The sequence below is a fragment of the Sorghum bicolor genome, chromosome 9 (assembly GCF_000003195.3).
Source record: "Sorghum bicolor cultivar BTx623 chromosome 9, Sorghum_bicolor_NCBIv3, whole genome shotgun sequence".
Lineage (NCBI taxonomy): Eukaryota > Viridiplantae > Streptophyta > Magnoliopsida > Poales > Poaceae > Sorghum > Sorghum bicolor.
The window spans coordinates 7198064-7270152 of NC_012878.2; the positions used below are offsets into that span (position 1 = coordinate 7198064).

At 47.6% G+C, this 72089-nt stretch overlaps 1 protein-coding gene across 1 annotated transcript; it reads right to left on the reverse strand.

The window, feature by feature from the left end:
• Positions 4607-45839, reverse strand: LOC110430389 (translation initiation factor IF-2-like). The gene is made up of 6 exons (XM_021448052.1): positions 45315-45839; positions 44649-45236; positions 43993-44079; positions 43881-43910; positions 4974-5065; positions 4607-4730 (listed from the first exon to the last, which is right to left on the reverse strand). Exons 1-6 carry the CDS (start codon positions 45837-45839, stop codon positions 4607-4609), a joined length of 1446 nt encoding a protein of 481 aa, XP_021303727.1.

The window sequence follows — 72089 nt, forward strand, 5'->3', positions numbered from 1 at the left end:
TTTTTCTTCAGGGGAACATATTTTGGCTACAATTTTCTTCAGGGGGTAACAAGGGAGACCATTCGTTCGACGGGCAAAGTTCTGGAGGTCGCTGCTTTGGATATTCATCAGGAATGGATGGAAAAACAATAATAAAATTACCTCCCCCCCACCCCTACAATTTGGTGTTCACTTAGGCCTTTGTTTAGTTTACCCCAAAAACTAAAAACTTTCTAATATTTCCCGTCACATCGAATCTTGGAGCACATACATAAAGCATTCACTGGTACAGGACCGGCCTTTTGTTCCGGTCGAAAACCACTTGTAGTCCCAGGTGGCGAGCCGGGACTAAGGGATCGGGACTAAAAGTCCCACATTTAGTCCCGGCTCGCCGGCCCGTGACTAAATGAGGACATTTAGTCCCGGTTGGTAATACCAACCGGGACTACATGGACGCCAGGCAGTGACGTGGCGCAACCCCTGGCCACCCCTTTTAGTCCCGGTTGGTATTAACAACCGGGACTAAAGGGTTTTTTTCTTTTTCTTTTCTTTTTCCTTTTCATTTCTTTATTGATTTTGATTTTCAATTGTATATGTTCTCCAATTTATTCGTATACGCCGCTATTATCCGTATACATTGCACCTATACGAGAGCATCATTATTGCACACAAATAAAGTATGAAACTACATATATATATTATCTGTATAATATATATATTATATAGCTATACACATACGTACATACACACATTTACAATAATAATATTATGTATAAGTAATAATCAAGTGTGCTGCCACCGGTTAATGATTACATAATGTTTGTCCGCCCATTCAAAGATCATACAAGTGTTCGTCCTTGTTTGGAATGGGCTTGAAGCCCTGCGGGTATAAGTGGAACTCGCCGTCTTCCGAAATGACATGATCGTTGATAAATCCGGCGATCGTCTCCTGGACTCCAAGGAGTAATGTGTACTCGAACACTTTATCTTTCATATTCCACTCCTTTCATTTGCATTAGTTAAAAAAGATATTAATATACATAAAATCTATTTAGTTCCAACAAATAAATAAGATATGAATTTAGTGTATACACATGCATGTTACTTACTTTTAGAACACTTTGAGCAGGTTTAAATAGGGTGCACCGAATAAATTCACAAATATAGTATCCACATAGATTCGTTCCAAACAGCTGTGTGGGCACCCAAGAGAGTAGAACAGAAGGAGGAAGTGACACATTCAGATCCGTACGATATCTTTGTTGTAGCCAAGCCCAAGTCCTGCCCAATAAGACGGTCAATGATTAGGTATAGCTAGCATAATAAAGTAAAGGAGCACGCATCGATATTTAAAGCATGATATATACTTACCTCTGGATCATGTCTATTATGTCTTGATAGAGTGCTAGGTCTTTTTTCATTGAGTCCCACACATTTATGTTTTGTTCCGTGATCTTAATCTCAATGAGTATCCAATGATCTCTGCATTTGTTTAGAGTCAACTTATATATGTATATCTTAATGCCGGATTAACTAAGACATGATATAACACAACACTTACCCCATATTGTAAGGGAAGAGTATCTTCTCCGTATGCCTTTGGTTATAAAAGAACCTCTGGAGGTTCTTCTCTATTTCATTAGGCTTCAGATTCAATGGATCTTTAGTCTTAGTGTCCTTGTACACGACATATGGATCGATGAAACCAATTCGATTGTCTTTTTTCAATCTTTGTTCTCTCATCATGTGTCTGCACATCGTGAGCGTAGTTATTACGAATACATACATATGCTATAATGGGATTAATGATTGAAAGGAAGAATCACTTACAGACAGTAGCAGCTCATGAGAGATTTGTCGAGAGCATTCATATGGAGAAGTTGGTATACTTCACTAAAATCTATCCATATGACGTCATCTCCACGGAAGTAGTGTCGGTCGCGGACTCGGACGGTAATCAATTCTTCTTCCTTATGTTTTGAGCTGACTCTCAAGTAGTACTCGTGCAGCTTGTATATTTGCGTACCTTCTCAGGGTGGCACATACTCCTGCCGTAAATGTACCGACTCTGATAGTCATCAACACCTCCGTGGATTGGCGCATCGGTACACCCTAGAAGTGCTTCTAGGGGCAGCCTAGTTTCTTCCATCCAATTGCCGAGTTCATCTAAATCCACATTAGCAGGTATAGCCATTGCCATCAAGTTGACATTTGAACCGTACTCATTCGAAACCACTAGTGGCTGAACTGATTGCTGCGCTTGTTCGCCGAGCTGTGCAACTTTTTGCTGGACTTTTCTTTTGTCTGCCTTGATTTTCTTTAGGACAATACAATTGTAGTCTGATATTGTTGACCCTGGTTGTTTACTCGCAGCACGGTTCATGTCTGTAATGTTCTGCACCACTTGACGTAGCTTTGAACGAGGATACATTAGGTATGGCGACTCTTGCTTTGCTTTTCTCTTAGCTTTGCATGTTTCAAAGAATGCTTTGACTTCTACTTTGCTTGCAGCAAGCACTTCCTCATCGGTCTTCTCATATGGAAGCTTGGTCGTCTTCGGGATCTTCGTGTTCAAAGCTTTCTTCTTTGCCACAGGTGGTTGGAGTGATCTTTGTGTCTCGACGGACGACCTCTTCCTCCTCGATGCAGCACTAGCCGGTGCCGACGAGGCGGCGACCGTTGTCGGCATTGGCAAAGGCAGCGGCGCAGGTGGAGCTTGCTGTTGTGGAGGAGATTCGGCTGCGGGCGGCGTTGGATTCCTTCGTGGAGGAGATGCGGCGGCCGGTGGTGGGGATGCAGCCTTCTCTTGTACGTCGTCGTCGTCGTGTCCCACGACACTATGGTCATGCGGTGAATGGACAGACGGACTTCGGTGGGGGGAGGCTCTGGATTTGAAATAACAAATAAGGTATATTTATACATGAGTCAATGTAATTTGATACAGTATATAATTATAGAAAAAGCAGTAGCGTCCACAATAATCCGCACCTGCTAGGGTTCGGTTATGGCGGCGGCACCCCAGGAATAATGATGTACCGTTTCCTCCAACATATGAATGTCTTCTCCACTTCACCAAGTGTCTTCTCTCCATCACCGCCTTCGATATCGAGAGGCACATTTTCACGACCTCTGACCACTCTATCCACCGAGACACAAGCATATCCGGCTGGTATTGGGACAGAGTGGATCCTTGGTGTCTTGGTGGGGTTGATAGGAGATACGACATCGGTAGCCACCTTTACTGTACCATCACCCTCCGGAACATGGAGCTCACAAGACGTCAACGGAGCGGTGACATCATCCACCGGGAATCACAGCCCTACGTCATCAACTTGCCTCGTAGGCGCCTCCGGAGAAGCACAACTGCTCTTTAGATGAGCTGAGCAAGGGTTGATGTTGCCGGCCGGTGGCTGTGACAAGCTTTGGAGGCGGGAAGTTACAGCTTCCTCCACGACTTTTTGGATTTTCTCATCCATTGTGGCCTTCAGCGCTTGCTCCCACTCAAGGGCCCGTTGAGCCACTTCTTGGGTCTTTATGAGTCCTTCCTCCAACCTACGTATCTCTTCCCTGTCCTCTTCCTTCTTTCTCTGGAGGCTTCTATAAGTTTCCCTATCAGCAAGGAAGGCATGCTCCCACAATACGGTGCCATAGCCTCTCGTCCGTCCACCATGCTCAAGGTTCCCCAGGGCGAATGTCAACTCATCTTTATCTCTATTCGGCTGCCATTCTCCACTTTGAGCGATGGAGCGGGCTTGATGGAATCTTTCCGCAACAGCTTGGATGCGTTCCCCATACACGTCCTTTCCGGTCTCAAGGTCTAGTGAGCCTCCGTGAGCGAAAAACCAGTGCTTCGCGCGCTCAGGCCACTCGAGGGATTCGGGCACCAACCCCCTGTCGATTAACTCCTTTTCGGCCTTTTCCCACTTAGGAACGGCGGTTTGGTAGCCACCTGATCCCATCGTATGGTGGTAGGTCTTGCGCTGGGAATTCTCTTGGTTCTTTCTCACCCATTCCTAAGCCTCTTCGGACATCTTGAACCGTACAAAGTTGTCCCAAAACGCCATAGCTTCGCATAGTTCGGAGAGTTGAAATCTGGAGTCATATTTTTCTTGATGTAGTCTTGATATAGACGCTTCTTATAGCCCTGGAACATTGGGGCCATCTTCTTCATAGACCAATCTCAGACTCTTTCCTTCAACTGTTCATCGTTTGTCTCTAGTGTGAAATGTTGCAAGACGTCACCCCAGAGTAGCTCCTTGTCACGTCTAGAGACATAACTGATTTCTGGGTGTTTCTTGTTCTCCTTCCATTCACGGACACTAATCGGGATCCTATCCCGGACAAGGTACCCTAAGTGGTAGACGAAGGCCCTTGAATGGGGTCCAGGTGGCTTGCCTGTTGCTTCCTCGAATTCTGAGATTACTAACCGGCCCTCCATAGGCTTCTTCGGGCCTCGTACTCTCCGGCTGGTCCCCGTGGTTGTCGTCGAGCCAGAGGGATATGTAGGAAGAAACAAGACAATTTAATACAAGATATTATTTTGAATTATATCTGTAAAAACAAAGGAGACTGCCAAATTACAGACCTGCTGGCCAGCATTGTCTTGCTCATTCGGGTCGACCAAATACTAAGAGCAGTCATCGATGCCCTCAGGGTTCTCATCGCCCTCGCGATCGTCGTGATAAACTTCTTCATTGGGACCGCAGATCAGGTTCATCATTTCCTCTTCATGTTCTCTCGGGTCGGCCTTTCTGCAGAAATATGTGACACATGACTACTAGCACTATTGTGTATACCTGACAAGGAAACAATATATAAAACTAGGGTTTAGGGTTTAGGGCTTAGGGCTTAGGTTTAGGGTTTAGTGTATATCATTTGCTAACAATTAAATATATCATAATTGTACCACTAATTTATACCACTAATTGTACCACTAATTGTACCACTAATTATAGCACTAATTGTATCACTAATAGATCCATCTCTAGACATACCTGTAGTTTGAAGGCGGTGAGACGGCGGAGAGACGGCGGTCGGTGCGGAGACTCGATGGGGACTTCGGTGACGACGGCAGAGAGACGTTGATCTGGACAAAGGAAGAAAGAGGGAATGAATATCATATCACATTTACATATTGTGGCACATGCATGAAGCACTAAATATAGAAGAAAACAAAAACTAATTTGCTACAAACAAACGAAAATACTACAGTACCCTAATTGTGTGAACATCACTAAATACATCATAGAACACTATATGTATACTATGTGAATATCGCTAAAATATGTTATAGAACATCACATATATATTACGTGAAAAAAACTAAATACACCATAGAACATCACTAATTACATTAAAGAACATCGTATATATATTACGTGAAAATAAATAAGAAATTGGTACTATAATATACATGGATTGGTACTATAATATACATGAAAATAAATATATATATATATGAATTTGAGTAGAGGCAATATTCTAGATTCATAAGAAATTGGTACTATAATATACACGAAAATAAATAAATATATAATGTAATACAAATAATAACTAGGGCACAAGCATAAGAAAAAAAATAAAAACATGTAACAAAGAAAAAAATTTAAAGAATATCGTATATATATTACGTGAACATCACTAAATACACTATAGAACATCACTAATTAATTTAAAGAACATCACATATATATTACGTGACACATCACTAAATATATTTAGTTAAAGTTATTTCTTTGTTTTTCATATTTTTTTCATTTTTTACTTCAATATTTAGTGTGTTAGAACTAGGTTTTATTTTTTACTATATATTTAGTTAAAGTTATTTCTTTGTTTTTTCATATTTTTTTCATTTTTTTCATTTTTATTTCTTCGCCCACGGGGTCTCGGGCGCACGGGAGGCTCGGGCTGCGCCGCCAGTGGGGGCGCGCGTGGCCGCGTGCCCGACGGCGTACGACGTGGGGCCCGTGCCACTGCCCCCCGCCCGCAGCGTTGTCGGGCGCGGAGGGCGCAGCAGCGTACGACGGCGGCGGCGCGGGCGCACGGTGTACGGCGACGGCGGGCGCACGCGAGAACGAGAAAGAGAGAGGGATAGAGGCGGCGGGCGCGCGACGTACGGCGGGGCGTCCTCGAGGCGGCGCTCGGAGCAAGGACGACGGAGCGGCGGCGGAGAAGACGACGGGTCGCGCGCGGCGGTTAGGGCACGGCAGGAGGATCGAAGATGACGGATCGACGCGGGCGCAGTGTGCAGAAAGAAGAAGGGCTTTGCCCTTTATAGGGCAGGGCACATTTAGTCCCGGGCCGAGCTAGCGCCCGGGACTAAAGAGTTTTCACCAAATTATGGCGCCAGTTTAGGCGTCATAATTTGGTTTTCCCTTTTCTCCCCTTTACATTGTTAAATGTATTATAAATTAAATAAATCTGATAAAATTGTTTAAAAAATACACATTAATTTTATTCTGCTCTACTCTTCAGTATAAAAATTATTAACCCAATTGTTTTTCAAATATTTTATATTATTCAAAATAAATGTTATTCATAATGAATATTGTGTTAATGCAAAAATATATTGGCCAATTAAATTTTAAAAAATGTTGGCTTTAGACAGATACTTGGTTTTTGGGTCATTTGGACGTTAAACTTTTGTTTCTTTAATAATAATTATACAAATGCGCGACATTGATTGTATAAATTTGAAATTTACATTTTCAAAAGTTGTAAGATAAATTTTGGAACTCTGGATGGCCTCAAATAGAAAACTCATGAATACAAAGTTTGTTCCACTCATCAAGACCTACATTTTCTCTAATGGTCACATTTTCATTTGAAAAAGTTTAGACCACTCAATTTTGAAATTTGAAAGAATTCATAGCGAAATGCTAATTTTCAGAACCATGGATGGCCTCAAATGGAAAGCTCATGAATACCAATATTGCCCCACTCATCAAGATCTACATTTCATATATATACCATTTTTGCATTTGACAAAGTGCTCGCAAAGTGTAGTTCAAAATCCACACTTCCCACGTATAGTTTCATATAGTTTGTGTGAGATTCAAGATTTGGTGAGTATTGTTTACATAAACTTTTCCAAATGGAAAAATGGTCTATATAAAAAGTTTGGATATTGATGAGCTCTAACAACTTGGTATTCAAAAGATTTTCATTCCAAGTCATTTTCTCCATCGTTTGACCAAGTTTGACCAAAGCCCGTCTTCGAATTTGAAAACATGTGCGTGGGACTCGATCAAATTTATCCGGATGAAAATATGATCCATGTATGAAATTTAGGTCTTGATGAGATCTAACAACTTGGTATTCAAAATTTTTCCATTTGAAGTACTCAGATGGGTCATTTGACCAAGTTTGACCAAAGTCAAAACAGTGGGTTTCACAAACACACACTTTGACCGAGCCCTGGATGGCCTCAAATGGAAAACTCATGAATACAAAGTTTGTTCCACTCATCAAGACCTACATTTTCTCTAATGGTCATATTTTTATTTGAAAAAGTTTGGACCACTCAATTTTGAAATTTGAAAGAATTCATAGCGAAACGCTAATTTTCAGAACCATGGATGGCCTCAAATGGAAAACTCATGAATACCAATATTGCTCCACTCATCAAGATCTACATTTCATATATAGATCATTTTTGCATTTGAAAAAGTGTTGGCAAAGTGTAGTTCAAAATCCACACTTCCCACGTACAGTTTCATATAGTTTGTGTGATATTCAAGATTCGGTGAGTATTGTTTAGATAAACTTTTCCAAATAAAAAATAGTCTATATAAAAAGTTTGGATATTGATGAGCTCTAACAACTTGGTATTCAAAAGATTTTCTTTCCAAGTCATTTTCTCCGTCGTTTGACCAAGTTTGACCAAAGCCCGTCTTCGAATTTGAAAACAAGTGCCTGGGACTCGATCAAATTTATCCAGATGAAAATATGATCCATGTATGAAATGTAGGTCTTGATGAGATCTAACAACTTGTTATTCAAAAGTTTTCCATTTGAAGTACTCAGATGGGTCATTTGACCAAGTTTGACCAAAGTCAAAACAGTGGGTTTCACAAACACACACTTTGACCGAGTCCTGGATGGCCTCAAATGGAATAATCATGAATACAAAGTTTGTTCCACTCATCAAGACCTACATTTCCTCTAATGGTCACATTTTCATTTGAAAAAGTTTGGACCACTCAATTTTGAAATTTAAAAGAATTCATAGCGAAACGCTAATTTTCAGAACCATGGATGGCCTCAAATGAAAAACTCATGAATACCAATATTGCTCCACTCATCAAGATCTACATTTCATATATAGACCATTTTTACATTTGACAAAGTGCTGGCAAAGTGTAGTTCAAAATCCACACTTCCCACGTATAGTTTCATATAGTTTGTGTGAGATTCAAGATTTGGTGAGTATTGTTTAAATAAACTTTTTCAAATGGAAAAATGGTCTATATAAAAACTTTGGATATTGATGAGCTCTAACGCTAATTTTCAAAACCATGGATGGCCTCAAATGAAAAACTCATGAATACCAATATTGCTCCACTCATCAAGATGTTACAATTATATTACATTCCGTAACCATGGAGTGTTACAATTATATTACACATAATCAAGTGTAGTTCAAAATCCACATCAAGATGTTACAATTATATTACACATAATGTTACAATTATATTACACAAGATGTCAAGTACAAATCACTACCATTATCAAGCTAGCACAGTGGTAAACTTTTTCTTAACGTAATGCCCTTGGTTATGATCATTCCGTAACCATGGAGTGTCCTCTGCAGCGAGCATGATGCTTAGGGTCTTTGGCCACATAGAAGGGTGGGATCCGTTCATCCTTTTCATAATCCTCTGACACGTCTGACTTGTCTTCAATTCCCACGATGTTTCGTTTCCCTGTAAGAACGATGTGTCGCTTTGGCTCGTTGGTGTTTTCTCATCTTGTTTCCCTCTCTTGGGTTTTGTAGACATGTCTTTCACATAGAACACCTGATTCACCTTAGTACCGAGGACGAATGGATCGTTTGTATATCCAATATTGTTGAGGTCCACTGTTGTCATTCTGTACTCCTTATCGACTGATACCCCTCCTTTCATCTTCACCCATTGGCATCGGAATAAAGGGACTTTAAAATTATGTGCATAGTCTAGTTTCCAAATCTCCTCTATACGACCATAATATGTGTGCCTGTCCCCATTCGTGTCCGTGGCATCCACACGGAAACCACTGTTTTGGTGATACGGTGTAAAATGTATTTCCATTTATCTCATACCCTTTGTACGTGAGGACGTGCCACGCTGGTTGCCTAGCCGACAAATAAAGTTCATCTCCAATATCTTTATCACCCTGGCATTTTTTTCGCAACCAGTCACCGAATGTTTCCATGTGATGACGCGTAACCCAAGTCTCATTCTTTCTAGGATTCTCGGATCGTACAAAATCCATGTGTTCCTCAATATAGGGTTCCACCACAATGGAGTTTCGAAGGACTGTGTAGTGCACTTTATTGAATAAATCATCACCCTGGCTGATATATGTTTTCTTTCCTAGTGTACCCTTTCCACCGAGTCTCCCCTCATACCTTGATTCAGGAAGACCAATCGGGTCAAGATCAGAATGAAGTCCACATAGAACTCAATGACCTCCTCTGTCCCGTATCCCTTGATGCTTCCTTCTGGCCGACCCCGCTGGTGAATATATTTTTTCAGTACACCCATAAATCTCTCTAAGGGAAACATGTTGTGTAGGAAGACAGGACCCAGAATATGAATCTCTTTGACTAGATGAACTAGGAGATGTGTCATGATATCAAAGAAAGATGGAGGAAACACCAACTCAAAGCTGACAAGACATTGAACCACATCGTTCTGTAGAGTAGCTAGATCAAGAGGTTTGGTACAACAAATATAGTTTGGCATGAAACCATTCGTGAACAAGTGCAAGTGAATTTCTCTTGAGTTTGAAAATTCCTTCAAATTCTTACGCACGGCACATGGACAACACATAAAACCATCCCGCTTATTTTGCTCTGCCACTCTGCAAAATTCTCGCACGCCCTCAATGAACTCGTTGGAGCGGCGATCGACATTGTACATCCAATGGCGTGCTATTATCTGCATTATCATGGAATTGTAATTTTTCTATTAGAAGCTATAATTTTATCACTAAAGAAAATTAATTTCAAGAATTTTTAAAGTGAAAAACAATTTATTTAACAATTACAACAAAAATTATATTATTAGTATTTTAAAATAAGAACATGACCATATTAAAGTAAAAAATATTCTATAATATCTATAATAGAACTAAACATGATTCATGTATACATAGTAGTAATGATTTGTGTATACTAGTTTCTAGCGGGCACACACTTAGCATCGTTCAAAAAAATTCAAACATGAGAAGATGATGATTGGAGAGATAGCAACATGAAATAATTAAAATAGACATATGTCCAGTATGAAATTACGTATGGCAGTGAGAAACATAGGAGGATGAAGCTAGCAACCTTTCAAACAAATCGACGACGGCGTAGAAGCGTTGAAATGGATCGATCGTGGGAGATGAGAGCAATAACAAGCAAGAACAATGGAAGAACAAGCAAGAACAAAGCACCTCGGGCTCGGGCAGGGAGAGGAAGAAGGGAGGAGGGAGATTCAATTTATAGCGGGGAGGGTTTAGTCCCGGTTGGTGTTACTAACTGGGACTAAACACCTACCTTTAGCCCCGGTTGGTGCCAACAACCGGAACAAAAGGTTTAGTCCCGGTTAGTGTCACAAATTGGGGCTAAAGGTAGGTCTTTAGTCCCGGTTTGTAACACACACCGGGACTAAAGGTGCCTCTCCAACAGCGCCTGACACCGGAGCCGTTGGGGAGGGACAGTTAGTCCCGGTTGGCTTTACCAACCGAGACCGGGACTAAAGATCTCTTTTGTCCCGGGCGCCAAAAATGTCGGGACTAAAGCTCATTTGGCATATCGACGAAAGATCTGTTCTCTAGTAGTGATTAGATATAGATGAAAACAAAAACTAATTGCACATTTTGCCTATAAATCACGAAATGATTCTTTTGAATCTATTTAATCTATAATTGAATAATATTTGTCAAATAAAAACGAAAATGCTATCGTACTAAAATCTAAAATCTTTTGGAACTAAATAAGGCCTTATTCTTTCGAATGTAATCAACAGATGAGCTGCAAACTTGTAAGAACTTGACGGTTTGCAACCGCAAAAGCCGGAACTACTCCTTAGGCCAGTCTCAATGGGAGTTTCATTTGAGTTTCATTTACATTAAATAGGTTGCCACATAGGCTTTTTTGATGACACGACAGTGTATTTGAGAAGAGAGAGAAGAAATGAGTTTCATCTAGATGAAACTCTCTTGGCACGGTTACCAACTCTCTATGAGTCTTGAAATTAAATGCCTATGAAACTATGAAATGAAACTCTCCATTGAGAGTGGGTGTTTCATCCAAGTTTTATTTCATTTCACATGACATGACAGTCTTGGAAACAACGTCATGAAACTCTCCACTGAGACTGACCTTAAAAATGATAAGAAAAGGAAAGATCAATAGTTAAAATACTTCCATGTTCAAAAATACACTTTTGATGGACACGAGGGAGTATAAATACGTGACATGTAAAATATCCGTTGGGGGTTCTAAAATGTCGAGTTGAAAGGAAAAATCTGTAGAAATATTTGTGTCGGTCTAGCTAGGAGTCTAGGACAGTTTGGCAAAAAGTTGCATTCAAATCTTGTCGGTGTAAGCCTATTCATCAATTGCAGAGCACTGCTGAGGCCATGCGTGCCTCCCGATCCCTAAAGTTGGAGGATGCGTCGCTCGTTGATGGCAAGGCAAAACAGTGCCATATGGGACACGGCTACACTGTTTTTCGTTCAGCACCTTGCTGTCGTAACGACATCGATCAACAGTTTAACTGTTTGCCTTGTTTTCTTTTTACTACATCGCATTTTAGCGTTCGAAAATGCTTTTAGAAAAATACTTGCCCATCATTTTTCTTTTCAAAACACGGTAAACTGGGAAGTGTTCACATGTAGGCATATCCACTTACATCTAAACATTTTTTTATGAAACAGAAGGAGTATGAGCCCTACTGAGATTTTATTAAAAAAAACCCCACAATACAAAGTTTAGAAAACAAAAAAGATGTTGAATATGTTCCAAATTCAGTTGCACATGAAAGGATCAAGATGTCTAAGAAGGAGGAGAGGTGAATTAGGCTTCTCTAAAAATTTAAGCAACCTGTAAGCTCAAATTCAACCCTTGTGTCTAAGTGTGTTCTAGAGCGCTACTCGATAAAAGTTTTCCAACCTAGTTCCAATCCTATTCTAGCATGGCAATTATAGGAATGTAAAGTACTGAAAGTAAGTGCTAGAATGCAAAGAATGAGAACAAGAAGGACGCGGATGTTTTGCCGAGGTATCGGAGAGTCACCACTCTCCACTAGTCCTCGTTGGAGCACCCGCGTAAGGGCCTTGCTCCCCCTTGGTCCGCGCAAGGACCAAGTACTCTCTACGGGCTGATTCTTTGACACTCCATCGCGGTGAATCGTCCAAAACCGCTCACAAGCTTGACATGAGCCACCCACAAAAACTCTGGGCGGTCTTCGTGCCTCCAATCACCACCGAACCGTCTAGGTGATGGCGATCACCAAGAGAACGAGCAAAGAACTCTCACTTGACCCAAACAAGGCTCTAGAGAGTGGTGGATGCACACTTGAACTCTTGGAACTCACTAGAGAAGGATTCACTCAAGAAATCTCTCAATTCTCAATCCTCTCTAGGCTCTTGCTTCTCTCTTACACCACAAGTTGTTTCTCAGCTGAACAAATGGGTAAGAGAGCTCACATGGACGAGGTGGAGGAGTATAAATACTCTCCATCAAGTCCAAGGGCCGGCCACTCGAATTCCATAGAAAACGAGTGCACCGGACGCGCTCAATGTTGCACCAGACGCGCTCCGCAGAGCGTCCGGTGCCCCATTAACGGCTAGTTGTACTTGCAACCGCCAAGCACCAGACGCGCCAAACAGGGTCCGGTGCCTCACCCAGACAGCGTCCGGTGATAGGGCGAATTGCAGACCTCTCTGGGTAAGGGACCGGACGCACTCCGGCGGGTCCGGTGTGTGCGTCCAGTGCCTAACCCTAGGCACTGTGACGCGCTGACTCAAGTCAGCACTCACCGGACGTGCCAACAGTGGCACTGCTGCGTCCGGTGCAACTTTCTCTACCAAAACTTCGTCGAATCGCAAACTTTCCAAAATGAAGTTTGGTTCCCTCGATCTGAGGACTTTCTCAGAGCTGCCTAGTGCTAGGTTTACCAAGTGTGCACCAAACCTAAACCTAATGCCTTGTCTAGGTCAAGCTACCCGCTCAATGCGCCCCTTAATAGTACGGTCAAAGAAAAAATAAAGTTCTAAACTACTCTAAGTGCCCTCCAACACCATATGACACTTAGACCTAGTCTAGTCTTAACGATGTCCAACAATCCTTTGAAAACCGAAACGATTTTCGCCATTAAGTCGGCATGAACGTCCTAGTCCATCGATCACCATTACCATGACCTAACTCAAATGACTTTGCCTCTGCAAAACACACGTTAGTCATAGTAATAAACATTATCATTAATCACCAAAACTCACTAGAAGCCTAGATGCTTTCAGCACATACGTTGGCCTCTTTTGACAGTGCGAAGCAGAGGCCCGTCGAAAGCTGGAGGCTTGGGCCGAGATTAGGGTTTTACCTTGATCATCTCTTGTAAGCCGACATACGGTGTTGTAACTTGACTCTTGAAAATAGTGAGGAGTGTTACTTGCTGACGTCCGTGATTTTTTCTTTCCATATTAGAGGGGTTTTTCACGTAGTTTATGTCTCGCACTAATCCATATAGAAGCAGGAGTTGTTAGACCAGTATATATTATTAATTAATTTCCACAAAATCACTGATATACAGGATATATGATCGTTCATATACTAGTTTATAAATTAGAATGTGGTCAATATGTTTTGTAGTCGAACGAGCACACGTACACCACATCACAGTTTTATTTCCAGCTCCAAAGCGGGGATGCCAGTTACACATGAGCTGGACTCCTCTAGCGTATCTACCACTAGCTAGTACTGTATATAGCTAGCTACTACTCACATTTCCTTTTCAGTAGCATCACAAATCACTTTCAGGGGTCACTAAAATTTTCTGCGTGCTTTGCATAATAACCACAAGTACACAGCACTAGTGTACGCAGTACTATGCAAGATGCTACGGGGCATTAGAGAGCGAGTTGGATCCATCGACGCTGGTCGTCTAGCCTTTGTCGCACTATTGGTACACTATACACGGTTGGTAACGTATTTCTACAGGTATTTTCCGGATCCGCCTGCGCTGGAGACCAGTACAAATCGTCCATTTCCACGGGCGGTCACTTGAGAGCCGCCAGTATAAACATTTTACACAGGCGGTTTCCAAAGAGAGCCGCCTGTGTAAACCTATTAAAATATGTATTATTTATTTATTTATTTTTTAATTTATCTATTTATTTATTTATTATTTTATTGTTATTATTTAAATATATTGATATTGGTTGGTCTTCTAACATAGCAACATGTAATTTAAATACTTCATCTCATATATACATTTGTATACATTAAAGTTTGGTGCTCAAAGATATAAAGTTAATTACAAGAGTATACCCATCATCACACATCATATATATATACATTAAAGTTTGTTTCTGTCCTCTAATAACCCTCTTTAGTAAGTTTGACTTACTAATCTCTGTTAGCACTCGGAACTCTGGCCTGGATAATTTGGCTTTCATCATCATGATATTTGCTTTCACGTGGAATGACATGCTTTATGATGAACGAGCAGATGTCCTCAACTATGTTGTCTAAAGCACGTTCGTCCATGCGCTCTGCCGTCCCTTGCTTATATACCTGCAAAGAAAGTTTATAAACATTATATATTTTATGACTTCCAACTTTAATAGACTATTACTTATATTACCTTGTCAGGGTTCATTGCATATCGTCCGTTTTCTCTCATGTTCTCGCACACGTAGTAGCCACAGAGGACAGATAACGGTGGTTGCTTCATGCTCTGTATAACAGGAGAGTGGTTATTTAATTATAGTTGCAACTGTGGTCGTATGTGTATGATTTGTATTCATAATAGTAAATTTTTATACGTACCGGCCAGTTATGTATAACCTCTAATGGTTGCCCTGGTCTCTTCGACTCGCACTTTCCATGATTTATCTTATAGAACCTGTATGCCCTATGATCTCAAATAGAATCACCATGTTATTGTCAAATTCTCACTATGCTTAAGTATGCATGCATAGCTTGACTTACAGCTCTAGCAGTTTGATGAATGGAGCATAGCTTTCTTTCGCGTAATCTGCGGAGTCTAGTACCAACACGCTTCCCTCCTTGGGATAAATGATGAAGCATATCCAGTGCCTCCTGCTCGAATTAAATCCATGATGCATTTATGCATTGAAATAATTTAGATAGATATTTGTAAACTCACACTTACCCAAAGTGGTACGGGGCCACCACCGCTTTCCTGTTTTGAAACTTTATTAGTGAATGTCCAATGTAGAAGGCGTATTTGGCTTCAAAATCAAGTTTCAACTTTCGGAGTTTCTCATCCCGTTCTGCACCTTCCAAACCTTGTACCTCTGTGCTGTCATTCCCGATCCGGAATGTGTGCCGATCTTCGGCTATATCTATTGGGCAGAGATAGGCATTCCTTTCTTCGGCACAATAATTTAGGTCCGAACCAAAATACATATCTTATTGATCATATAACATTCTGCAAGACAGAAGCATGTCAGACATTGAAAATTGATGCAACTACAATGTGTGTAACTATGTAACACTTACAATGCAAATGCCGTTACGATCTGTACATCTAGCATCTCGTGGTTCATCAGTGCCCACATGTCATCAAATGTAAGCATGCATTTGTTAGTACTCTAGCTGAGAAATGCTATTTGTGGTATGCGCATGCTTATGGTGTCGATGCCAGCAGAAGAGGCTCTCATGTAGCAGTCATGAAACCTTTTTATACCACTTGGTTTCTTCATAAGTTTGGTCCGACTGAGTAGAGGCTTTCCCCACACGTACTTTTTGGGGATAGTCTTGTAGTCTTCTGCAGTTGGCACCTTGAAATTGACAGGAGTTATGACCTTAGGCGCCGGCACCTCTGACTTTGCTAGCTCAGAAATCTCATGCTCTTGGGTTAGTGGCATCTCTCGAGAGGGTGGTGGTGGCTCCCTTAGTTGCACGTCCCTCCGAGGCCATAGGATGAAATTGTTTATCGCCTGTCCCAGTTTCACAATGTCCTCGGGACCAGGGATGTCTAGAATCTCGTCCTCATATCCTTGGACCACGGTTGATACCTCTACTCTACAGTAGTCTTTAGGGATGTCAGCACCATGGTATTTAGGTCCTCCTGGGATCGCTTTGCCCATGGTTACTTCCCTTGTACGATGATTGTTAATCCCATATCTTATGACAAGGGAGCAAGGTGTAGAACTAACAATGTCGTCAACTGGATAGTGATCCTTATTTGCCGTAGATGCGACATTGCTTGGAATGATTGTTTCACTTGATGCCACCAACGGTTGCGACACCACTGGGACTAGCTGCATTTGGGGAGCTTGAGTGCTCATTTCGATAGCTGCATTTGACATGGCACTCGCTAGTTTCTGCATCAACTCAGGAGAAGGATTTTCTAGCAACTTCTCCATCATCTCTTGGAAGTCTTCCTTAGCCTCTTCCTGAAAATAATTTGCCATTTGATCCTTGTACCGATCATGTTTTTTATACTCATTTGCCCATTGAGGGCCGAATCCATCCTTCCATCCTTCTTTGGATGAGTTGCATAGGGTCAGTTGACCCTTCTACTTGCTCTGTGGGTTGGGACTGCAGTGCTTCGTCCTTGTGCGGAGAACTCATCGCAGAAATCTATATAATTTATGCATAAAATTAGATGATTTACATACACTAATATATACACTACTATATCATACACTAATATATACATAATATATCATACACTAATATATTAAATAATTTACATATACACTACTACATATATAAACAGATTAAATTTACATACACTAATATATACACTAATATATCATACACTAATATATACATAATATATCATACACTAATATATTAAATGATTTACGTATACACTACTACATATATAAACAGATTAAATTTACGTACACTAATATATCATACACTAATATATACATAATATATCATACACTAATATATTAAATGATTTACATATACACTACTACATATATAAACAGATTAAATTTACATACACTAATATATATACTAATATATCATACACTAATATGATGGTTTCAATACATACATATATTTCTACACAAATAATACATACATATATTTCTATACAACATAACCACATATGAAATAATAATTATAAATAAAATTACATGTAAATTACATAATAAAATTCTCTAAATTTTTATTTTTTTTATGGTTTTACTCAATTTCACTAAACAAATAAATTACTAAAGTAAAAAAAAGGAAAAATCTCCCCTCCCTCCCCTTACCGGCCCAGTAGTCGGCCCAGCCCGTGACTCTCTCTCCCCTTCGTCTCCCTCTCTGGCAGGTGGGCCCCACGTGTCGGGGTCACCCCTAACCTCTGCGTCTCCGTCGGCCGCACGCCGCCGCGCACCGCCTCCGTCGGCCGGACCCGTCCGTGCGCAGCCACCACCGCGCCCGCCCGCGCAGCACCACTGCCGCCCGCGCCGCCACCACCGCGCCCGCCCTTTCACGGACCGGCCCCACCACTGCCGCTGCCGCCCTGCCGCCGCCGCCGCGCGCAGACGTGCAGAGAGAGAGAGAGCGCGAGGAGGGGAAGCTCACCACCGCAGAGCTACGGCGTCGTGGGCGGAGGGGTCCGGCTTCGGCGTCGACGGCGGAGGGCTCCGGCTACGGTGGCTATGGCGAGGCGGCTATGGCAGCGTGGATTTTCGGCAACCTGTCGGCATAGTTTGAATGAACAGGGCGCCAGGACTTAGAAAATTTTCGGACGGAGAAGACCCAGGGTTATATAGGGTGGCATTAGTACTGGTGGTTGGCTTAGCCAACCGCCTGTAGAAACCATTTGTACAGACGGTTGGCTTAGTCAACCGCCAGTACTAATGCATTAGTACAGGCGGTTGACTAAGCCAACCGTCAGTACTAATTCATTTGTACTGGCGGTTGACTAAGCCAACCGCCTGTACAAATGGATTTTCAGTTTATTTAAAGTTTTCGTTATATATATTTTTAGAAATTATTTAAATGATTAAAAAATTATATCTTCAAAAATATTTGTCCTAAATTAGTGAAAAAATTTTTGTTGTGTTCCTCTTGACCAGAAACACATGTTAAAAATATGAAATTTCATGTTTGAGGTACTTTTGTATGCAGCTTTATTTAAAATGATTTAAATTGAATATGTGCCTCATATCTTGTTTAATACATAAATAATTCTAGGAATACTAGCAAAATGTAAATCCAATTTTGTTAGCTTTATTGTAGTGTGTAAATGCTATGAAAAATATATTTCTTTATGCAATTTATCGTTGACAATATAAATGTGAGGAACTCATATGTTTGAGCATAGTTCGTTATACGTTTGTGAAGCATGTATGTTATGCCTATCTCCAAATGTCTTGAAATTTTTTTGGCAAGCTTCTACACTCAAATGATAACCCCACACAAGATCTTAGGATTTTCTGGTCATGCAAGCTATTGTTACATTTTTCTTTGTGCTAAATGAGATGAAAAATAGATCCCACTAGGTTTTTCCACCAACCACAAGGAAGTTTTATTTCCTATGGTATATAAGACCCTGTGGAGAAGTTTGGCACCATTTAGAGTCATTTCAGGGGTAGACTTAGTTGAAGCGCTAATTAGTGGGTGACGTCGCACGGAAATTCAATTAAACCGAATAAAGTAACAAACCACATCAGAAAAATCTCAAACTTGGTGGATTGAACATCAATGGCACTACTAACCCTTAGTAAAAGTTTGAGACCAATACGACATCAATGGCACTAGTAACCCTTACATGTAGAAATAGAAAAGGGCACATAGCATAAGGTACACATTTTATCATAAATAGATTACATGGCAAATGACAAATAAAATCTATGCAGCTACTGTTCTTCCTTGTCCATCGTGACGCACCAAGGGCAACGAGCTCTGTGGAATGCTTCGCTCAACATTCCTTATCTTTACTGGATGGTCGTCTACAAAGAGAGACATGTCACTGAACTGGTTAAATTCATCCAAGTCAGATACACCATCAACTCCGATGGCTTGTTGCTTTCCAGGGAAAACTATGTGCTTTGGATGGTCCGTAATTTTCTTCTTATCATTGGGAGAGAGGACCTGCTCAGCATAGAAGACCTGTGCAGCACGGTTAGCCATTATCCATGGATCATCTTTGTAGCCTACCTTGCTTAGATCTAGAACTCTAATCCCATAGTTGTCCACTGTGACATGTTTGTCTTCAACCCATTGACACCGAAATACAGGGATCTGAAATGTACCATAGTCTAGTTCCCATATGTCCTCAACGAAGCCAAACTAAGTTGTTTCCTCACCAGTTTCAGAGTCTAAGGCGTCGCATCGAACACCACTATTTTGTGCCATGCTCTTTTGGTCTTTGGACTTGGTACAGAACGTGAAGCCACTAATGTCATAGGTTTGCCAAGTCGTGACCTGGCGTGATGGCCCAGATGCCAAGACCTTGATGGTGCGATCCTCGAGTGTTTCCCCATCTGGAATGTCCTGCTCCCTTAGCCATGAGGTGAAATGATTCTTATGTTCCTTCATTATCCACTCATCTGTGTGCCCATGATTATGTTTTTGAAGCTCTTCAATGTGTAGATTGATCAAAGGCTCCATTATCGAGAGCTGATGCAGGACGCTGTGATGTGCTTCGAGGACTGAATTGTAATCTTTTGGGACGTATGATTTCTTTCCCATCCTACCTCTTCCATTCAGCCTACCCTCGTGTCATGACGGAGGCAAACCTATTGCAACTTGGTCTTTTAGGACCCTATTGCAGAATGGACCTCCGGACTCAATGGCCTCTTCGGTTAAGTACCCCTCTACCATAGACGCCTCTGGACGAGCACGAGTTGATACATAGCTATTTAGTATTGACATGAAGCGTTCATACGTCCACATCTCATGTAAATACATGGGACCCAATGCCTCTATTTGTGAAACCAAGTGCACCACAAGGTGAACCATCACATCAAAGAATGCTGGGGGGAAACACATCTCAAACTGTGAAACTGTCTCCACTGCAAATTCCTTAAGAGACGCCAACTCATCACGTTCAATCACCTTCTGTGAGATCCTGTTGAAGAAGTAGCACAACCATGTAACTGCAACCTTTATCCACACTGGGTTTATAGCCCTAATGGCAATAGGGAGAAAAGTAGTCAATATGACATGACAATTATGTGAGTTGTAGTTGGTGAGTGTAAGGTCTTTCATTGACACAATACTCCGTATGCTAGAGCAGAATCCAGATGGGACTTTCAATTTCTTCAAACACACACACATCTCATGTTTCTCTTCATTGTTGAGGTTGTAGCTTGCTGCCGGGAGGTGGTACTTCCCATTTTCTAGCCTAACAGGGTGAAGTTCTTTTTTTATGCCTAATTGTACCATGTCCAAGCGTGAATTTAATCCTTCCTTTGTCTTGCCCTTCATGTCCATCAAGGTGCCAATTACGCTTTCAAACACGTTCTTCTGAACGTGCATACCATCGATCGCGGGGCAGACGTCTAACTCTGGCCAGTATTCCAAATACTCGAAGAAAATTGACTTCTTCTTGAATGTAGCCCCTGGAGCTGGCTTGACATTCTTTCTTGGTTTTCCATCTTTTGTCTTCTTCCCAAAAACAAATTTGAGTTTGCTGACTATGCTGAAAACTCTTTGGCCTTTACTGTTACCTGATGGAGCAGTAGTTTGTAGTTCACTATTATTGTCAAAGTACTTATCCATCTTTTTCAGCCGGTACCTGTGTCCTTTTCATAAGAAGCGTCTGTGCCTCATGTACACTATCTTCTTAGATGCAGTTAGGGACACGTAAGCGGTGTCATCTATGCATACCACACAACCTAACTTTCCCTTGAACTGCCCTAATAATGTAAAGAGAGCTGGGTAGTCATTGATCGTAACAAAGATAATTGCTCTCAGTGTGAATGATTCTTTGTGGTACTCGTCGAATATTTGAACACCTGTTTCCCATAGTATCTTCATGTCTTGCATTAAGGGCTCCAAGAAAACATCCATATCAACTCCAGGTTGTGTAGGTCCAGAGATAAGGATGGTTAGTAAAAGGTACTTTCGCTTCTGCATCAACCATGGAGGGAGGTTGTAGATGGTGAGGATCACTAGCCATGTGCTGTGCTTGCTGCTCCTCTCAGCAAATGGATTCATTCCGTCAGTACTCGGTGCGAACCTAACATTCCTTGGTTCATTAGCAAAGTCCTTGTGGTTTTCATTGAAATCTTTCCACTGCTGGCCATCGGCTGGGTGCCGAAGCTTCCCATCGTCTTTGTGCTCATCAGAAGCATGTCAGCTCATAAGTTGGGCATCCTCTGGGTTAGCAAACAAGCACCTCAATCGATCGATCACAGGAAGGTACCACATCACCAAAGCAGGAATCTTTTTCTGCGCATAATAGTCTACTTCTTCCTTTTCTTTGCCGGTGGGTTTCGAACTACTCTTCTGGGTCTTTTGTTGGGCCTTCTTTCGTTTTTTGCCCTTAGGCACAGAGGCAACACACTCTTCCTCTATGTAGTCTTTATTTGTCTTGTACCTACTTGCACCACACTTGGGACAGCTGTCCAAGTCTCTATAATCATCGCCTCGATATAGGATACAATGATTTCTACAAGCGTGGATCTTCTCAACACCCATTGTGAGTGGGCTGATTAGCTTCTTTGCATAATATGTGTTAGCATGCACTTTAATATCCTTAGGAAGCATGTCTGCGATAATGCTTAAGAACGCATCAAAGCCAGCATCAGAAAGACCATATCTAGCTTTGCACACCAACAACTTTAGCACAGACTGCAGCGTCGTGAACTCTTTGGTGCAACCCTTGGACTCATCATACAAAGGCTCTTCTGCTGCCTTCATTAGGGCCTCCATACCTTTCATGAAGAACACTGATGGATCTTCCGCATGACGACGCAACATTGCCTCTAGAAATTCTGCATCTTCCGCAGCCATGTTAGTTTCGGTGCCATCTTCATTTCCTCCAATAAAACCATGATCAGGAACATTTGGCACAACATATTCAGTGGCTAGACCATCGGTATTAGGTTGTTGTGTCTCGTGTACAAACTCAAACCCGTCAACAATTCCAGTTGTATAAGGCGCAGAGCTACCCTCTCCATGCTTTGTCCAAATCAAGTAATCTTTCATAAATCCTCGACGGACCAGATGAGTAAGGATTTGTTGAATGTCATCAGATACAACAAGATTTCTACAATCCATGCATGGACAATGTATGTGCGTCTTTCTTGTTCTTGAAGCATGGTTTTGAGCAGCATCAATAAACCTCTGGACCTCAGTTATGTATGATGGATCAAGTCTTGATAAATTATATATCCAAAATGACCTCTCCATCACTACCTGTAAAACACCATTCATATGATCTAAGGGTTTACAAAGGATTTATCTTGGGTTTATTAGCTAGGGTTTATGGTTAAGCTTGAGATTAAAGGAAAAAACCTAAGTTACATAATTAAAAAATAATCTAAGTATAGCATAACTATATAAATACATCATTCATTATAAATAGATAGATGATGTGGAAAGTGATAATAAAAAACCTAACTACCATATAATTAAAAAATCCACAATTATCTCTCTACATAAATATACAAAGAACACACCATTGGTTTAATCTTGTAAAAACTAGCTAAATTGAGAAGCAAACATGTTGAGAGGCATTATCCAACCATATTAAGCAACCCCATCTAACCATATCAACAAATAAAGACAAGAAGCTAGCTATTCTTCTCTCTCACTCATAAAACATACATACATGTTGATAAATAAATTGAAAAATTTATAAAGAGAGAGAGACATAAAATAGAAAACCTAAGTATAGCGTAACTATATAAATACAACATTCATTATAAATAGATAGATGATGTGGAAGGTGACAATAAAAAACCTAACTATCATATAATTAAAAAAAATCAACAATTATCTCTCTACATAAATATACAAGAACACACCATTGGTTTAATCTTGTAAAAACTAGCTAAATTGAGAAACAAACATGTTGAGAGACATTATCCAACCATATTAAACAACCCCATCTAACCATATCAACAAATCAAGACAAAAAGCTAGCAATTCTTCTCTCTCACTCATGGTGAAACCCTAGATCCAAAAAGTGGCTCAAATTGAGCTAGAATGAGCAAATTGAGGCAATAGGGACATAAACTAACCTCTTTTAGCAACCTCCTTCCTAGAAATAAAGATCAAAACCTCCCCCCTTGTATTTTGAGAAATCTGGAACTCCAAAATCGCCCCAATGGAAAGTGGGTGCGAGATACTGTGTTCTAGTCGGGGAGGAAGAAGGAGTATTTATACAGAGATAACACAGGCGGTTGCTTAAGTCAACCGCCTGTGATAAACGTTTCCACAGGCGGCCGAAAATCTCTAACACCGCCCGATTTATACCACAGGCGCGTCGTAACTGGAACCGCCTGTGGTATAAAAAGGGGACGCCAGCTATGAGCCTCTTTCTACTAGTGTCATAAACGAGCTTACTTATTACTTAAGGGGTACCGTGTTTAATTGGGGTTAGTAAAGTTTAACGGATACTATAATATTTTTGTCTTATTTAAAAATTATTATCTAATCATAGACTAATTAGGTTTAAAAGATTCGTCTCGCAAATTATTCTCTATATTATAGTATTTTCGTCTTATTTAAAAATTATTATCTAATCATAGAATAACTAGGTTTAAAAGATTCGTCTCGCAAATTATTCTCTAGCTGTGTTTTTAGTTTCGTAAATAATTTATATTTAATATTCCATACATGTATTCAAACATTTGATGTAACAGGTGGTAAAGTTTACCGGACTAAACCATAGGCAGCATTAGCTGGCTATATGTAACCGTGTTTTGTCAGGACAAATAAAGACGTGCTAGCTTTCTCCATTCAACTGATGGACAGAATCGAACGTAGCTTTCCTACGTACACGTACTATACAGGCTGTCAGTCTACAGCTAAGTTCGTCCGGTCGTCGTTGCACAGATTGCAATTGCATGCATGCAGCTGGAGGGCACGAAAGCTAGGTGCTTGTGCCCTCATCTGACACTGAGCCCGCGGCCACGATCCATCGAGACGACGACGGGACGGCGTGCATGCAGTGGGTGGAATGAAAAGGATCGGAGCGGAGCTAGTGGATTGATTTATCAGAGATAGATGAGAGGATATGTGCAGGCTCAACCGTCTACCATTTCTGAATGATATATAGAGGCTGAAACCTCATTTCATTTTTTTTAAAAAAGGTCTATTTCTGAATGATAGAGGCTGAAACCTCATTTCATTTTTTTTAAAAAAGGTCTATTTCTGAATGATAGAGGCTGAAACCTTATTCCATAATTCTTTTTAAAAAAAACAGCCCGAGATAAATCTCGTATCGTCGCACACTCGCACGGGTACACGGTAATGCATGATCTATATTTTATTGTGCGCTTTTTCCCCTTTTGATTGAGTCCTTGTTTAGTTTTTAAAATTTTTAAGATTTCTTATCATATCAAATCGTTAGACGTATATATAAAGCATTAAATATATAGATAAAAGAAATTACTAATTGCACAATTTACTTGTAAATTTATAAGATAAATTTTTTGAGCTTAGTTAGTCCATGATTAGACAATAATTACTAAATACAAATAAAAGTGCTACAATAGCCAAAACTAAAATTTTTCCCTAACAAGGCCTAAAACTACTAGGTTTGTTACGGGTGTGCTGTGTCTGCCTGCCGTCGTCTTCTACCACTATCGTCACTGCTAAAATTATTGTTTACTGATTTATTGTGATAGGAAAACACTATTAAATGACTGATAAATTCAGCAGATAAGTCCAAGTGAAAAATCATAGCTGAAAGTATTATTTACTAATTTATTAGGAGAAAAAACTATTCACTCCATCTCAAATTGTAAGTCATTCCAAGAATGTTGGAGAGTCAAAATATTTTTATGTTTAACCAAATTTATAGAGAAAAATACTAAGATTTGTAACGTAAAGTGAATATATTATGAAAATATAATTAAGGAAGAATCTAATGATACTTAGTCGGTATCATAATAATAATAATTTTATCATATAAATTTGGTCAAACTTATACAAATTTGACTCTCTAAAATTCTTCGAATGACTTACAATTTAGGATAGAGAGAGTATTAAATAGCTAACAGATTTAAACGATCATGCTCCGTACCGTATGCAAGGGCCGGCTGTGGAAGGAAACGACTGAACCGGCCGTTCCGGCCTCGTGCATCTCTTGCTTCTGCCAGCTTCGTTTCCAGAGATTGGAGGCGGTCAGATGAAGCAGTTGCTTTCTTCAGATGCATGGTGGGTCGGCATGAGTGCTGATGATGATGCGTGTGCCCTGGCCAAGTTGGCCCTCTTGGGTTAGGGTTGTTACAACGGTTTCATCATCGCAACACTCGTCGTCGCCTTCCGGCCGGCAGGCTCTCTGTCGCAAGCAAGAGCGATCTAGAAAGCATGCGTGCATGCACAGAAACGGCAACGACCACCACCACCAGCAGCAGCAGGAGGAGGGCAGAGTATAGTCGCAGTTGCGTTGCGTGCTGCACCTACGCTTTGGTGCCCAACCCCAACCGGAGCTGCTGCCGTACGTCCGCCGCCGTCGCTACCACCGGCCGGTGTCCAACAGGCAACACTGCAGAGAGCATTTGAGCATCATCGTCGTTGCCCCTGCCCATGCATGCCAATTCAGTAAAGGTTCATGGACGGTGTTGGTTGTTTGTTACGATTCTTAACGCGTCTCACGGGATCCTGTAGTGTTTCCTTTCCTTTCTTCCTTCCTTCCTTCCTTTCCATAGTGTCTGTGTAGTAACTTGGGATTTTCCTTGTTCCTGTGTTTCTTCTATGAAAAATGAACTAAAATCTTATTCACTTATCTGAAAAGTTATAATTAAAAATATTATAAAATAAAAATATTATTGAATGACTGATAAATTTGATAGATATATAAGCTCAAGCGAACAAGTTATAAATTCTAAAAAATTTCTATAGAATTCCTATGAAATTACTATGTTCCAAAGAGGCCTTACATGTATGTACCCGCATGTCAGTGGTGCACAGCACATGCAACATCTTTTTGATGTAAAAAGCAGTGTCACGGTGGGCGTACTACGCTGTCCATCCGTAGGAGGTGTGGGTACGTAGCAGCGCCAGTTAAAAAGAGACCTGACGATCGATGTATACGACGTTCAGCGTGCCCGTGCATATACACTCTAGTAGTAGTGCAAAGTATGGCTATGACGCAGCTGCTTTTTGGGCCACACATCTCACACGTCGTGGCACGTTATAGGCGGCAACCACCAAACTATCTTTGGTAACACAACTTGCCGTGCATGCATCAGCGCGTTACACACCCATGCATGCGCACCAAACTTTTCTTTTTGTTGACAATTGCGCCGTATGTCCTTTTTGCTAGCTAGGGGTCGGTCTATATTTGGGACATGCATGGGTACGTACATACATATATGTAGGTGCATCCAAAGCCATCGCAGCTGATTATTAGGTCTAGAAGAATGTGTGTGTGGCGACAACCAAGTGAAACCACGTACGCCACAATGAGCTGATGCTAGTTGCTCCCTCCGTGCTATAAAAATGTTATTCCCATTTTTCGAAAAGTCAATCATTATTATTAATTTTCAACAAATATATAAAATATTAATATTTATAATAAACAACTATTACGGTTGAATATATTTTTAAACTTATTTTAAAGTTGCTAATAGTTTCTACAAACCTAGTGACACTTGAGAAAGTTATAGCACTCCTTTTATTGGATGAAAGGAGCACATATGAAATTTGGCCCAGGCCCATTTAAGATTTAGCCCATTCTAATTTTGGTCAATCTAAAGAAAGCTATATGAAACGATAACAAAATAGTACTATGTTGGTTTTTTGATGGGATAATAACACCTGTACTTCATATAAAATAAGAGATGCAGGCCGATTGAGGTACTCAACGTTGAATCATACAAAAAACAAATATATTACTTTTTATCTTCTGCCTTATCACTTTCAACCCCCTTGTTGTTCGGCGTCTAGGTGGCCTTGCGATCCTACAACACCCTCATCATGTGTCTCCTCGACAGGTCATCCCGGTAAGTGTTCATGGGTTAAGTTTCTTAGGCGAAGAATGAGCGTGTATTCAGGCCCGTCGACCTGTTGGCTATAGGTTGCCCCTCCACTGCATATCTAGGCCATATGCAGCCTCGGGCAATCTAGCTTCTATCGGTGTGTGACCCAAATCGGTGTTAACACTACAAAAGTAATATCAGCGTAGTATGAACTTACAGGGCTTATTTGGATGATGTAGATTTAGAAAGTAGTGGCGTCATAATTGAAAAAAGTGGTTTTACTCCAATGAATCCACACTTATATCTAAATCTACCGAGAGATAGATACAAATATCGGTGTCGATGTTAATCACATATAGTGAAGGTGGTGCTGCATGGCCATCATTGAAAATTGATTAAAAACAAAAAGGGTTACCAAACCAGTATTGAGCCTATTGTTCTACCATGGATCATGTTGCTTCCATTGGATCCACACCATCGCCTCCTCCATTGGGTCTACACCACCACCTCCTCTCCTTGTCCCATAGACATCTTGTCGCCCAGCTCACCTTCTCATCTAGGCTCCTTTTTTGTTGTTGGATCTCCACTATCGCATGTTCAGTCCGGCACACCACCTCCTCCTCTATTAATACAACCCGTTGTCATCGCTAAATTTGCTAGAGGAAGAGTGAAGGAGACTGAGAGAGCAGGAGGCAGAGAGAGGATGAAGGGCTCACCTCTATGGTCGAGATCTATGCTATCGCTGTCTTATACTTAGCTTGACTGGTGCACCACTCCTGCACCCCTACCTCCTTGCATCATGCATGCTTAGCCATGTTAGGGAGGTTTGCACCACCACCTTGGCGTGCTAGGTGCACTCGCCCTAGTGGGAAGGTCTGCTATGACACTGGTGGGATGCAAACTGGTAGGAGAGGCAGTGGTGGAGACATGGTGCTTTCGATGGATCTAATTTGGCTGAGAGATAGATATAGATGTGTATGAGTGGGTCAATAGTGAGAAATAAAGAGAGGCAGCTGGAAGACTAAAATTGGGATTAGGCGTCAATTTCTAGGGTTGGTGGGAGACTAAATGGGGTTAGGCCTATTGCAGGGCAGGCCTCTTAAAGTCTTAAGTGATCTGAAGGTAGACCTCTCGAAAGGCCCATCTCTATTAACCCAACTTTTGGAGGTGGTAGGTCATTGGGTGTCTTCACAAATGGGCACGACTATCTCTAAAAATCATTTCGTATTTTTGGAGGTAGGGACATTTTTGACCACCTTTATAAATCAATGTGGTTGTCTCTTACAATTGTTTTCTATTTTATAAGCAAAGGATGTGTAAAAATGTGGTTTAGAAAATAAAAAAGAGATCTAGAGTGGAGTTCCTAACACTCCAAAAGGCTACAATTTTAACAAAACTATGGTTTTAGGAACTATGACAAGGTTTGTTTATCCAAACACGCAACGGCTTATGACAACTAAAGTATCTTGCAAAACTATAATATTTATTCAATATTTCTAAAATTATTTTCTAAGTTTTCTTTACAATGGTGGAAAGCTAAAACTCAACCTGCTTATTTTTTAAGACTATCCATACTCTAATTTGTGGCCTCCACTTCATACCTTCATTTTTTCTTCCATGTGGTTTCCTCTACCTCGGGAGAAATTTTAGGGTCAAAAACACTAGGGTTTGACGAGTGAGAGAGGCGACAACTACAAAATCACAGGAACTAGGTAGTGGATAAAATAATTAAGAGACATGTGTAAGGTCCAAATGGCTATAGGTAGGGTGAATAGCCTATTTAAAATTCTACAAGCTCTACTAACAAGTGTGTTAGTAAAATAAATAGCGAAGCAATTCTAGCACTAGCACAACTAAGCTATGCAAGCCACCTACATAAGTCTAGTACAGGGCTAAACTCTCAACTACACTAACAACACGCGGCAACACCTAGCTCTACTCCTAAACTGAGAAACCAAGCCACACAACTAAACAAGGCAAGCAAGTAAGTAAAGGAGTGAGTGAAGATTCTTATACCGATATTGTAGAGTAGAGATATAAGCAAGAATCAAACACAACTACATACACAAGTAGAAATCCTCGATAAGAGATGATACATGATTTTTTATCGAGGTTCACTTGCTTCCCGGCAAGCTAGTCTTCGTTGTGGCAATACACCCACTTGATGGATCACGAGCTAATTGACAACCCAAAGTCAAATCCTCAGTGGGCGCTGCACATCCACTCACAAGATGGGGATCTTCCAAGCCACGAGCAATCCACTAGAGTAGCCAATTGCAATCTCCTGTGGAGAAGGCTCAAGAACCCCTCACAAAATACTTGGTGAGGCTCAAAACAATCTCCAATCACGAGCTCAATACCTCCGCTACTCCAAGCCATCTAGGGTATCGAGAAACACCCTAGAGTAACGAGAAATCCATAGCCAACTCAAGGATCAAGTGCCACTTGTTGACACCGTTTTTTGGACACGTGCACAGGGGACCAGTAGAGTACAGATCGGCAGGTGGAGCAACGGTAACTAGACTGCCAAAGAGTTGCTGATGAGGAAGGTTGCCGATGAAGGGACGATTGAGTATGACTAAGTTCAGGAGTGGTGGCGCATTCCTAACTGATGACCAGTATCAATGTTTGCCGATGGCTCCGCGGGAATTGCCGATTAACCCGTGGCGGTGTCCTGGTCGGTTACAAGGGATAGTTTTATGTTTTCCTTAGTTATTTAAATTTGTTTTGTGTACGGAGTCTGTTTAATTTGGAATTCGAGTCCTAGTCGTGTCTGATTGTAGCTCTTTGAGCAGGGTATAAATGTAGACTCCAGGGCTTTGTAATGAATATCTATCAATCAATCAAACACAAGTTTTCACTCATATTCCAGCATCTACTTTTTCGACGACTTCGTCATATTTTCCTTTTTATTACGAGTTCTTAGGAGTTCGTCGACTTAAGCTCGACGTATTCTCGAGTTCCGCGTGATCACCTCTTGGCCGTGACATCCGGGCGCATCGCTGTTGTCAGGACCAAAGTGGTCGAGTTATCACCTTTGCCGATAGTAAGGTCAAATCGGCTGGCATGCCTTAACGTTTAAATTGAGTATTAGCCCTTTGTGTTTGCAGATTAACTTTTGCACCAACACATCTTTTGGCACGCCCAGTGGGACTTTTTCAAGATCAAGATCGACATGTCAACTACCGAGTTTGATCTGGAGAACGTCATCCCGGTGACGGAAGCCAATCTCAGAGATGAGCAGAAGCAAGCTATTGCAAAAGCCATGGAGGACTACAAGCAGCAATGTTTGAAATCCTTCAGCATAAACAGGAGCGGCGAGGTGATCCAGAAGGAAGCGCTGCCGGCACCTCGGCAAGTTACTTTTGAAGCCAATCCTGGTAAACTCCAAGACATGGTTGATAGTGCTATTAATCGTGCTTTGATCAATCAAGCTGGTGTGCTGTCCAATACGGTTTTCAATGCCGTGGCTAGAACTTTCAAAGAGGGACAATTGCCACCAAATTATGTGGGCCCTTCTCATCATCAGCCAGGATCACCGGTGGTCACAGCTCCATCGGTTGCTGCAGCCGCTGTGGGCACAGAAACTGCTGTTCCTCCAAGTACGTTGGGAGTTACGAATGCACAATCCACGCCGATGCTATCCAATCCATCAACTTTAGACGAGCAAATCAAGCTTGCTACAGATCTATTTGCATCGGCGATGTCGGGATCGGTCCCTCCTCCTAACTGGTGGGGTTATGGTATGCCCCCAGAGCTGACACTGAAGACACCTGGCACATCTCAGACGGCTGATGTGAGAGGCAAGGCCCCTATGGCATCGGCACCTCCAAATATGCCGATGAATCAGAGTCCCCAGTATACTACAACTACTACTGCAAGACCTTACACTGGGAATTCTCAAGCTCCAACGTTTCAGATGCCTAATGCATCGGTAGATTCAATGCCGATGCAGCAGAGGTTTATGACTCAGTCTGGGTATGTCAATTCAATGATGATGCCCAATTACCAGTCATCAGCAGGGTCTATGCCGATGAACGTTAATAGTGGATGGCCTGGGCAATTTGTGTTTCCACAGCAGAATCATCAGGCTACAGGGTTTCAGCAGGGCCAAATCCAACCTGGATTCCAGAATCAGGGGTTGGTCAATCAGCCGATGAATCTCGGTGGTCAGCAGTTGGGTGGTCAACAGATCGGTGGTCAGCAGATTGGTGGCCAGATGATTAACCCAATGTTCCATGCAGATCGCGCACCGCATAGACACGTGGAAGCCTATCAGCAGATGCCAGATCCGCAACCGCCTCATCGGCAAAATGCCGATGCTTATTGGGCCGATAAGATTGCTGAAGTAATGAGAGACCAATTTGGGATAAAGCCCAAAGTCAACACTTACTCTTATCGGACACCGTATCCTCCTGCATATGATTTAATTCCACTTCCAAATCGGTACAAGGTACCAGATTTCACTAAGTTTTCTGGACAGGACGATACATCAACCATGGAACATGTCAACAGGTTCATCATCCAATGTGGAGAAGCTGCTAATAGGGACGAGTTAAGGGTTCGCTTGTTCTCGTCATCATTGTCTGGATCGGCATTTACTTGGTTTATATCGTTACCTCCCAACTCAGTAATTACTTGGGTCGATCTAGAGAAGCAATTCCACAAATACTTCTTTTTTGGAGTCCATGAGAAGAAGATCACCGATTTGGTCAAATTGAAGCAACACAATGATGAATCGGTTGAAAGTTTTGTGCAGAGAATACGGGAGGTCAAGAACAAATATTATAGTCTGGTCTTGGACGATCGGCAGCTAGCCGATTTGGCTTTCCAAGGTTTGTTGCCGCACATCAGGGACAAGTATGCTTCTCAGGAGTTCGAGAGCTTATGTCACTTAGTGCAGAGAATTTCTGATCAGGATATCAGACCTTTTGGGCCCAAGAGAGCATGGAATAAAAAGGTGTCCTTTGTCGATGAAACAACAAGCTCGGATTCTGATGAGGAACCAGTCATCGGCTTGGCAGAATGGGTGAAAAACAAAAAGCCAATGTCTTGCCCTTTTGGACATAAAGAGCCAGAGAAGTTCGCATTTGACATTACTAAGGCCGATAGGATATTTGACTTTCTACTTCAGGAAGGGCAAATCAAGTTGTCACCCAATCATGTAATCCCATCGGCTGAAGAATTAAAAAAGATGAAATATTGCAAATGGCACAATGCAACTTCCCACAGCACCAATGAGTGCAAAGTTTTCAGGCAACAGCTGCAATCGGCTATTGAATCTGGGAGAATCAAATTTGATAGTTCCAAAGCTCAGAAGCCGATGAAGATTGATCAACACCCTTTTCCGACAAACATGTTGGACGCTAAGGGGAAAACCAAGGTGCTGACGTCAGAGGCAGCTGAAAGAAATGCATCGGTTGATCCTCAACATCAAATTACTGCTGCCAATGCTAAAGGAAAGGGTTTGATCCAGGAGGGATCTAATTTAGGAAGGTCTCCACGATCAGGTATTGTGATCACCCATAGAAGGCCTCGGGAGACTTGGCAGCAACGAGAAGATCGGTATCGGCGCCAGCAAGAGGACTATCATCGAGAAGAAGAAAGACACCGACAGGAGTGGAATCGGCACAAGGATCATTGGAACTGCCCGTTCTTTATCCATTGCTGGGAGCAGAACATTAAATTACCCACTGTTAGGGATTGTCCTGAGTGCAATGGTTATGATCGGTATGACAGAACCGATCGGCGCTATCAGGAAGATGATCGGCGATTTAATGGGCCGATTAGAGGGAGAGCGTCGGTTCAAGATCGGCTGGGGGGCAGGCTCAGTGTGCATGATAGGCTTGGTGATCGTGTTCAATATTTTCCGAGAAACCAGGAGGAGCTTGAAGAGATGGCAAATGCACGAGTTCCCGATGAGTTCATATTTTGCAGGGACGCTAATACTCATCGGATAGAGTCAAGGGAATATCGTCGTCCATCAGTAAGACAGTTACCACTTCCCCCGTGGTGTCCAGAGGGGTTGACTAAGACACAAAAAAGGAGGCTACAGCGCGAAAGGCGAGAAGAGCTAAGCAAGGGTGAGAACTCTGGCCAGTCTGGGGATCAGCAACAATCCGATCCTAAAGGGAAAGGACAATCGGCAGATGTCAACATGGTATTTATGTTGCTGATGGAATTCCTTGCGCCATCCAGCGATGATGAGGAGTTGGAGTTTTCCGACCAGATAACTCAGTTGGCTCTGGATCCAATGACAGCTGTCTTTGAAAAGCCTACTGATAACGAAAGGCAGCATCTTAAAGCTCTGTTTGTCAAAGGAAGAGTTGATGGTCAGCCGATGACCAAAATATTAATTGATGGTGGAGCTGCTATCAACATCATGCCATATGCAGTCTATCGGAAGCTTGGAAAAGGATATCAAGATCTGACCAAGATCGATATGATGCTAAAGGACTTTGAGGGAAATGTATCTCCGGTTAAGGGAGCTGTCTGTGTTGAGTTGACTATCGGCAGCAAAACCTTGCCGACAACTTTCTTTGTGATCAGTGGAAAAGGTGCTTATAATCTACTGCTAGGAAGAGACTGGATTCATGCAATTGTTGCATTCCATCAATAATGCACCAATGCTTGGTCCAGTGGGTAGGTGACAAGATTGAAATTGTCCCGGGAGATTCTTCCTATGTTATTGCATCGGTAGAGGCGGATACTTATGAAAGGACTAGGTGCATCTCGGGGGAAATTTGGGAGAAGAATTTCCTCAAAGTTGCCGATTATGAAATTCCACCGATCCATGCAGTCAGTTCTGACGAGGATTTTTAATGGATAGGTTCGCCGATGATAGAAAATTAGGCCAGGGATTCACATCGGCCGATGATTTGGTAGAAGTAGATATAGGTAGTGGTGATAAGCCTAGACCTACTTTTATTAGTGCTAAATTAAGTTCTGAGTGTAAGCAGTAGTTAACTGATTTGTTAAAGAAATATAAAGATTACTTTGCTTGGGATTATACTGAGATGCCTGGTTTAGACTGATCAATTGTTGAACATCGGTTACCTATTAAGTCTGGATTTCGGCCGCATGAGCAGCCAACTCGCCGATATAATCCTAATATTCTTCCTGATATTAAGGCCGAAATAACCAAACTTATTGAAGCTAAATTTATTCGGCATTATCGATATGCCGAGTGGATTTCCAATGTTGTTCCAGTCTACAAGAAAAATGGGAAGCTTCGAGTCTGTATTGATTTCAGGAATCTTAACAAAGCTACACCGATGGATGGTTACCCGATGCCAGTTGCCGATCTGCTAGTTGATGTTGTGGCTGGGCATCGAATTATCAGTTTTATGGATGGCAATTGTTGGGTACCATAATAAGGGATACCCAAATCAGAGCAATAAAAAACGCAAAGAAACACACTAACCACAATCATCAGGGCCTCGGACGCGAGTTCCGACTCGCCCGACCCCTCAGGGCCTCGGAAGCAAGTTCCGACTCGCCCGACCCCTCAGGGCATCGGACGCGAGTTCCGACTCGCCCGACCCCTCAGGGCATCGGACGCAAGTTCCGACTCGCCCGACCCCTCAGGGCCTCGGACGCAAGTTCCGACTCGCCCGACCCCGTCCAGGCTCGGGCGCCGGACCCCACTCCGCCTGGGCAGCAAGACTTCCACCGCACGGCGCCCGTACCCATGACATGACAGACGCGACGGCTTCCATACCGCGGCAGGGCAAGGCGATAACTATTCCAACCACCCTGGTCACTGTGCCCTTACCTCTTTCACTGTGACATACTGCCTCACAGTAGGAAGGGAATGGGGGAGGTTAATCAGCACCACTATTTGAGGTCACTTCCCACTATTGACAGCATGTGCAGCAGTGCCGGCGACCCGACCCCCGCGACTCCTACAGGGCTCGGTAACACTCTACAGGAACAGCCATACTGCCGACCATCCCCCAAGGACGAGATGGACCAGCTTCAACAGGGTCGGGACTGAGGTTTCACCATTCAACAGAAGAAATCTACTCTTGTAAAAACCTGTCTTCCCCTTGAGACTATAAAAGGGGAGCCAGGGTTCACAACTAAGGATAGGTCCAGAAGGCCAAGTTCACACACACAACACTCTTTCTTAGAGCAGCAACCCGCACTCTGTCCACCACCAAGCCGAGACCTGGGACTTAGCCCTCTCTCGCAACCTGCTTGTAACCCCTACAACAAGCACCTTTGGGTGCACGGTTATACAGAAATTCCGACCACACTGGACGTAAGGCATTCTTGGCCCGAACCAGTATAAACCCTCTGTGTCTCACTTGCATCACCATCCAAGCTTGGTCAGTCGTGCAGACTTATACTTGTTAGTGCCTAGACCGCGAGTCTAGACGCCGACAGTTGGCGCGACAGGTAGGGGCCTTCTGCGTGACGCTTGCCAGTCCCTACTGGGAAGGCTTGGATGGCAGACAGATTTCGCCCGCTCCGTCGCGGCACCATCATGATGTTTGGAAGTTTGGAGTTCATGTCCCTCAGTTCCGGCTACGACATGGTCCTCCTCCCGCCACGTGACGACGTCGAGCCTAGCCCCAAGCCGATCCCACCACAGTCAGTGCATGGGAGATGTTCGGGACACCATGCGGGGGGCTCACGGAGGGGGCGTCAGAGATCTAGGATCTCCGACCCTACCTCTGAGTCTAGGACCCGTCCGGCCCTCCCCCCGCATATTCCTCACCAGGTCGCCCGTTCCTCCGGCCCGACAGGCGCTAGAGGAAGGGCTCGCGGGGCATCAAGCCCCGGTCCCAGGACCAACAGAGGATCATCGCGGCCTCCCGTTCCGCCCCAGTCAAAGGGGAAGACAAGGACCGCGCCCGTCCCCCGCAAGGGGGACAAAGGGGCCTCAACGTCCCGTCCTCCTCCACCTACGGATGATGGAGAAACGGCAGCACCTCCCGAGTTACCTTTTGGGCTCAGGAACGCCGCCGCCACCTACGCCTCTTCCGTGAGCACTTCGTTGAGTGCATACGCGGAACTTCCAGGTCACCACTTAAGGTCCACCCTGGACCTCATCTCTACACCGCCCGTTTCGTCATACCCTGAGGATCCTACCACAGGCCACGACGAGTGGGCAGGCGCTGACTTTTCTGGGTGTGGCGACCCGGAGACCTTCATGCGCTTCCTGGAAGCCAGCAACTACTGTCTCGGCTACTCCGACTCCGACGACGGAAGCTACGACCCATCACGAGAGTGCTTCAACTTGGAAGTCGGAGGCATGCCGCATAACGCCCAGGGGGACGCAGGGCCCTCTAGGCAGGAGAATGCAACACCACCTCCCAACCCTACTCCCGGAACCGATCTCGGCGACCGAGGGGTAGCGTCGGCCCCCGTTGGAGGACATCGCCCTGACCTCGTGTAGCTCGACGAGCTGGAGGCCAGGCTCGAAGAAGAATGCGCACGCCTCCGACAACTCCGTGAGGCCCTGGTTCGAGACCCATCGGGCCGCGGGGATGGGGGCGAGGCTAGACGCCGCGCCCGTGACGTCAACCGCCGTATCGTCGAGGACCAAGGGGGTGACTCCCCAGTCTTCAGCACGGCCAGCCAAAATGTGATGGCCGCTGCGCCCCTCCTCAGGGCGATGCCCGAGCCATCGACCCCTGAGGGAAGAAGAGTGCGCCAGGGGTTACGTGGCCTCCTGGAGCACGCTGTGGTGCAGAACGCGGATAGTTCTGCCTCACAATCCCATAGCACAAGACGTCGTGGGGACCGACCCCCTCAGAACAAGGCACCAACGGTACAGGGTCCGCCGCCCCCTGACCCCCAAAGGGGCGACAAGGCCCCGTTGGTACACGAGCGCGTCGGAGCAGGCGCGGACGTGCGGGCCACCCTCGAGGCCAGGCGACGCGACAGGGACGAAGCCGAGTCCCGACGTTACCGACCCCGCCGAGGTGGGAGGTACGACCCCGATCACGATCGCAGCACGTCACCAGAGCCTCCGGGTCCCCGCGTCTTCAGCGAGGCCATACGCAGGGCCAAGTTCCCGGCGCGATTCCGACAGCCCGCCAACCTCACCAAGTACTCAGGAGAAACGAACCCTGAGCTCTAGCTGGCGGATTACCGCCTAGCATGCCAGCTGGGCGGCGCGGATGACGACCTGCTCATCATCCGCAACCTCCCACTCCACCTGGCCGATACGGCCAGGGCATGGCTCGAGCACCTCCCTGAGCGCATGATCCATGACTGGGCTGACCTGGTCAGAATCTTTGTCGGGAACTTCTAGGGCACATACGTGCGCCCTGGGAACTCCTGGGACCTCAGGAGCTGCCGGCAGAAGCCTGATAAGTCCCTCCGAGACTTCATCAGGCGATTCTCCAAACAGTGCACCGAGCTCCCCAACATCACGGACTCCGACGTGATCGGAGCCTTCATTTCCGGTACCACCTGCAAGGAGTTGGTACACGAGCTCGGACGCAAGACCCCCACGAGCACTAGCCAGCTGCTCGACATCGCCACCAACTTTACCTCAGGCGAAGAGGTAGTCGACGCCATTTTCTCCGACGGCGCAGCCAAGGGGAAGCAGAAGGCCGAGGCCACCGAAGCCTCAGGATCACGTGACCCCAAGAAGAAGAAGAAGGGTCGCAAGGGGAAGCAGGGTCAGTCGGACGACCACCTAGTCGCCGCAGCTGATCGCAAGAACCCCAAACGGGCTCCTGCTGGCCCCGGTCTCTTCGACGAAATGTTGAAGAAGCCGTGCCCCTATCACAGGGGGCCAACCAAGCACACCCTTGAGGAGTGCACCGTCCTTCGTCGGTACTATACCGACATCATCACCAAGGAGAGTGCCGAAGAGCCTCCCAAGGACGACGACCCCGAGGGGGAGGTTTTCCCCAAGATCAAGAACTGCCTTCTGATCTTTGGGGGACGCTCGGCTCGCCTCACTGCGAGTCAAAGGAAGCGCGAACTCCGAGAAGTTTGCGCAGTCAGTGCAGCTGCGCCCTCGTACCTTAAATGGTCCGAGAGCGCAATCACGTTCGACCACAGGATCACCCGGATCGGATTCCCAATCCTGGGAGCTATCCGTTGATCGTCGACCCCATCATCGCCGAGACCCGTCTCACTAAGGTGCTGATGGATGGAGGCAGTGGCCTCAACATACTCCACGCCGAGACTCTGGCCCTCATGGGGATCAGCAAGTCCCGGTTGAGGAACGACACTGCGCCATTCCATGGAGTGGTGCCGGGACATCGTGCCCACCCCCTCGGACAGATCGATCTGCCCGTCTGCTTCGGGACCCCCGACAACTTCAGACGGGAGGTCCTCACTTTCAACGTGGTTGGGTTCCCATGGACCTACCACGCCATCCTGGGACGACCATGCTACGCCAAGTTCATGGTCGTCCCTAACTACATCTACCTCAAGCTCAAGATGCCAGGGCCAAAGGGCATCATCACCGTCAGCACGACCAGTCATCACGCCTACCAGTGCGACGTCGAGTGCATTGAGCAGGCCGAGGCTCTGGCTGAGTCTCTGGCCATTCTCACCGGTCTATGCGACTGCGACCAGGACGTCCCCGACCCCAAGCGTCATGCCGGGAGCTTCGAGCCGGCAGAGGAGACCAAGCTAGTTTTTCTCGACCCCGAGACCTCTGAAGGCAAGGCGTTGAGGATCAGCTCCAGCATCGACCCCAAATAGGAAGTGGTGCTCGTCGACTTTCTCCGCGCAAACGCTGACATATTTGCGTGGAGTCCCTCAGACATGCCTGGAATACCGAGGGAAGTCGCCGAGCACTCCTTGGACATCCGAGTCGGCTCCAAACCCGTGCAACAACGCCTGCGCCGATTCAATGAGGAGAAGCGTCGGGCCATCGGGGAGGAGATTCACAAGCTGCTGGCGGCCGGATTCATCAAGGAGGTATTCCATCCCGAGTGGTTAGTCAACCCCGTGTTAGTTAAAAAGAAAAATGGGAAGTGGAGGATGTGTGTAGATTATACTAGTTTAAATAAAGCATGTCCAAAGAATCCCTTTCCATTGCCTCGTATTGATCAGATAGTTGACTCCACCGCGGGATGTGAAATTTTGTCTTTTCTTGATGCTTACTCCGGCTACCATCAAATCAAGATGAGGAGTCCGACCAGCTCGCGACTTCATTCATCACCCCTTTCGGAATATATTGCTACGTAACCATGCCTTTTGGCCTCAAGAACGCGGGGGCTACATATCAACGGTGTATGCTCCAGGTTTTTGGGAACCTTATAGGCAAAACGGTAGAGGCTTACGTAGACGACATCGTCGTCAAGTCCAGGAAAGCGAGCGGCCTAGTTGTCGATCTGGAAGAAACATTCCGATGCCTTAGGGCAAAAGGGATCAGACTCAACCCCGAAAAGTGCGTTGTCGGGGTCCCCCGAGGCATGCTCCTTGGGTTTATTGTGTCTGAGCGGGGGATCGAGGCCAACCCAGAAAAGGTCTCGGCCATCGCGAATATAGGCCCCATTCGTAACCTAAAGGGAGTACAGAGGGTAATGGGATGTCTAGCCTCCCTAAGCCGTTTCATTTCTCGCCTCGGGGAAAAAGGGCTGCCTCTGTATAGGTTACTTAGGAAATCTGAGCACTTTTCCTAGACCCCCGAGGCCCAGGAAGCCCTTGACAAGCTCAAGGCTTTGCTCACCAACCCTCCCATCCTGGTGCCCCCCGCCGAGGGGGAACCACTACTTCTCTACGTCGCAGCCACTGATCAGGTGGCCAGCGCAGCTATCGTGGTCGAGAGGAAGCAAGAAGGGCACGCCCTGCCAGTCCAAAGGCCGGTATATTTCATCAGTGAGGTACTCTCCGACACAAAGACCCGATACCCACAGATCCAAAAATTACTCTACGTTGTAGTGTTGCCCGGCGCAAGCTCCGACATTACTTTGAATCTCACCCAGTCTCAGTGGTCTCATCTTTCCCTTTGGGAGAAGTGATTCAGAACAGAGAGGCCAACGGGAGGATTGCCAAATGGGCCATAGAGCTCATGGGCGATGGGGTCACCTATGAGCCTCGCAAGGCCATAAAGTCCCAGGTCCTGGCCGACTTTGTGGCGGAGTGGACTGGGACTCAGCTCCCACCCCCACAAATCCAGCACGAATGCTGGACCATGTACTTCGACGGGTCTCTGATGAAAACTGGGGCCGGCGCAGGCCTTGTCTTCATCTCACCCCTCGGGGTAAGGATGCGATACGTAATCCGGCTTCATTTCCCTGCTTCAAACAATGCAGCAGAGTACGAGGCCCTTGTTAACGGTCTCCACATCGCGATCGAGCTTGGGATCAAACGGCTCGACATCCGAGGCGACTCTAGGATCATCATCGATCAAGTCATGAAAGAGTCTAGCTGCCATGACCCCAAGATGGACGCATACTGCAAAACGGTTCGACGCCTGGAAGAAAAATTCAACGGCCTCGAGCTTAACCACGTGTTAAGGAAGTATAATGAGGCCGCCGACGCGCTCGCCAAGATGGCATCCGAGCGGGCCACGGTCCCCCCGGATGTTTTCGTCAGCGACCTCTACAAACCTTCCGTCGACTACAAGGACGACGGGGGTCGGACGAACCCCCAAGCGAACAGAGTGCCGACCCCAAAGACGTTGTCGCTCAAGAACAGGAGGCCATGGACATCGAGCCAGAGCCACCTACATCTGACGACTCGCCTGACTGGCGCTACCCTTTGCTTCAACGCCTGGTCGATGGCACTTGGCCCCTGGACCAGGCCGAAGCAAGGCGCGTGGCACATCGTGCCAAGACCTTTGTCCTCCTTGATGGGGAGATGTACAAACGAAGCCCCTCGGGCGTCCTCATGCGATGCATCCCACGTCAAGAGGGGGTCAAGCTCCTACAGGACGTTCACTCGGGGGCTTGCGGCCATCACGCCGCGCCCCGGACGTTGGTAGGAAATGCCTTCCGACAAGGCTTCTACTGGCCCACCGCCGTGGCCGACGCCACAGAGATCGTCAGGGCCTGTAAGGGATGCCAGTTTTACGCTCGGCAGATACATCTACCCGCTCAGGCCCTGCAAACGATCCCCATCACCTGGCCTTTCGCTGTCTGGGGCCTCGACCTGGTCGGGCCTCTCCAGAAAGCGCCCGGGGGCTTCACCCACTTGCTTGTCGCAATCGACAAGTTCTCCAAATGGATCGAAGTCCGACCCATCACAAGGATCAAGGCTGAGCAAGCAGTGTTGTTTTTCACGGACATCATCCATCGATTTGGGGTACCGAACTCCATAATCACCGACAACGGCACACAGTTCACCGGGCGAAAGTTCTTGCAGTTCTGCGACAGACACCACATACGTGTGGACTGGGCGGCAGTGGCTCACCCCAAGACCAACGGTCAAGTGGAGCGTGCCAATGGCATGATCCTCTAGGGTTTGAAGCCCAGGATTTTCAACCGACTGAACAAATTTGGAAAAAGATGGCTCAAGGAGCTACCAGCCGTGGTCTGGAGCCTGAGAACCTCCCGAAGCCGAGCCACAGGCTTCACCCCGTTCTTCATGGTCTACGGGTCGGAAGCCGTCCTCCCCACTGATCTAGAATACGGGTCCCCGAGGGTACAAGCCTACGACAAAAATAGCGGCAAGACGTTCCAAGAAGACGCGCTGGACCAGCTGGATGAAGCCAGGGATGTAGCCCTCCTACACTCTGCCAAATACCAGCAGGCCCTCCGCCGATACCACGCACGACGAATCCGAGGCTGAGCCTTTCAAGTCGGCGACTTGGTGCTAAGGCTCAGACAGAGCAACAAGGGTCGTCACAAGCTCACACCCCCCTTGGGAAGGATCTTTCGTCATCGCCGAGGATCTCCGACCCGGCACCTACAAGCTCGCCAATGAAGCGGGACAGGTCTTCAAAAACGCATGGAACATAGAACAGCTACGTCGCTTTTACCCTTAGAACTTTTGTAAAAATTTTCGTTTGTTCATCACCATGGAGGAATAAATGAAAATTTAAGTTATATGGCCCTTTTTTATCAGGGAGCCTCGGACCTGCCCTGCAGAGTCCGAGCCTCCCTCGGGGGCTACATAGGGGGAACCCCCCGTGTCAACTCCAAACCTTTTTCCTTTTTTCGCGCAAGTTAAAAGAACTCTGACCCAAGGTCCTTTCCCCCTTTTTCTCTTAGAAAGTTTTAGGAAAACCGGAAACTCGCCCCACGAATCTTAAGGCATGAGCACTAGGAAAGGTCAGCGCTCACGAGCAAGAGACCGCTCCTACTCACCTTAGATTCGGGGGATGGATTCGGACTTCTAAAAACCACTAAGGGAAAAAGGAAGAGGACTTAGGCTTGGGGTTTCTGGCTATCGCAAGGAGCTTACCCGACCTCGCGCTGTCGAGGTCGGATCGGCATAAGGAAAAAGAAAACAGCTTAAAGAGCAATTACACAAATATCTGCATTCAACATTAAACATTGTATAATACAAGGCCTACCGGCCTCAACACCCACAAAAAGAAAAAAGAAAAACTAAGAATTCTATTTCCCTGTCTACTCAGGTCCTTGAGCCCTGAGGGGGGGAAGCTCCGCCTCATCGTCAAAAAAGGCGGCCAAGGCGTCTCCAGGGACAGTCGCGGCGTCGTCGAGCCTCTGCACCTCCTCCTGGGCTTCTGTTTCGTCATCAGGGAGAACGTAGCCCTCACAAACCGCCGGCAAATCAATGCCGGCATAGTGAGAGCTCACCACCGCCAGGGCCTTCTTCACCCCGGTGTGGAGCGCCTCCCTCATCCTCTCCCCGGCCCGGGAGTAAAGGGCCTCGACCCGACTGCGCAGCGACGACCCCGACACTGATACCCCGAGCCCCTCACACGCAGCGACGACCCCGACACTGATACCCCGAGCCCCTCACACGCCGAGCGGTCCGAAGCCTCAGCGTCGAGGGACTTTTGCAGGGCCTCAGCAGTAGAGGCCGTCTCGACCACCTTCACCTCCAATTCTGATTAAAAAATACGACAAGAAAAAAGGAATCAGGAAAGACCAATTCAAAAGTACAAAGGCGTCTAAGGTAAAGGGCGCAAGTCCTACCCTTGGCGCGCTTCTCGTACTCCGCCGAGCTCTGATGCCAGCGGGCCACCTGGCTCAGAGCCCCGGCCAGGTCGGTCTGAGCTCGGTTCAAGGCAAGGTCTTTCTCGGCGAGCAAAGCTTCAAGCCGAGCGACCTCACACTTGTACCCCTCAGCCGCCGCCTTCTGCGCCTCAGACTCTTGGGTGAGGACCCCAATCCTCTCCTCCAGGGGGCAACCTTATCCCGGGCCTCCCGAGCCTCGGTGGCCAGTGCCGAGCACTTCTGCCGAAGCTCGGCAGAAATCTCGCACTCCTTCGCGAGCTCCCCCTCGGCCGCCTCCCTGGCAGCCCTCTCGTTCTCAAAGGACGCCCAAGCATCCCTCTCCCGACGGAGAAATACCGACTTCTCCTGGGAGGTGGCCTTGAGCGCCTGCAAGATCAGAGGTCACACAGGGAGTTAATACCGCAAAAGCAAGGACAAAACTACTTTACAACACGGGTAAAAATCTTACCTGAGCCAAATTAAACATGTCACGGCCCACGAGCTGGGTAGCTCGGTTGAGGGCCTTGACACCGGCGCGCCCACACGCATCCAGACCCTGGCAGAGGTAATTCTCTGATGGGTCATCCAGGACAAATCTGGCTCCCCCCTCGGCATCGCCGAGGTTGGGCCAGATTACGGGACTTTTGCCCCATCCGGCTTCCTCCTCCCTTCCCGCCGCGGGGGCCTCGGGCGCCGCGCTGGACGCCACGATGGCTCGGCCTTCCTCAGCGCGCGCAGGCCGGGCCGCACCTCCGAGGTCAGCGTCCTCCGGTCCTTGGGGCTTCGGCGCCCCCGTGTCTTGCCCCTGGTGGCGCCCTGCCTCCTCGTAGCCTAGAGGCGGCGGCGACGCGGGCCTAGCCGACCCGGGAGTCGACTGAGCCCCCCTCTTCACAGCCTTCAGGGGGCCAGCGCCACCGAAGGTGCTTTTTGCTTACGGCTGGGGGAACAACATCATGTCAGAAGAAAGAGAAAAACAAAAAATCGGCAGAAGGATCAGGAATCCTATCTTTACCTCGCCCGGGGAGCAGATTTCTTATGGGAGCCCGGGGCTCCTTGGGGGTCTCCCGCGGCGCCAGGGGCCGACGGTCGGACACCCGCCTCGCCTGCCGACGGCGTAGGGGGCACCATGGTGGCCTCGGCCTGTGACACCTCCACGGGGGCACCAGCTCCCGTCCCGGACGCTGGGGTAGGCTCGGCCGGACCCTCCGGCGCTACCGATTGAGGGGCCTCCTCGGGCTCGGCCTCCGACGCCTTCTCCCCCTCTTGGAGGCCCACGGGGGCTGAATCTTCACGAGGGGCGCTGTCCTCGTCGTCCACAATGATGTGGGGGACGGGCTGCCCGCCCCCCGGCGCCTGGGTCCCCTCGGGGGTCTCCGACCCACCTTGGGCCTTTGACCCCTCCGGGGCCTCGATCCCCCCAGCAGGAGGGACTGCGTCGTCCTCCTCCATCAGCTCGTCGAGCCAGTCGACGTCGCCGCCCTCGCCCTCTATCTCTGAGACTGAAGTCTCAGGAGACGGATGCGGGGCGACCCCCGCCTTCTCGGCTTCACGGCGGTTCTTGGAGGCGATCTCCCGCCTCTCCGCCCTTCGCGCCGCCTTGGCTTTCTTGCCTTCCTTGACCTTCTTTTGCTCCTCGTTCCGGGCCCGATTCATGGCCCGGATCTCTTTGTCCTCCGGGACAGGGGGTGGGGAGTCCTTGACGGCCCCGATCCCCTGAGCAAACGGATCAACAGGGAATCAGGCGAAAGAAAGAACGAGGGCAAGAAATCGAAATAAAGGACACCTTCTTACCAGGGAAATGTAGCCCTTTTCAGGGCGCATCGGCACCACCCGAGAATTCTTCGTCTCCGGGGTCGTTGTCTTCTCGACCCGGGCGGTGATGTCCGAGGCCGATATCGGCTCGGCTAACATCTTCGTCCCTGCCCAAGGGACGTCCCGGGTCATCTCGAACATGGGCACCCGGTGCTGCGCCAGCGGAAGCAGGCTCCTCTTATGGAACGCTATCGCCACCGTGGCCGCAGTGACTCGGGCCTCTCGCAGCTTCTGAAGCCCCGCAACAAGCGGGGCGAGCCTCTTCTCCTCCTCGGCCGGAGCACCCCACACCCACTTCTGGGGGGCCTCTGTCACCATCTTCCCGGTATACTTCGGCAGAAGACCACCGTCATTCCGGAGGTAGAACCACGCGCTCTGCCACCCCCGGTTTGACGACGGCATCGTGCTCCAGATGTACAATCCGGACCGTTGCTGGCGAAGCTGCAGCGTACAGCCGTCGGCGCGCAGGGGGATCTTCTCCTTCCCCACGTAACGGGCCGACATGTCCGCCTTGAAGAGGTGAAGCCAGAGGTTCCAGTTGACAGGAACCCCCAGGAACCCCTCGCAGACCGTGGCAAAGACGGCCGCCTGCATCACCGAATTGGGATTCAGGTTGTGCAGCTCCACCTCATAGTAGTGGAGGATCGCCCGGATCAGACGACCGGCTGGGACCCCGAACCCCCGGTCTAAGAACGACACGAAGCAAACCACATAGCCCGACGGCGGGTTTGGCTCCCTGTCGTTCGCCGAAGGAACGATCCATTCCGGGAAACCGACGTCCTTGAGAGGGCGGAGAATCCCGGCCCTCACGCGCGCCTCCAGCGCGGACTTGGTTACATTGCTGGGCGGCCACGCCTCAACGCCGGCCATGGCTTTGGGAGGAAGAGGTGTGTCTGCGCGGCGGAAGTGGAGGAGATGGAGGCAGAAGAAAGAGCAGGAGGCAAGGGCTTTGTGGCGCAGAGGAAAGAAACCAAGCCACCGGCGGCCGCTTTTATAGGAGAGGCAAGCCACGACCACGCCCCTGCGAGGAAGGCCAAATGGGAGAGAGAGCAACCGTCGCCCACTCAGGTGAAAAACTCGAAGCGCCAACTTCCTCCGATTCCCGCGCCCGCCGCACGCGCGCATTAATTTCGTAGGCGAAACGTCCCATCCAACCGGGGCGAAACGGCACGGCCGTTTCGAGTCCCCACGCGCCGCGCCTCAAAAGGAGCGCCCTGAAAAGTTATGTCAGGGCAGTTCCTTCCAGGGGACGCGGCGCCCGACCCCCCGCGGACCAAGCGTCGCGGGGAGGTCTCCGTCGAGCGCAAGATTCCGTCTTGCCCGACCCCATCAAGACCCCGAGCTAAAGTTGCGAGGCGGTTTCCCGTCGGGCGCCGATCCCGTCTCGCCCGACCCCGACACTAAAGAACGAGTCTGAAAAAAGCCTTTCGAGGCCCAAAAATCCCCAGGCCGTGGCCACCTACGTTTCAGAGGTTGCGAGACTGACCTGCGACACAGGTTCGAACAGTCGCCTCAGGATAACTGAGCGAGGGATGACTGGAGATGAGCACAATAGAGGCCAAGGTCCGAACCCTACAGGGAGTCGGCGCATCTTTACAAGTCATATCCGAGACCCATGCGGGTGTCACGAGAGTGGGATCCCATCGAGGGAGGCATCGAGCCCTCGGGACCTAACGAACGGTTCCGACATCCACCGTGACTGCCCTCGGGTACTTTTTGAGATGTGCCCATAAGGCCACTAGCCGACCCCTATCGAACGGGACTCGGACATCCACTTGGATCTACCCGCCTGCAGCTCCCGGGAAGCGTCGTCACTCGCCCACCGAGGGTAGTACGGCACAACCCACCCCTCCTCCGAGCGAAAGGAAGACTGAGGGACGAAATCACAAGACGAGAAAGAACCTGATCGACCCTTGCGGGGAAAGGGCTCGGGGGCTTCCTCGCAACATGGGAACAGACACTACGTGTAAGGAACACGCAACCTATCCCTGAAAACACTCCAGACTATAGCTGTCAAAAGGTGAAAACCGTTGAAGGAATAACACCATTCCTCCAAAAGGCTCGGGGGCTACACCCGGCGGGTGCGCTCGCGCGCACCCCCCGGAGAAAGGTAAAAGCTCCTAGTCAACTACAGTCCCTGGGGAAAGAACCTCTAAAGAGGTGACTTCACCCCTTCAGAGGCTCGGGGGCTACTGTTGGGTACCATAATAAGGGATACCCAAATCAGAGCAATAAAAAACGCAAAGAAACACACTAACCACAATCATCAGGGCCTCGGACGCGAGTTCCGACTCGCCCGACCCCTCAGGGCCTCAGACGCAAGTTCCGACTCGCCCGACCCCTCAGGGCCTCGGACGCAAGTTCCGACTCGCCCGACCCCTCAGGGCATCGGACGCGAGTTCCGACTCGCCCGACCCCTCAGGGCATCGGACGCGAGTTCCGACTCGCCCGACCCCTCAGGGCCTCGGACGCAAGTTCCGACTCGCCCGACCCCGTCCAGGCTCGGGCGCCGGACCCCACTCCGCCTGGGCAGCAAGACTTCCACCGCACGGCGCCCGTACCCACGACATGACAGACGCGACGGCTTCCATACCGCGGCAGGGCAAGGCGATAACTATTCCAACCACCCTGGTCACTGTGCCCTTACCTCTTTCACTGTGGCGTACTGCCTCACAGTAGGAAGGGAATGGGGGAGGTTAATCAGCACCACTATTTGAGGTCACTTCCCACTATTGACAGCATGTGCAGCAGTGCCGGCGACCCGACCCCCGCGACTCCTACAGGGCTCGGTAACACTCTACAGGAACAGCCATACTGCCGACCATCCCCCAAGGACGAGATGGACCAGCTTCAATAGGGTCGGGACTGAGGTTTCACCATTCAACAGAAGAAATCTACTCTTGTAAAAACCTGTCTTCCCCTTGAGACTATAAAAGGGGAGCCAGGGTTCACAACTAAGGATAGGTCCAGAAGGACAAGTTCACACACACAACACTCTTTCTCAGAGCAGCAACCCGCACTCTGTCCACCACCAAGCCGAGACCTCGGACTTAGCCCTCTCTCGCAACCTGCTTGTACCCCCTACAACAAGCATCTTTGGGTGCAAGGTTATATAGAAATTCCGACCACACTGGACGTAGGGCATTCTTGGCCCGAACCAGTATAAACCCTCTGTGTCTCACTTGCATCACCATCCAAGCTTGGTCAGTCGCGCAGACTTATACTTGTTAGTGCCTAGACCGCGAGTCTAGACGCCGACAGCAATGCAGGATACAATCAAATATTCATGGCTGAAGAAGATATTCCAAAGACTGCATTTAGATGTCCTGGTCACGTTGGGTTGTTTGAATGGATAGTCATGACCTTTGGCTTGAAAAATGCTGGCGCTACTTATCAGAGGGCCATGAATTTTATCTTTCATGAGTTCATCGGCAAGCTGGTGGAAATTTATATTGATTATGTGGTGGTCAAGTCGGGGGATTTTGCAAGACATCTTGCCGATTTGAGAAAAGTGTTGGAATGCACAAGGAAGCATGGTTTAAAGATGAATCCCAACAAGTGTGCATTTGGTGTATCGGCAAGGCAATTCCTTGGTTTCATGGTGCATCAAAGAGGGATTGAGATTAGCAGAAGATCCATTGATGCTATCAACAAAATAGTTGCTCCTACCAACAAAACTGAGCTCCAGTCCTTGATCGGCAAGGTAAATTTTATCAGAAGGTTTATATCTAATTTGTCTGGTAAAATTCGCGCTTTTAGTCCTTTGCTTAAATTGAAAGCCGATCAAGAGTTCATATGGGAGAAAGAGCAGCAGTTGGCTTTAGATAAAATCAAGAATTATTTGGTAAATCCTCCAGTTCTGATTCCACCTCAGCAAGGAAAGCCTTTCAGATTGTATTTATCTACCGATGGGATGGTCATCGGTTCGGCTTTGATTCAAGAATTTGAAGGGAAGGAGCGTGTAATTTACTATTTAAGCAGAAGGTTGATTGATGCTGAGACCAGGTATTCGGCTATTGAGAAATTATGCTTATGTTTGTATTTCTCCTGTATTAAGTTAAGACATTATTTGCTATCGGCCGAATGCACTGTTGTTTGCAAGGATGATGTGGTCCGATACATGCTATCTATGCCGATCATGAGTGGTAGAATCGGTAAGTGGATTTTGGCACTATCGGAATTCGATCTGCGTTACGAATCGGCTAAAGCGGTTAAAGGACAGGTTATGGCCGATTTTGTGACTCAACATTGCGGTGCAGTGGAAACTTTGGAAATCGTGCCTTGGACACTCTTCTTTGATGGATCCATGTGTGACCGGGGGGCAGGAATCGGCATAGTGCTAATTTCCCCTCGGGGAAGGAAGTATGAGTTCTCCTTGCCGATTGTTGCCACGTCAACAAATAATCAAGCTGAATATCAAGCTCTAATCAAGGGGTTGGAGTTGTTAAAAGGAGTTCATGCTGATGCTGTCGAGATCTTTGGGGATTCCATGCTGGTTATAAATCAATTAGCTGGGAGTTATGAATGCCGAAGTGAAGTTTTGATAACTTATTATGAAAGGAGTATGCAACTGTTAAGGGAATTCAAAGATTTCCGATTAGAGCATGTTCCTCGATTACATAATGAAGAAGCCAATCGGTTGGCTCAGCATGCCTCGGGATACCAGCCCATGTTAAATACGATATCGGCAATTGGTGCCGATGATTGGAGAAAAGAAATCGCTGATTATTTGAAGGATCCATCCAAGAAAGTTGAGAGACGTATTCGGTTTCAAGCCACCAAGTATGTGCTCCTCGAAGATGAATTATATTATCGAACAATTGATGGAATTCTTCTCAAATGCTTAGGTGATGACGAAGCTAAAAGTTTGATGGGAGAAATCCATGAAGGGGTATGTGGAGCACATCAGTCCGCATTTAAGATGAAGTGGATGATTAGGAGGAACGGGTATTATTGGCCAACCATACTTGAAGATTGCTTTAAATATTTCAAAGGGTGTCAAGGATGTCAGAAGTTTGGTAATGTTCAAAGGGCGCCCGCATCGGCCATGAATCCCATTATTAAACCTTGGCCGTTCGGAGGGTGGGCTATCGACTTGATCGGCCAGATTTATCCGCCATCTAGCAAAGGACATAAGTTTATCCTGGTTGCTACCGATTATTTTACCAAGTGGGTTGAAGCTATTCCTTTGAAGAAAGTTACATCGGCCAATATGATTGATTTTGTGAAAGAACATATTATTTACCGATTTGGAATTCCTCAAACAATTACTACCGATCAGGGTACTATGTTTACATCAGGGGAGTTTGATGAGTTCGCAATCGGTATAGGAATTAAAGTATTAAATTCTTCTCCTTATTATGCTCAAGCTAATGGGCAGGCCGAAGCATCTAACAAAGGAATTATCAAGCTTATTAAACGGAAGATTGAAGAAAATCTTAGGAGGTGGCATACGTTGTTAAAAGAAGCTTTATGGTCATATCGGATGGCTTGTCATGGATCGACCAAAGTTTCGCCTTATCAGTTGGTATACGGGCACGATGCAGTGCTACCTTGGGAAATTAAAACTGGGTCTAGGCGACTATCTTTTCAAGATCAATTGGCTCCCGATGATTATGCTACTTTGATGACAGACGAGTTGGATGATCTAGCAGGGCATCGGCTAAGAGCTTTGATGAGTATAGAAGATAATAAGAAGAGAGTTGTCAGATGGTATGATAAGAAGGTAAAATCTAAGGGGTTTGCCAATGGAGACTTAGTATGGAAACTAATCTTACCGATCGGGACTAAAAGTTTAAAATTTGGGAAGTGGTCTCCCAATTGGGAAGGTCCCTATCGGGTAAATCGGTCTGCTCTTGGCAATGCCTATATCTTAGAAACTCTCGAAGGAGTTGAATTTCCCAGAGCATTGAATGGCAAGTATTTAAAGGAATATCACCCAAGCATATGGGTTGATGCATAAGAGTTTAAAAGGTGCCGATAACAGTCCTATCGGCTAGACCAAAATGTCGGGAGGATTAGAAAGAAGAGAGCAGGGTGTGTCGCCGATGAAGAGTTCACATGGTCAACAACGCCTGGATCGTCGATATGGCGCGCAGACGGATCTGGTTGGCTTCTTCTATTTCCTTCACGTCATCATTGGCAGAACCTTCCACTGGTTTCAGCTTCTTCTTTATCTGCAATGCTTTGCGGGCTTGGATATTTTGCTCTTGTTCAAGAAGCTTGATCGTTTCAGGCAGCTGGCTTTCTTCTTGTTGGGCTTGAGACAAGGCTTCTTCTACTTGTTTGAGTTCTGCCAACAAGGCTTCCCTTCTCGCCGACAGATCAGAAATCTTTTGCTTCAATACATCTCCTGAGGATGTCAGAATGCCGATGCTCTTGTGCTTCTCATCGGCAAGAAGCTTTACTTTCATCATCTCCTTAGAGAGCTGAGCGTGAGCAGCTCTATCGGCAAGACGCTGGGCAGCCTTTTGATACTGCAGCTGACGGCTCTCTAGGTGTGCAGCTTGAAAAAGGATTTCTTCGGCATCGGCAGGAATCTCTTAGGATCTTGAACAAGGCCTTGGCCGGATCAGAGTCATCAACCAATTGGGCTATGTCTTGATGAAAGAGGGCCGATAATTCTTCTAACTTTGCCCTGATTTCTGCTGATGTGATTCCAACTGCTCGAGAAGAACTTGCCTCCTCGCCTTCATCCTCAGAGATGTCGATAGCAAAGGAGAACAAGCTGTCAGGAGAGTCCTGTTCCTAAAAAGGAAAAATAAAATGAGTTATTCTATGATCAAGTATTGATAAACAATACAAATAGAGATTGGGTAACTTACTTGCTTCAGGGTCATCTCTCGCCTCTGACTAGATGACGCCGATGGAACCACAGGCTGATCGGCTGGAATCACCGATGAAACTATGTCAGCTGAAAGATTGACAGAAGTGATTAGTGAAGTGGGAAAGATAGGTTCATCGGCAGTAAACGAAAAGTATGTTACCTTGAGAAGGTGCAATGCTTGTCTGGATCGAGGAGACTACCGATGCTACGATTAGGCTTGCTGGATCGGTGGTCTGCTCGTGTACATCGGCCGATGTTTCTTCTGGCTGAGGTACCTCTGGCTGTGGCTCTTCTACTTGGGGTTCTTCTTGTAATTGAGGGGGAGATGGAATCTGTTGAGTCTGGGTTTCTGGAGAAGAAGGGGATGATTCTACTGGGATTGGAGATATTGGGGGAGGAGAAGGCATTGCTATTCTTTGGCGCTTTGCTTGTGATCTGGTACTCTTGGCACCTTATCTCTTCGGCTGACTGGGCTGGGGGCATCGGCACTTGTACTTCTGGTCCTTGCCGATGCATCGGTGTGCTGATACAACAATGAAAATTTGTGAGTACAGGTGTAACAGATGTAAGAATGGAATCGGTATGGGTGAAAGAGTTTCAAAAGTTACCTTGAAGGCCTGTGCTAAAGTAGAGGCAGCTACCGATGGAGATACCTTCGTCCGCTTGGTGGTGACTTTCTTGAGACGTACACCCCGATGCATTATAGCGGCCAGGGATGGAGAGTTGTTGCCGATCAGAGAAATCGGGCCTGATGGGAGAAGCTCAATCGGCTTACCACTCCTGCTGACCGACGGGGGTGTGTTATCAACCTGTAATATAACATAGAAAGTGAGTTACCAATGGAAGTAGAAGTGGAAGGATTGAAACATCAGTTTAAAAATACTTACAGTGTTGTCAGGAACTTTGTATTGAGGGTCAATCCTGCCACGGTATGTAAGAGCCGATCTACAGAACAGGTGCTCTTTCCATTCTTCCCACCATTGTTTGTATGCCTGAGTGATGAAGAGGGCCGAGATCCAATCTGATAAATCGGCATCTGTATCAGCATTTGGTGGCAGTTGAGCTATTCTGGTCCACTCGAGAAGACTAGTGATGGTTTCCCTAGGTTTTATCACGTCGGCATAACAAAGTGCAATCGGTAACTGACCGAAAGCTAGTTGACGGGCTAGTGCCGATGGGTTGTAGAATTCATAGGTCTGGTTGGAGGCCTTCCCACTGCCAAAGAAGTTTACTGGTATGGCTCTTGGAGTGATAAGTGCCATCATCACATCATGATCTTTATTGAGGGCATCGTCGAAGGGGTGAAAGGTCAGAGGAAATCTTGTGTCTGGGTCTTCATAGGGCATCCATGCTCGCTGTTCTTTGGTCAGACCCTCATAAAGAGTCTGAAAGAATCGGCTGACTTGATCTCTATTGCCTCCAGTACCAGGCAAGACTATGACGGCTTCGCCATAGTTTATGGGAGGACGGGTTGCCAATTCTTCTTCATCTAACTCATGATTCTCTACTATATCCCTGGGGAAACGCTGTGCAAAGAGGTCGAATTCCAGTCGCTTATGCATATGAAGACTAAGCCACATGTTGATGAACCACCAGGGGCCCCCTAAGTTGCCGATGGGTTCGCCGAGTAGAAGTTTCTTGGTTACTTGGTGGAGAAGATGATAGGCAGAGCCAAGCAAGTATCGGCCGAGGGGAAATCGGCCACCATTAGCTAATCTCTCTGCTGTCGATAGATAGACAGAGGTTGGTCCTGCCGATCGACCGCAGAATACAAATTTGTCCAGCCACATGTTCAGAAAGGTGGTTTGTTCCTTTATGTTGACAGGCCCTGTTCTACGGTACTTCTGAATGTACCTAGACCAGCCGCCGATAGAGCGGGTTTCCACTTTAGCGGTAGGTGTGGTGTCAAATATGTGACTACTATCGGCAGTGGATACATCTAAGTCGGTGAGCATAAGCACATCGGCAAGAGTGGGAGAAGCAGGGCCATGGCCGAAAACAAAAGCATTAAGTGTGTCTGACCAGAAATATGATGCAGCAATCAGCAGTGATTCATTCCTATGCATATCGGCAAGGGACAACCTGATGCATTGATCCAGTTTTCGCTCACCCCACTGAACCTCATTTGAATGGCTGATTCTCAAGAACCAATCCTTCCATCCCTTGGTAGGACTGGGCCAGGAACGGAAGGCATCTTTCCACAGATCTAAAGAAAAATTCTCGGCTCTAAAGGGGATTTTGTTTGTCTCTGCGTTGATCAGATCGGTAGGATCTGGGTTCCCTAGCGGACCGAGACATTGGAGGTGTGGTTGATCGGTAGGGATGACGATTCTATTGGACAGATCCTAGGAGTTTTTGGGGGATAAAAGAAGAACAAAAGAAAGAAAAAGGGTATTCAGTAAGATGAACTGTGGATGAACAGGAGTGCAGTAAAAGTACAGGAAAGAAGTAGAACTGACCTCAGGCACAACGAAGTTGACGGCAATTTCCTCGCAGGGAAGAAGATCGAAAACTTGAGGGTTGTTGGAGGGAGTTCTTGCTAGAGTTCTTGAAGTCCTCGAATGGTGCCGCTGCCAAGGAAGTGGATTTTGGGTTGTAGAATGACGGGATGAAAAAGGAGTACCCGAGAAGGAAGTATTTATAGGACAAAATGGGCAGGGGCAAATCTGACTTATCTCCTTGCCGTATCTGTGAAACCCGAGGGTGCTCAGGTGGATATGGTAACTGTTTGCACGATAATCAAGGGATTGTGCAGGTGATTTGACAACAAGCGGTCATGATTTTGGAGATATTTCACTGTGCGAGATTTCCTGGTCGGTCCATTGGCAGCTCCTTCTAACGGTTATATTGCCGATGGACGAATAAAGTGGGTGTCCAGTTCGGGAGGTTGAGAAATTCGAGGAATCTGCAGAAAAATCGGGTCGGGGTTGTTCGGCTTTAACGGTCGGTTGCCAAATTGGAAGAGTTAACTGAGGAAAGGCGTCATTAATGGAGAGAATTTCAGAGCATTAAGGATTTCATACTCCGAAACTGGGGGGCATGTGTTGACACCGTTTTTTGGACACGTGCACAGGGGACCAGTAGAGTACAGATCGGTAGGTGGAGCAACGGTAACTAGACTGCCGAAGAGTTGCTGATGAGGAAGGTTGCCGATGAAGGGACGATTGAGTATGACTAAGTCTAGGAGTGGTGGCGCGTTCCTAACCGATGACCAGTATCAATGTTTGCCGATGGCGATAGCAGGAAGATTGCCGATGGCTCCGCGGAAATTGCCGATTGACCCGTGGCTGTGTCCTGGTCGGTTACAAGGGGATAGTTTTATGTTTTCCTTAGTTATTTAAATTCGTTTTGTGTACGGAGTCTGTTTAATTTGGAATTCGAGTCCTAGTCGTGTCTGATTGTAGCTCTTTGAGCAGGGTATAAATGTAGACCCTAGGGCTTTGTAATGAATATCTATCAATCAATCAAACACAAGTTTTTACTCATATTCCAGCATCTACTTTTTCGATGACTTCGTCATATTTTCCTTTTTATTACGTGTTCTTAGGAGTTCGTCGACTTAAGCTTGGCGTATTCTCGAGTTCCGCGTGATCACCTCTTGGCCGTGACATCCGGGCGCATCGCTGTTGTCAGGACCAAAGTGGTCGAGTTATCACCTTTGCCGATAGTAAGGTCAAATCGGCTAGCACGCCTTAACGTTTAAATCGGGTATTAGCCCTTTGTGTTTGTAGATTAACTTTTGCACCAACACCACTATGTGCAACTCTCGATGCAATACACTTGAATCTCACTAGGATAAGCAGTCAAGCAAGGAGATTAGTGGAGAGAATGTTCTCTAGCTCAAAGTATGCCTCAAGTATTTAGATATGCAAGAGGGCGCTCCCTAAACGCGGCCACCTTCTATTTATAATGTTTTACTCATGGGCTTGCCATTAGGAGTAAACTTAAGGGCGTCGGACGCTCCAACACTTACCCATCAGATGTGGCCCAGTGTCCAATGCTTGTCGGCCACGCGCGTTAGATCTCTGCCACATGTCACTCTTCAAATGTGACCCGTTGATCTTCAATGGTCATTGAGAACTTTATGAATAGCTAAAGCATGCGTGAAACACGTCAAACACCAAGCATCGGACGCACCACCTCACATCAGACACTACTCGATTAGGTTTGAAAACCTCCTAGCCAACAATAGGCGTGTCCCACGCTGAGGCATCGGACACACCCAGTGTTAGATGCACACATACGCCTAAACATGCCACTATGCTCGCGAGTGTCGGATGCTCTAACACGCAAACCAACTTTCGCCTGCCTCCGCTGCACTCGTCTGACCCAACATCCGACGAGTGTTTCATGCGACTTTGGTAAAACTTTCGCCTGGCATCATGGAAAATAGACATTATATTTCCACAAAAACACCAAATCTCACCGAGCTAGCTCAGCGAGAGGGAGAAAGGATCCCAAAACCATCTCTACCCTCAAACTTCACCTCCTTTTACAAATGTGCCAACACCACCATATGTAAAACACTATGTGCATGTGTGTTAGCAATTTTACAAACATTTTCTTCAAAGGAGTTATGTTAGCACTCTACTAGATCCTAATGTATATGCTCAAGATGTTGACCTAGTAGCACTTGATTCAGGAGATGACTATGATTGCCTCTCTTGATAGTTGGTTGTCTATCCTAAATCCTACCAATTACTTCTCTACTCGTCTTAGACCAGCGAAAGCAAAATCCTATGGTTATACCTTTGCCTTGATCATTTTACTCCTTATCCATCTCCAAGTGCTTAATCATCATGATCTTCATCTCCATGTTCATACTCCATCTCTTTGTGATCATGTGGCCACCACTCCATGCCACTTTGCTTCTTCATCACTTGTATTGCTATGCATAACTCAAATCACTACACAATAGCATTAGCAACTTGTTGTCATTAATTATCAAAACTAAACTTGGGCTTTCAACATGGAAGGAGTGTGGGATGGTGCATGGCGAAGGTGGCAAGAACAATGAGAGCAGAGCAGGAGCTAAAATAATTCATGAAGGGCCAATAACACTAAAGGGTGTGGTCAAGCAATGTACATGTCCTAAAGTTGGGATGAAGTGTTAAATTATTTTGAAAAGGGTCCGAATTGCTCCTCCCAATTTTATGTCAGATAAAGTAATAGTTAGATCAATTTACTCTCTCCTTAACTATTTTAATTGGTCTAATTTACACCTTAACAGGACTTGCTAATTTTTATGTCAATAAACTAATAGGAGGATATTGGCACGGGCGAACTCTAGATTGGCGAACCGACGCTCCCATTTGGTGTCGTGGTCATCGAACCGACAAACGATCTCCTTCGACTTCTAGAGCTACACTAGAATGAGGTTGAGGTTCAGATCCATGGCTCCTAGGGATCGCTGTAGACGAGTGAAGTGGTGGTGAGGGTTCATAGGCCAGGATTCAGACTGAAAGCTTATACCGGTTGTGAGGAGTACAACTTTGGGGAGAATAGAGGAAGAACAAGGAGAACAAATAGCGTAGGAAGAGTGCTTAGCTCAGAACTGAATATTTGGATACATTATTTCATAATCTTCTCTCTTCTCCTGACTGGTACATATATGTTAGAGTAAATTTCACTGGCGGTCCTCCAACTTGTCTCGAGTTCTCATCCAGATCCCGCTACTCTTAAATTGCACATTTACATCCCTAAACTTGTCATAAGTTCTCATTCAGGTCCCGATACTCTCAAATTGCACATTTCGCTCCATAACTTATCCTAATTTCTCATCTAGGTCCCCGCGATTTTAAATTGTATATTTTAGCTCCTTAAAGTTGTCCCAGGTTCTCATACAGATCCCGAAACTTTTAAATTGCACACTCATATTCCTAAATTGCACACTCACCTTCGCTAAATTGCACATACATGCGGCCTTACCCACATAGCCACGCAACGCTGCACCATGCTCGACATCATACCCTGCACCATGTTGGACAAGTTTAGGGAGCTAAATGATAATTTGGGACTTGGAGGAGAACTTGAGATAAGCTTAGGAAGCTCAACACACAACTTAAAAGTATTGAGATTGTGGGGGTATAAACCCCTATACCCTTACGGCTAGACTTCGGCCAGGAGGCTTGGCCCATTACGAGACGAGTTCAAGGCTTGATCCGACAACCTGAAGTTTCGCGCAAGGAAACAAGATGTGGAGATCAAGCAGGATTCTAGTCGGTTAGAATAGGAATTGATATCGAATTATCCATGGCAATTGTAACCGACTAGGATTAGTTTCCAGATCTGTAACCCTGCCCTCCAGACTATATAAGGAGGGGCAAGGGACCCCCCTAGGACATCATATTCCCTCAACACAAATCAATACAACCAGACGCAGGACGTAGGTATTACGCCAACTCGGCGGCCGAACCTGGATAAAAAGCTTGTCCGTGTCTTGCGTCACCATCGAGTTCGTAGTTTGCGCACCGTCTACCGATAAACTACTACCGTGGGTATACCCCAAGGTAGACTGCCGACTAGCTTTCGTCGACAGTGGCGCGCCAGGTAGGGGGTGTGCGTGCAACTTTTCCGGCGAACAAGATGGTCACGATCCCAGCTTCCGCGACCGTGCCCGAGGGCCTCACGTTCACCGTCGGCCGGATCACGTGGACGACGTGCAGCGGCGGCTTCGCGACCACGGTTCCGAAGGAGATCCAGATCCAATCTGAGATCACGCCGTCTCCGACCACACGCATGGCGGCACCAAGCGCCTGACCACCGTTCCCACTCTACAAGGGAAAGGAGATCGACTGCTCGGACCTCCTCCAAGCGCTCGATCGCACTGACTCCAAGCTACTCGAAGTCTCCCAACTAATAGATGGAGTTCTGCGCCGGCCCGACCAAGCTGCTCGGGCGGATTTTTCGAAATCCCGCCGGCCAACTCGTGTCGCCACACACGAACGGCTGGGAACGTCCCTGATGATAACCTCAACCCCCTCAGGACGATCCGTCGAGCTCAAAAAGGAAGACTATCCTCGCGGCCTGAACAACTCGGCCTCTGTTTACTCACAGCATGTCCAATCCGTTTTCAGCAAGGCGGGTTGGTTGCCGACAAGGAACAATCGTCACCACGTCAACATGGTGACCATCCGAGAAATACGGGACGACCAGGTTTCCAGCACCAACTCAAGCACCGGCTCCGTCCCCACCGAGGTTATAAACACCGAAGATGAGGACTACGACCTGGATTTTCCTTCACACCCTCCGGGTTTCGACCAATTCCCGATATTCCCCCCCCCCCCCCGCCGAGGGGATATTGTGTTCAATGTCAGCGCCGACGAACCCGACGTTGATGGGGAAACAGATGACCAGAGGCAACTCCGCGAACAGCGTAACGCCGAGCGCGCCCGACGACGTGCGGACGAGCAACAACAAATGCCACCAAATAATCTCAACGATGCCTTTGACATGGTCGGGGACCAGCCAGTCTACAAAACGCCAAGCGCCAACGTGGCTGTTGCCATGGCTAACCTAGATCGGCTTCCTGATACCCCCGAATGCCAGGGAGTCCGGACCAGCATCCGAGCACACCTGATCGCCGCAATGGGACAGACAGCCACTCTGCTCAAGAGAGTCCAGGACGTCTCTTATACAGGAGCCGCCTCCGACCAGACTAATCGTAGCCGGGCCTCACCCAGCAGGCGTCACCGCAGCCGCTCCCCCGACAACCGTCGAGGGGACTCACGGCGCGATGATGGTGGTCGGGACACCGATGGCCGCCGCCAGCAGAACCGCGCACGCGGCCAAGAAGAAAATCAACACAGGGATCTCCGCCACAACATCCCTCACAAAGATGCCCGGGACCGCATCAACAGGCGCGCCGCAGAGAGGGCAGTCCACGAAAACCTGCGCCGCATCGAGTACGATGCAACGCACGGTCCTCCGGGCCTAAGACAGTTCTCCTCACACCTCCGCCAGGTCGTGTGGCCCCGCAATTTCAAGCTCGAAAAACTTAAAAAATACGACGGCAAGGAAAATCCAGAGAACTGGATCACCCTCTATGAAATCGCTGTCCGATCAGCGGCAGGGGATGAGCACGTCATGGCCAACTACTTCCCCGTAGTTCTCGACCAGGCTGGTCATCAGTGGCTTCTCGGCTTGCCCGAGGACTCCTTCGACTCTTGGGAAGAGCTGCGCCAGGCTTTCATCGACAACTTCATCGCCACATGCGAGCAGCCTGGAAACAAGTATGACCTTGAAAGGATAAGGGACAGGAGGAACGAACCTCTGCGCGATTACATCCGACGATTCTCGGATATGCGCCTCAAAATCCCGAAGATTTCTCACGACGAGGCCATCTCAGCCTTCATCAAGGGCCTGCGATTCCACGAAGCGCTGAGGAACAAGCTGTTGCGTAAACGTCCAACAACGGTAGCAGAGCTCCTCGCCACGGCTAAAAATTACGCCGATGCCGACGACGCAGAAAAACTGATCCGAGACGATGCGAGAGGTCCCGACCAGCCTCCCCGGCGAGATGACGGTCGTGGTCGCTACGACAGCAGAAATTACCGCCGCTCCGACAACCGCGATCACCGTGAGGGTTGGGATCGGCGGCGCGACGACTTCAGAGGAAAACGCCCCCGCGACTACGACCACGAAGTAAATACGGTCAAACGTCCCAATGGACGACGGGACTACCAAGACGACTACAACAAAACGTTGAAGGGACCGTGCCAGCTACACCCAAAGTCTAACCATACCATGGAAGAGTGCCGCGTCCTCAAAAGTATCTATACACGGCGGGCCGCCCAAGAGGACTCCGCCAAGAAAAATAACAAGCGCGACGGGCACGACCACGAAGATGAGGATGAGGACCAAGACAGGGACCCCCGACACCAATACGTCAGCCCCACCGACGTGGTCCACTCCATTTTCGGGGGCAAGGTCTCCACTGAGTCCAAGCGAGAAAGAAAGCTGTTAAAGAGAGCCTGCCTCAACATAGACAGCACGGACGGGCTGATTGCAGATCCGAAATTTCCCGCGTGGTCCCACAGGGAGATCTCGTTCAGCAGGAAGGACCAGTGGGCCGCTATCCCAGAGCCGGGTCGTTTCCCACTGATTCTTGATCCCTGCATCAATAGCATCAGATTCGAGCGCGTGCTCGTGGACGGGGGAAGCTCCATCGACATCCTTTTCCGCAACAGCCTGCCCGCCCTCAAGATATCACCGGCACAACTAAAACCTTACGACGCCCAATTCTGGGGGGTTTTGCCAGGTCAAAGTTCGGTGCCCCTCGGACAGATAACATTGCCTGTCCAATTCGGCACACCCGATCACTTCCGGACGGAGTTCATCAACTTCGTAGTCGCGGATTTCGACGGGACCTATCACGCCATACTGGGCCGCCCATCGCTGACAAAGTTCATGGCAGTCCCGCACTACTCATACCTAGTCCTTAAGATGCCCACGGAGAAGGGCGTCCTCACCATCAGAGGCAACGTCTACACCGCGTACACCTGCGAAGAAGAAAGCTTCAAGATCACCGAGGCAATCGACCTCTCAATCCGCATGGCGGAAACAGCAAACCAAGCCGCACAGCTGCCTCCCGACCAGCTCCGATTACCTGAGCAGGAGACAGCCAGAAAGAACTCGAAATCCAAGGAGTACAAAGAAGTGCAGCTGGTCGAAGGCAACCCCGAGAAGACAGCCCTCATCGGGGCTAACCTGGATCCAAAATAGGAAGACGCGCTCGTCAGGTTTCTAAGGGACAACGTGAGCGTTTTCGCATGGAAACCCGCAGACATGCCCGGTGTCCCACGAAACCTGATCGAGCACTCCTTAAATGTCTCGAAGACCGCAAGACCAATCAAGCAAAAACTGCGACGGTTCGCTCGTGACAAAAAGGAGGCTATTAGGACAGAAATAACACGGCTTCTAGCAGCCGGATTCATAAAAGAAGTGTATCACTCCGATTGGCTCGCCAATCCGGTTCTTGTACGCAAAAAGAATAATGAATGGAGAATGTGCGTTGATTACACCGATCTCAACAAACACTGTCCTAAAGATCCTTTTGGTCTTCCTCGCATCGACGAGGTGGTCGACTCAACGGCCGGATGCGAACTCCTCTCCTTTCTAGATTGCTACTCTGGTTATCACCAGATCTCGCTAAAGGAAGAAGATCAGATCAAAACATCCTTCATCACACCCTTCGGCGCATACTGCTACACTACCATGTCTTTCGGACTTAAAAACGCCGGGGCCACTTATCAAAGGGCCATCCAGCAATGCCTCCACGACGAGATTCGCGATGACCTCGTCGAGGCCTATGTGGACGACGTGGTCGTAAAAACAAGGGACGCGAGTACCCTAATCGACAACTTAGACCGAACCTTCAAGGCACTCAATAGGTACAAGTGGAAGCTCAACCCCAAGAAATGCATTTTTGGCGTTCCTTCCGGTCTACTGCTCGGCAACGTCGTCAGTCGCGACGGCATACGACCAAACCCTTCAAAAGTCAAAGCCGTACTCGACATGCGACCACCGAAAAATGTCAAGGATATTCAGAAGCTAACCGGATGCATGGCCGCCCTCAGTCGTTTCATCTCAAGGCTGGGAGAAAAAGGCCTCCCTTTCTTCAAACTATTGAAAGCGTCAGAAAAATTTTCTTGGACAGAGGAAGCCGACGCTGCGTTCACTCAGCTTAAGACCTTCCTCACTTCACCACCTGTCCTCACAGCGCCTCAGCCCAATGAAGACCTACTCCTTTACATTGCTGCAACCGACAGGGTTGTTTCCACGGCAATAGTGGTCGAGCGAGATGAACCGGGTCACGTCTTCAAGGCCCAGAGACCCGTTTACTTCATAAGCGAAGTCTTAAACGAGTCCAAGGCCAGGTACCCACAAATACAGAAGCTTATATACGCCATCCTGATAACGTCAAGAAAGCTGAAGCACTACTTCGACGGTCATCGAGTCCTGGTGACAACCAGCTTTCCTCTCGGGGACATCCTGCGCAATAAAGACGCCAATGGCAGAATCGTGAAATGGGCAATGGAATTATGTCCATTCTCCCTGGAGTTCCAGAGTCGCACCACTGTCAAGTCTCAAGCCCTGGTCGATTTCATTGCCGAATGGACGGATCTCAACGAGCCTTCCGTTCCCGATGTCTCAGACCACTGGTCAATGTTCTTTGATGGGTCCTTGAACATCAACGGTGCAGGCCCTGGGATATTGTTCGTATCACCTAACAAGGACAAACTCCGTTACGTCCTTCGGATCCTTTTTCCAGCGTCAAACAACGTCGCCGAATACGAAGCATGCTTACATGGCATACGACTAGCCGTTGAACTGGGGGTCAAGCGCCTCTATGTCTACGGCGACTCCGCTTTGGTCATCAACCAGCTCAACAAGGAGTGGGACGCAACCCACGAGAAGATGGATCTCTACTGCAAAGAAATTCGCAAATGGGAAACTAACTTCTATGGCATAGAGTACATCCACGTGGTCCGGGACAAGAACCAAGCAGCAGATGCGTTGTCAAAGTTAGGCTCATCTCGGGCCCAAATCCCGCGGGGTATTTTCGTCCAGGACATCCATGAGCCGAGCGTAAGCCCCCCCTGGTCGACAAGCAACCCACCGAGGCAATGCTCATAGATGACGCCACTCCGACAACCGGTGGGCGTGACTGGCGTACCCCGTTCATCAAATACATATCAGACGGGACAGGCTTTCAGGACAAAACAGAGAACGAGCGCCTCATCCGACGATCAAAGAACTACATCCTGGTCGACGGAAAACTCATGCGGAAAAACGCCAGCTCCGAAGTACTGCTCAAGTGCATACCCCAAGATGATGGTATCAAGCTCTTGGAGGACATACACGCTGGATCCTGCGGCAATCACGCCGCATCTAGAACGCTGGTCGGGAAGGCTTTCCGAGCAGGTTTTTATTGGCCAACCGCGGTCGGCGACGCAGAAAAACTGGTTCGGCATTGCGAAGGATGTCAGTTTTTCGCTAAGAGGACCCACGTACCTGCCCATGAAATTCAAACCATCCCGTCGTCTTGGCCCTTTGCTTGCTGGGGGCTTGACATGATCGGACCATTTAAACCAGCCCCGGGCAATTTCAAGTTTGTCTTCGTGTTAATCGACAAGTTCTCCAAGTGGATTGAATACATGCCCCTGGTCAAGGCAACCTCCGAGAGGGCTGTGGAGTTTCTCAATCAAATCATACACAGATTCGGCATCCCGAACAGCATAATCACCGACCTGGGCACTCAGTTTACTGGCACCACTTTTTGGGACTTCTGCGATGACAGAGGCATAGTCATAAAATATGTGTCAGTGGCACATCCACGTGCCAACGGTCAAGTCGAACGTGCTAACGGAATGATCGTTGACGCCCTAAAGAAAAGGCTGTACACCGAAAACGACAGAGCACCCGGTCGATGGATGAAAGAATTGCCGGCAGTGGTCTGGGGCCTCCGAACCCAGACCAGTCGAAACACAGGGGTGTCTCCCTACTTCATGGTATACGGTGCAGAGGCGGTCCTGCCGTCTGACATACACTTCGGATCCCCTAGAATTGAGCATTTCGACCAGACGACCGCCGACAACGCCAGAGAACTCGAAATCAATTGCATGGAGGAAAAGCGTTTAGTTTCATGTCTCCGAACAGCAAAATATCTCGCGGCAGTCAGGCGATACTGCAACAGGAACGTCAAGGACCGTTCCTTCGTGGTCGGCGATCTGGTGCTTCGATGGAAAACAAGCCAGGAGGGAATGCCCAAGCTATCCACTCCCTGGGAAGGACCCTTCGTGGTGACCGAGGTCACACGACCTACGTCCTACAGATTGGCATACCCAGACGGAACACGAGTGCCTAACTCTTGGCACATCGACAAACTGCGACGCTTCTATCCATAAAGTTTTAATGACTTTCTTTTGTAAGTATCTTATAATTTTTGATAATGAAATTCTCTATTTTTTGCCTATACCTTGTCACATACAGCACGCGGCAAAACTCCTGCAATGGATGCTCCTAGCGACAACCAAGACGAAAACGGTGACACGTCACTCAGATATTTTTACAGCGCTCAAAACAACAGTCATGACAAAAAGTAAACTTTATTACAAACTTTACATACAAAGTTTACAATAAATACCCTGACGGGCAGACACTAGTCTATTCCTACAGACTACTTTATTGGCCTAGCTGCTCGGGCTGATCACCCGCCTGGCCCTGCTGCCCGGACGAAGGGGTCGGGGCCACCGGCGCCTGGCTGGTCGAGACCGCAGGCGTCGACCGCCCATCTCCAGCAACGGACGCGCCCGACAACTCCCTGGCCGACCTATCTGAGCTCGGCTGGTCTGGAGGAGTGGCCGTTCCGCACAGATTGATGTCGCCGATCACTGTCGACGACAAGTCCAGCAGACTACCCCGAAGTTCGTCCGCTTCCTGTGGGCCGACTTCCTTCGGGTACCCCTTCTCCAGCCTGCTCAAGTCGACCAGGGGGTAGTGGGCGCGCACCATGCTGAGGACGTGCGCGCCGGCAAACTCCCCGGCGTCCTTCACAAACTGCTGGAGCCAGTCCCACGCCCGTTGCGCCTTCTCGACCGGGGTCAACTGCGGCGCGCGGGGCTGGCTCTCCGGGAGCTCGGGACTGATCAGGTCTAGGACCGGGGACACTCCTTTCCAGATCCTGCAACAGTTGACCTTCCAGGAGTCCCGGTCCTTGATCAGATCATCCAGGTGCTTTTTGGCGTTCACCTTGAGCACTGCAAACGAAACGAAGCGTTATTTTCAGCATACCAAACAAACAAAGGGGCAGGCAGCAACCAACAAGGCGGCACCCATTACCAGATAGCTCCCGGTCTTTTCGACCCAATTCCTCCTCTGCTCGCCGCCCGGACTCCAGCACACCGGCGAGCTGTTGGCTGAGCTGCTCCTTCTCTTGTTGGAGGCTCGCCACCTCCTCCTCCAAGTCTGCGTGAATCCTAAACTGGTCAGCAAAGCAAACTATACAAGTACGCGAAGCTGCTCGGAGCGTGTGACTAACCTTCTTGCAGCCGGTACTGGTCGGCCAAACGACGAGCGAGGTCGAGACGACGCTCCTTTTCGGCACTCATCTCGACCACCTTCTCCCCGACCTCCGCCCGCAACCGGTCTACCTCCGCGGCAAGGGCCTTGTTCTCGGCCATGACGCCTTCTATTTGGTCAAAGCACCGTTTCCGGTACTTCGCCGTTTTCATTACGTCCTACAAAGCAAGCATATAACGACCATGCAAGACAAGGCAAAAGAATGTGCAGCAGTGCAAAAAGCCGCTTACCTTGACTTCGTCGACGAGGCGCTTGGCCGCGCGCTCCACCCTGGCAGCCTCTTCGGTCTCGGCGAGCTCCTCATGCCCGATAAAGTGATCCCCGCGTTGGCGCCACACATACACGTGTTGGCGGCCATCACGGGGACGACCCTCGATCTCTTCCACCTCATCATCGGAGGCCGCCCGGGTTTCCTCCTCCTGTGCTGCGTCACCCCCGGTGGTGGTCCCAGGTATTACTGGCCCTTGGACCAGACCTGGGGAGCCCGCAGCAGATGAGGCTCCTGCTCGGGGCGGCGTGGGGACTTCACTCCCCCCGGCAGGAGGAACGGTCGGAGATCTTCCCTTCTCTGAGGAGTCAGTTGGGGGAGCCTCTCCAGCCCTGGTCGGGCTGCTTGTTGTAGTCGGTGCCGCGCTCGGGAGCCCCTCGGTGCTCCCAGGCGCGACTGCAGCTGCTGGCTGCTCTGTGGTCTGGGGGGCCGCATCCCCAGAACCGCGGGCAGGCTCGCCCGTCCCTTGGCTGGCAACCTGGCCGGGATCGACATCCGACGCCGCACTACAGGAACAAAAGTCAAATTTCAAAAAAAAAAAATCAAAGCGGAGTCCAAAAATACGTAAGTCGAACACTTACAGGTCTGATCGACGGTGGGTGGCGGTGAACCTCCTCCTCGCCCGACCAGTCGGCACCTGCGCCCCCGTCTCGACAACTTGCGGTGCAGGGGCGTCGCTGGCCACTCGATCAGTAGCGGCCGGCGCATTATCTAGGCGACCCCGGGGCCGTCGGACCAACGACGGCGCAGCCTCCTCGTCGTCGTCGTCATCGTCAACGATCCGCACGAGCCGACGACGCTTCGGTGCTTGGCTGCTCTCCGCCGGAAGATCCGACGGCAAAGGATCTGCCGGAAATGGCCTCTTCCCGGCTACCCTCTCCTCGGAGGTCGGGATGGGGCGGGCTTGGTCCTCTTCACTGCTGGTGTAATGAGTACACCGAGCAGCGTCCTCCTCTGGCGGGTTTTCTCCCGCAGGATTTTCCATCCCCGGTGCCAGTGATACATACACTGTGCACCGGTCGACACCGCCGATCTGCAAAAGCAACAGAGATGAGTCAACTGCCGACGATATACGAATGCTAAAACAGAGTCTGCTACATACCTTTGGTGCTGGTCGTCCTAACTTGAAGGCTTGCACCCGATCACTGCCACGGTTGAAGCCTCCGTCCGCGAAGTTAAACAGCTCGTTCAACAGCTGTTGTACCTCCGCCTTCTCCAAGATCTCCGACCGCATCCTGGTCGGGTCTGCGCTTCCGGCATACTCGTACGCCGAGTGTACCCTCTTCTGGCAGGGCATCACTCGGCGGCAAATGAAGTTGCCGACCACGCCAAGCCCGTCCAGGCGCGACCAGTCGATCAGCCTCATGAGATCCGCCACTGGACCGTCGAACTCCGGGCGGTCGGTCCAGCTCGTCCTCTTCTCAGGAATGTATCCCACGTCGCAGAGCATGGAGCTGCCCGGTTCCTCCCTGATGTAGAACCACTTCCTGTACCATTCGGTCAAGGAAGTGTTCCATGGACAGTGCAGGTAGCGATTCTTCATTCCATCACGAAGGTTGAGGTATACTCCACCTGCAACCTTGGAGCCTCCAACTGCTCCCTTCTTCCTCAAGCAGAAAAGATACCGGAAAAGATCGAAGTGCGGCTCTATGCCAACATAGGCCTCGCACAGGTGGATAAAGGTGGAAATGAGGAGAATTGAGTTCGGGTGCAGATTGCAAATCCCGATCTCATAATACAAAAGAAGACCTTGAAGAAAAGGATGAACAGGAACACCAAAACCTCTCTTGATGAAATCTTCAAATACGACGATCTCACCGGCGCGAGGGTCGGGGTAGCTCTCCCCCTCCGGTGCCCTCCAGCCGCCGAGCTCTGGGCCGTGCAGAAGCCCCATATCGATAAGGTCACCAAGAGATTTTGTGGTGCTGCGAGACTTCTTCCACTCCTTGGCCATCAGTTCGGCCCTCTTCCTGGAGTCGCTCTTCGCCATTAGAGGTGAGAATGTGGGCTTGAGTTAGGGAGATGCAGGAGATTGAAGAAGATGAGAGCGGAAGGTTTGATGGCAATGGCAGCGAAAGCGGTACAGGCGGACCTATTAGGCTCTTATAAGCCCGCAACTCCACCTCTCCCACTTCCTGTATTCTCGGGAAGTGGGCAGGCCATGCGGCGGATGCGGCGTTTCGGTTTACAATGATTATAGACAGTTAATGCGGCGGAGTTTTCGTACCAATTGATGGTTTCCTTTTCTCAAACCATGCAAAGGGCGGCTGTACAGTTGTCAGGTGCAACTTTTCATGCATCCGTCTGACACCCCGTCAGGAGGCCTCGTCACGTCAACTTTAACTGGGCAGATCTTTTCAAAAATAAGAAGACACATAAGCCAGCGAGTCAACAATCCGGGGACTGCACCGACCACCGAGCACTCGACGCTCGGGGACTGGTCGTCCAGTCTATCAGCACGGAACTTCAAGGACTGCACCGACCACCGAGCACTCGACGCTCGGGGACTGGTCGTCCAGTCTATCAGCTCGGAACTTCAAGGACTGCACCGACCACCGAGCACTCGACGCTCGGGGACTGGTCGTCCAGTCTATCAGCTCGGACCTTCAAGGACTGCACCGACCACCGAGCACTCGACGCTCGGGGACTGGTCGTCCAGTCTATCAGCTCGGACCTTCAAGGACTGCACCGACCACCGAGCAATATACGCTCGGGGACTGGTCGACCAGCCTACCAATTTGTGAACTTGGGGACTGGTCGACCAGCCTACCAATTTGTGAACTTGGGGACTGCACCGACCACCGAGCACTATACGCTCGGGGACTGGTCGACCAGCCCACCAATTTGAGGATTCGGGGACTGTACCGACCACCGAGCGTTCTATGCTCGGGGACTGGTCGATTAGTCTATTCAAATTGCATACGAGCATGATATGCTCGGGGACCGGTAGATTCAACTTTTTAGACCTTGCTACAAGGCTCATACTTCGCCTTCCAGCAAGCTCGGGGACTACATCGGTACGATGCATCTGGCGATGCATCTCAGTTTCAGAATTTCTTTGAGGACTTTTCTTTTGACCCTGGCACCACGTGCCTACGTCACCTACTACCAGGCTCGGGGACTAAGTGGGCACACTTCACCTTGCGGTGAATATGCTTGCTTTTTTTATATTTATACCTTTCAAAAAAGTAAAGTGGGCACACTTCACCAGGAAAGAAATCTTTTTTAATTTAGAGCACCATGCATTCTTCGAACAACTCGCTTCTTCGATGTCAATGTTGATCAACTGTCTTTTGAATTGGTCAAAGAACCGTTGCAACTGTTTGGGCGACTTTCCCACTTATTGAAGACGTCAAGTCTCACTGATCGAAGAAGCTCAAGACGGCGTGTTACATCACAATACATGGTGCTCGGGGACTAGCTGTGGGGGTATAAACCCCTATACCCTTACGGCTAGACTTCGGCCAGGAGGCTTGGCCCATTACGAGACGAGTTCAAGGCTTGATCCGACAACCTGAAGTTTCGCGCAAGGAAACAAGATGTGGAGATCAAGCAGGATTCTAGTCGGTTAGAATAGGAATTGATATCGAATTATCCATGGCAATTGTAACCGACTAGGATTAGTTTCCAGATCTGTAACCCTGCCCTCCAGACTATATAAGGAGGGGCAAGGGACCCCCCTAGGACATCATATTCCCTCAACACAAATCAATACAACCAGACGCAGGACGTAGGTATTACGCCAACTCGGCGGCCGAACCTGGATAAAAAGCTTGTTCGTGTCTTGCGTCACCATCGAGTTCGTAGTTTGCGCACCGTCTACCGATAAACTACTACCGTGGGTATACCCCAAGGTAGACTGCCGACTAGCTTTCGTCGACAGAGATCTAGATGAGAACTTGGAACAAGTTTAGGGAGCTGAATATATAATCTGAAAATAACGAGACTTAAACGAGACCTCGGAACAACTTTAGCAAGCTGAATATGTAATTCTAAAATGTCGGATGAGAACTCGGGATAATGGTCTCGTGAGTCCATCCAGTGCATTCTCGCCTGCCATTGCCAAGCGGGATTGAGGCCTTGTTTAGTTTGTATTTGATAAATATTATCCAGTCATAGACTAACTAGGCTCAAAAGATTCGTTTCATAAATTATAGGTAAATTGTATAATTAATTATTATTTTTATCTATATTTAGGGCATGTTTGGTACAGCTCACAACAGCTTCATGAGCTGGTTTTTTTTTTTGTTTTGCCAAACACTTATTTCCAAAACAGTTTCATGGGTGAAGCTGTTTTTCCCCTCCTCTCACAAAGACATAAGTTGAGATGAAGCTGGAAAAAAGTAGCTTATTGCAGCTTCTCCCTCATTTCTATCTCTTAACTATGCATGAAGTAGTTGGTGAAGCTATTTTGCCAAACACTTTCTCCAAAACAGCTCAGCTTCATCTAGAAAGTCACTCATGAAGCTATTTTTTTAAAAAATACTTTACTAGTGAAGTTGAGCTATGCCAAACAAGCCTTAATGTTTTAGGCATACGTCGTAAAATTTAATATAACGAAGAATCTGATTTTTCTTTAAATTTTTATTTTGTAACTAAACAAGCCCTGAAAGCGGGAAGGAGGCAAGAACTCGCCACAATTATTCCAACGAACCGATTCCGTAACTTCGATCCATTCCTCCCCACCCTCATTCGATCTCATCGCCGTTGCGAAACCAACTTTACCGACAAATTTTCTTGAAACTCGTCGTTGACGCCTGACGCGACGCGAGGAAGTTGCCAATACGCAGGGCCGGCAGACCAGGTGCTCGACGATATGCCCACGAAAAAAATCCAAGCTAAGCTCCGTCGGTGATACTTGTGCCGCCGACGTAGCGGCCCCGGCGGACCGCCTCAGCGCGCTTCCTGACGCGCTGCTGCACCACGTGTTGTCATTCCTGCGTGCGTGGGAAGTGGCGCGCACCTGCGTGCTCTCGCGCCGCTGGCGCCACCTCTCGACCTCTGCTTCTGGCGCCTCAGCCGCCACAGCGCTCCCCCCCCGAGGCTCCGGGCTCGGGTCATCAAGCTTACTGAGCATACACAGGACGAGGTCTTCTCTAATCTGGAGCGCGTCAACGTCAGCTCATGCCACCTAGAACACCTGAAGCTGTCAGGTTGTCGTTTGAGTGAGAAGAAGCTAAGGCAGCTCTGTTCTCAGTGCCCTTCTTTGTAAGTCCTTGACCTCAAGGGCCGCTATCTGGATGGCTCTGAGATATCGTCTTCCTCTCTCAAGAGGTTGTCCATCATCCAGTGCAGGATCATCACCATCAGGGACCTCACAATTTCTGCTCCGAACCTGTTGTCTGTGCACTGTGTCAAACCGCACCACCGAGCTCCCTTATTTGAGAATCTGGGTTCACTGGCCACGGCTACAGTTGTTCTTGATGACTCTTTCTTGAATGTTGGTTATGAATACAAGTATAAAGACATCGATGCAGATGCACTTGAAGAGGGCAGTGACAGCAACAGTGACACCTCACTTAGAGATGATCCAGAGTGTGATAGTGATACCTGTAATGAAGACATTGAGATTCTAACT

What these genes read in the sequence shown, in the direction of transcription:
- LOC110430389 (XM_021448052.1), bottom strand. Translation starts at nt 45,839, where the DNA reads ATGTCGGCCCGTTACGTGGGGAAGGAGAAGATCCCCCTGCGCGCCGAC. An exon ending in CACAGGCCGAGGCCACCATG is followed by an intron (nt 44,080 to 44,648) that starts GTGCCCCCTACG and finishes TACCTCTGCCAG; the next exon opens with GGTCTGGATGCGTGTGGGCG. An exon ending in TCACCGCCTTCAAACTACAG is followed by an intron (nt 4,731 to 4,973) that starts GTATGTCTAGAG and finishes ATATTTCTGCAG; the next exon opens with AAAGGCCGACCCGAGAGAAC.